At 33.7% G+C, this 70,612-nt stretch overlaps 7 protein-coding genes and 1 non-coding gene across 15 annotated transcripts; 7 read left to right on the forward strand and 1 right to left on the reverse strand.

Annotated features, from left to right (window-relative positions):
- Positions 1–3,214: 3,214 nt before the first annotated feature.
- Positions 3,215–5,783, forward strand: LOC112282663 (uncharacterized). Of its 3 annotated transcripts, none has more exons than XM_090250272.1 (4): positions 3,215–3,348; positions 3,691–4,084; positions 4,518–4,633; positions 5,017–5,783. In XM_090250272.1, the coding sequence occupies exons 2-4, from the start codon at positions 3,947–3,949 to the stop codon at positions 5,480–5,482; spliced, it is 720 nt and encodes a 239-aa protein (XP_090106398.1). In that variant the 5' UTR covers positions 3,215–3,348; positions 3,691–3,946; the 3' UTR covers positions 5,483–5,783. The 3 variants fall into 3 exon arrangements, with proteins under 3 accessions (XP_090106398.1, XP_024376351.1, XP_090106399.1); XM_024520583.3 differs by having other exon boundaries at positions 3,273–3,421; XM_090250273.1 differs by lacking the exon at positions 3,215–3,348 and adding an exon at positions 3,448–3,587.
- An 831-nt stretch (positions 5,784–6,614) lies between these two features.
- LOC112282662 (tRNA-specific adenosine deaminase TAD3) lies at positions 6,615–10,970 on the forward strand. Of its 3 annotated transcripts, none has more exons than XM_024520578.3 (10): positions 6,615–7,142; positions 7,279–7,378; positions 8,596–8,647; positions 8,775–8,845; positions 8,966–9,090; positions 9,375–9,457; positions 9,670–9,775; positions 9,862–10,158; positions 10,343–10,434; positions 10,696–10,970. In XM_024520578.3, the coding sequence occupies exons 2-10, from the start codon at positions 7,288–7,290 to the stop codon at positions 10,868–10,870; spliced, it is 1,092 nt and encodes a 363-aa protein (XP_024376346.1). In that variant the 5' UTR covers positions 6,615–7,142; positions 7,279–7,287; the 3' UTR covers positions 10,871–10,970. The 3 variants fall into 3 exon arrangements, with proteins under 3 accessions (XP_024376346.1, XP_024376348.1, XP_024376347.1); XM_024520580.3 differs by having other exon boundaries at positions 6,927–7,142; positions 8,541–8,647; XM_024520579.3 differs by lacking the exon at positions 6,615–7,142 and having other exon boundaries at positions 8,531–8,647.
- Positions 10,971–12,123: 1,153 nt separating this feature from the next.
- LOC112282785 (uncharacterized) lies at positions 12,124–18,114 on the forward strand. Of its 3 annotated transcripts, XM_024520857.3 has the most exons (13): positions 12,124–12,324; positions 12,805–12,942; positions 13,644–13,950; positions 14,179–14,729; positions 14,959–15,120; positions 15,234–15,314; positions 15,438–15,740; positions 15,957–16,133; positions 16,331–16,372; positions 16,534–16,614; positions 16,948–17,067; positions 17,354–17,449; positions 17,624–18,114. In XM_024520857.3, the coding sequence occupies exons 2-13, from the start codon at positions 12,913–12,915 to the stop codon at positions 17,714–17,716; spliced, it is 2,043 nt and encodes a 680-aa protein (XP_024376625.1). In that variant the 5' UTR covers positions 12,124–12,324; positions 12,805–12,912; the 3' UTR covers positions 17,717–18,114. The 3 variants fall into 3 exon arrangements, with proteins under 3 accessions (XP_024376625.1, XP_024376627.1, XP_024376628.1); XM_024520859.3 differs by lacking the exon at positions 17,354–17,449 and having other exon boundaries at positions 12,149–12,324; XM_024520860.3 differs by lacking the exon at positions 12,124–12,324 and having other exon boundaries at positions 12,811–12,942; positions 13,846–13,950.
- Positions 18,115–18,849: 735 nt separating this feature from the next.
- LOC112282771 (coatomer subunit gamma-2) lies at positions 18,850–26,428 on the forward strand. The gene is made up of 18 exons (XM_024520840.3): positions 18,850–19,008; positions 19,175–19,272; positions 19,477–19,527; positions 19,793–19,906; positions 20,474–20,674; positions 20,913–21,014; positions 21,245–21,352; positions 21,547–21,780; positions 22,037–22,287; positions 22,461–22,632; positions 22,834–23,040; positions 23,496–23,630; positions 23,865–24,074; positions 24,328–24,459; positions 24,636–24,809; positions 24,945–25,013; positions 25,249–25,419; positions 25,539–26,428. The coding sequence occupies exons 1-18, from the start codon at positions 18,957–18,959 to the stop codon at positions 25,728–25,730; spliced, it is 2,673 nt and encodes an 890-aa protein (XP_024376608.1). The 5' UTR covers positions 18,850–18,956; the 3' UTR covers positions 25,731–26,428.
- A 5,670-nt stretch (positions 26,429–32,098) lies between these two features.
- Positions 32,099–34,739, forward strand: LOC112282207 (uncharacterized). Its single transcript, XM_024519571.3, has 3 exons — positions 32,099–32,672; positions 33,341–34,032; positions 34,151–34,739. The coding sequence occupies exons 1-3, from the start codon at positions 32,349–32,351 to the stop codon at positions 34,344–34,346; spliced, it is 1,212 nt and encodes a 403-aa protein (XP_024375339.1). The 5' UTR covers positions 32,099–32,348; the 3' UTR covers positions 34,347–34,739.
- Positions 34,740–37,587: 2,848 nt separating this feature from the next.
- On the reverse strand, positions 37,588–37,659 carry TRNAT-UGU (transfer RNA threonine (anticodon UGU)). Its single transcript has one exon. It is a non-coding gene; the product is annotated as a tRNA-Thr (tRNA).
- Positions 37,660–37,750: 91 nt separating this feature from the next.
- LOC149989232 (uncharacterized) lies at positions 37,751–40,832 on the forward strand. The gene is made up of 2 exons (XM_090250275.1): positions 37,751–40,033; positions 40,320–40,832. Exon 1 carries the CDS (start codon positions 39,128–39,130, stop codon positions 39,557–39,559), a length of 432 nt encoding a protein of 143 aa, XP_090106401.1. The 5' UTR covers positions 37,751–39,127; the 3' UTR covers positions 39,560–40,033; positions 40,320–40,832.
- Positions 40,072–45,208, forward strand: LOC112282906 (uncharacterized). 2 transcript variants are annotated; one of them, XM_090250274.1, is made up of 11 exons: positions 40,072–40,381; positions 40,715–40,980; positions 41,382–41,456; positions 41,858–41,916; positions 42,142–42,277; positions 42,937–43,033; positions 43,372–43,438; positions 43,575–43,673; positions 43,968–44,212; positions 44,381–44,482; positions 44,639–45,208. In XM_090250274.1, the coding sequence occupies exons 2-11, from the start codon at positions 40,719–40,721 to the stop codon at positions 44,880–44,882; spliced, it is 1,386 nt and encodes a 461-aa protein (XP_090106400.1). In that variant the 5' UTR covers positions 40,072–40,381; positions 40,715–40,718; the 3' UTR covers positions 44,883–45,208. The 2 variants fall into 2 exon arrangements, with proteins under 2 accessions (XP_090106400.1, XP_024376838.2); XM_024521070.3 differs by having other exon boundaries at positions 40,072–40,980.
- The last annotated feature ends 25,404 nt before the right edge of the window (positions 45,209–70,612 follow it).

Here is a 70,612-nt window from a genome sequence, read left to right on the forward strand (position 1 = left end):
CATATCTTTTAAGTTTTACTTCACAATTATAACTATATACAATATTCAGCTTAGAATCTAATTGCCTCTATTTTGATTCATATTCTTGAGCTCTACATCACTTGAAAAAATATTAATTGAAGAAGTTGGAAATAAATGTTATAATGAACTCTTTCTTTTAAGGAATATTGTGATGCCATTGGTTGTGATAAGTTGCTTTATAAAGTATTTAAAAAGAAAAATCTTTTTTAATGTTGAAGGTACTCTTTATGAAGTATTCAACCACTATATTGCGAAGATTATTTTATCTTATAATATTCAAGAGTTCAATCATACGCATCAATATTCAAATATTTCTATTAGTTTTGTCTTTCTTGCCTTATCTTGTAATAGTACAATACATATATAGTATTGTAGCTATCAATAATTAAAAAATAAAGATTTTTTTTTAAACTAATTTTTTCCAACATTAACAAATGTCTTATTTAATTACACATTACAAGACTAGGAAGGAAGTACATGACTTGTTATTTTCAAAGACATAAAGTTTGAAAAAACAAATCATCAATATATTCTTATATCACTAAAAAGAATTAGAAAGTCACTGAAAGATGATATAGAATTAAATTAAAATGGCCATTGCTAAAGATAAAAGCATTCATTGGAAGTAAAAAGTTGAAAATATACTTGAATAATCTTGTCCAAGATATAATTATGAATACATAACACATATATAATTATAAAAATAGATTTTAATTAGAACTAAGTGGAGTTAAAAGTTGATAGAAATATAAATTATAATATTTTATAGTAGTCTTATAAGAAATTTTTAATTTAAATTCTCACTTTATTCCATTAATAACATATTAATTCAATATACTATTTTAATAATATATTTTATACAATATTTTACTAAACTAATTATATTATTATAAATTCAAATTTATAATTAAAATAATTTTATAATAAGTACTAATATAATAATAAGTATTTTTTTTAAAAATAATAATCATAATAATCGTAATAATAAACAAAATTTATATTCAACTTAATAGATACTAGACTAATTGGACCATGTTGAGTCCAAATCTATAAAAATATCTCCAATCAAAGTTGTAATTTGGACTTCTAATATTTCAATTAGTTTAAATAACATATATCTACAAAAAAAATTAGGCAAAAAAAAAAAAAAAAAAAAAAAAAAAAAAAAAAAAACTAAACCATATAGATGGAGATGAATAATTATCAAAAACATGAATTACAAGGAATCAAAAAGTCAATACTTTCTTGTGTTATTTAAAAGGAATAGATAATCACTTGAAGATAGTATAATATTAAAACTAAAATGGACAAGAAGACAAGAAGACTAAAGACTCTTAAAATAAGACTTAGAACAAAAAAGATGTTGATAGGAGTGAAGAAGATTTTATTCTTACTTCCATATATACTATCTAACTAGAAGCTATTTGGCAATATTCTATAAGATCTCTATTTAACTTGCAAGACAAGTTTCCTATATGTATTCCACATGGCCAACTTATACCACAAGCCACCAATATGTGTAACATATGGCTAACTTATTATCCAAGTTTTCATTCTATCAATCAACTACAAACATATTTAAAGTCAAATTTGTATCTATGAAGCTTTTAAGAACCTGCACTATAAGATAATATCAAATCTACTTATATTTATCTTCTACTTAAAACTTCTTATTTAAGTTGATAAATATGTTCATGATAGTAACTTATAATATTGATTTACTAAATATAGAAGTAATGTATTTTTTCAAGTAATCCTTGTATATAATTAATTAAATGTTAGGATCTCCATTGTATTGAATCCATTAAATCATAGTGTGGAGACTTCAAGCCTTATATTCAATTTATACATCTATTTCTATTATGCTTTTTGGATGTAGGTTTCTGACTATATACAAAAGTGTATTATAAGTCCACTTATAATAATTAGAAAATAAACTTATATTATTTGTTCATTTTAATAAAATTAAATATATTTGACTAATAAAATATGGAATCTAACTATTATCAAGTTACACTTAACACTAAAGGGAGTATAAAAAGCTAACTATTAACAACTTATCTATTAGTCTTATAATTGTTTAGAGATTTCAAAAATATTAACGTATAGAATGAATAACTTATATGAAGATAATATTTATTAAAGTTTGATTACATACAAATTTTTTGTCTATAAAAAATAAAAATAAAAAACTTAACAATACATATTATACATCCATTAATTTAGAAAAAAATTTATAATTATACTAGATTTTTTATTTACAAAAAAATATCTTTCAAAATACAAGAAGCTTCAATATTTTAAATAAAATTCAATTCACCAAATAGTTAAAAATAAAAAAAATAAAAAAATATACTTTACTTTGATAAATAGAATTTTATATATTATTTTAATAAAAATACCAAAATATTTTTCAAATGCATAAAAATTAAATTATTATATTCAATTTCACTTAGATATTTTTTTAAGCTAAAGACATGGGCCCAAAACATCTTCATACTCTCTTTATATATATATATATATATATAGAATTGACTTCATGTACATCTTATCATTCATTCATATATATATATATATATATATATATTTATATATATGAGAGTTTCTTTTAGTAAAAAATTTATTTGAGAAAAAATTAAACATATTAAAATTAGATACATATTTCATAAAAATATGTCATTAACTTTTATAGATAGATTTTTATCATTTAACATGCATAATTTTCACCTCTAAAATATATTTATATATAAATAAAAGAGAAATGTTAAATATATCCAAGTTTTTACTAAATGAACCTACCCATGATGAAGAATATGGTAATTATAATGAATGATTTGGTTTTCACTGGTTTTGGATCTAGTAGTGGAGAAATGAATCCAAACATCATTTTGTTTTTTCGCAATGGTTTGGATGGGTGGGTCAATTTAGTAAAAGGCTGGGTCTATTTAAAATTCCATGATATAAGTAATAAATATATATATATATATATATATATATATATATTGAATTTTCAACATCAAGAAATGATGTTAATTACTTCTCGGTTACCAACACTAAGGAGGGACTGTTGGACGTTTCCAGCGAGGGATGACATGAAACCGTTCATCCTCCTTCCATTCATCTAAGCGAATTAAAAACTATCCAACACATAACCATTCGCAACGTCTGGAGTGATACCCGGAATCACGCCTTCCGGTTCTCATCACCTGCGTTCATGCAGTTGCTGGTAGAGCGGAACTTACCATATAGGTTTTTGCTTTTTCCAGCGTCGTTGAACGATTGCAATTTATGCTGCAGCGAGCGCTAGTTTTCATGGATGGGGTTGCTGTAAGGAATCCTCATCCCGTAGTCGTGAATCTGTTGTCTTCTACATTGGCTTATTTATCGAAGATTACGTGAGGTGGTGCCGCTTTCTGCTCATTTTTCTGGGACTTCGTTATGTTTTTTGAAGTTATGCTTTCTATTCACGTCTTATGGCTCACGCTTTAGAGTTTCGGTGGTGTTTTGCTTTTCTTCCCAACGATATCGTCAATCATTGCTTTGCCGCGATGTCGCTGTTGCGCAAGGTTTTATTTTGCTTTATTTACTTATTTATTTTAGTTCAGCACTAATTCGCGCGATTCAAGTGTAGTTTCGTTTAATTCCGAAGTCTTGTTTTTGGTTGTGCAGGTTCTGGAGGTTTAAAGGGTTTGGTTGAATCATGGGTGGTTTTAGTTTCGGATGCTCAGTTTCATGGAGTTGTGATTTTGTCGAAGACGGCGGTTGGCTAAGCAATGTGGGAATGTAGATGAAATTTAGGGCTTGTGTGACTTGTTGGAGCAGAATCTTGTAGTAACTCTTGGAATAGTGTATCGCAATGAAGATGGGGGTTGCATTATGAAAGTAGCGGTTCGGAGAGTGGGTGGGGAGACTGGGAGAGGGGAAGATGCTGCAGGAGACAGGGGACGCGGGGTCAGCGGCGATGGGATCACCTGTATCACCAGAGCAAGTTCTCAAGACTCTGATGAATGATGGCCACTTCGACAGTTTGCGAATCAAGATTCTCAATCAGCTGAAGCAAAGTGTAAGCTCGAATTGTTTCTGCTTTCACTCTTCACATCTTAATTTCAGAACTTATTGGATGCTGAGTAATAAGTGATTAGCATATGGCATTGTTAAGAAGTGAAGTTATTGTTCAGTAATCGGAGATTGAACCTGATATTCAGGGAAGCAGGGGTACAGCTTCTTTCTCTGTGAATCTTCCTGACAATTCTTTATTGCCGTCCAGGTGCTACATAAAATTTAGTTATCAAATTTCCCTTATTTCTCTTTAGGGTTACGATACAAATCCGTCGAACTATAAGCTGCTTGGAATTGCAAATTGAGTTTGGAAGTAATTCCTGGCACTCTAATTCGACAAACAGATTGGAAGGACATATTCGATGTGTTGTATTCTTTTTATCGGACGGTGGCATCTATTGAGGCTTAGTGCTAATTTGATTCTGTGGTTACGGCAGGAAGAGATAAAGAATTACACGTCAACTCTTGTGGCGAGCAGTAAGGTACTAAATACCCCAGGAGCAGAGAATAAGAGCCGGAAGGAGCTGTTTGAAGCCTTGCGGAAAGAGCTCGAGTAAGTTATTTTTGTTTCTCGAGCTTCTTTCATTTGTATTTCGAGGATTAATCGAAACTCTGTTTGTGATTACTTAAATATTACATGATTTCATATCAGCTAATTCAAAGGTTTACAAACTGAAGCATTCATGATAGAGATAAATGAAGAATTCGATTGCTTGAGTGTTGTGTTGGTCGCTTACTATCTTACGAAATGACGCCCTCATCCTCTCCCTTGTATATCACACTTCTCATGGAGAAAAACACAGTGAGGTCTTTCTGTTACATAACTTACGTTAGCATATAGATGGCACGTGTATGGATTCATCAAAAGTACTCTCAATCTCGACTGTGCAGTGTGCTAAGTTAACTTAACTTGTTCTTCTTAACCCTTTGTTTCAGAGAACCCGTTCTTGAGAAAGCATCTGTAGCTGCATGGGGGATTATCCTCGACAAAGAGGGCGTCGGGAAAGAAATAGTGGAAAAAGTGGATGCTGTCTATGCTCGGCTCAGCGAGCATGATTCATCAGATTCAAGTCCTCAATACAATGCCATAGCCACGCAAGGAGGTCAAGAGCGTCCAGGAGTGGATGGACGCTCATTGCCGGATCTTTCGATTCCATCAACAAGTGCTAATGGCGCTCTGAATCGGATGCCTCAAAACCAAGTCTACCCCAATCAGGCATATGTGAACCAAAGGACTCCTACGGATCATAGGAGCAACACTCCGTGGAATGATGTGTCAGTAACTCCTGGACATAGGTTTGGGGTCGATAGGGGAAGTACGCCTCGTACAGACAATTCTGGACCTCCTCCTAGTGTAAGAAGACTACCTCAGCCGGAGTATTATCACGCTCCAGACCCTTAATGGTAAATGCTTTGAAATATGTTGATTGTAAGAGTAGGTTTCGTGAAATGGGAAACATAACTTCAGACTGCTTCGAGTGATCAGGTGTGAACTGTGGAACCTGAAGTGAGAAATATCGTGAATAGATCCTGGCCACCTAGTGGCGCCATATGAACCATAGGTAATAGCTGCAGGCAATTACAATTCAAGGTTAGAGCCAGGATTCTTGTACAAGTTGGAATGTTGTAATGGTGATGAAAGTTGGATTTGTACATCAATCTGAAGCCTACAAGAGTTCTTACCAAGGCATACTTCCACCTTACACTTGCTCTATTAGCCACAATACTAAAGATGTTCTTGGGGTCCAGGATTTCCTGTAATAGTGAGTGAAAAGATAAATGTGGGCTTAAACCTCATCTTATCGAACAGATCATGTGGGTAAATTTTGTCCAATTGTGACGCTAATAGACCTCTGAGCGAAATTCATCAACCTACTGGAAAGCCCAGCTCACGACCTATGCATTTGGGATGAATCTGACATCAGCTAGGGTTAATTTGAACATCAATTCGGCTTATCAATGGAGATCTGAAGTCCTCTTTATTGACATAAAACTCAGTAAAAATTGTGGTTGTTCACTCCAATTAGTCTGAGTAAAACAAGTGATGAATAGCTTGGTGAGCTGGTTTCTTCTGCTGCGGCTGCTGCTTCTTCCTCTTCTCTGCTCCACAGCAACGACCATGACATACTTTGTTGCTTCAGCACGATCATGGAATTCTCGAGGAACATGTCATTTGAGATCATTTGGACAAAAGGCATCTTACACAGCTTGGTGGCCATTGAATCTGTGCTGAATTGTGGTGGCATGAATAATTTGATCAAAATGGTTTAATTCTACGCAAATCATTTGATTTCTAGAACCGAATATTGATTCCCCTAGGCTGTGTTCATGTTTCACGAATACAACAGTATTGATGAATCATCAGTTCGACGCCACACGCTTTTAATTGATTCTACATGAGCTTCCGTTTCAAGATGCCTGATCATGTAAAATAGAAAGGAAAACCTGTGTCCTAGCGAAACATCAGCAGGTGCTCCAGACGGAGTTGAACCCTTCTAATTTGAATGAGGCTATGGTTTCTGAAGTTATAATCAACAACCAATACTCACACAAACTTTTTTTTCTCGTCAATGCAACGATCAGAATGTGGAGTTGAATCGGCTACACTTGAATGTGATACAATGCACAATGACCAGCTTCAAAACTTGCTCCGAGTACAACTGAAGGCCGCCGGAGCAACAAGCCTCAGGTGTGGATTGCTGAATCCGTCCGACTACGACTCAGTGCGGAGTTACGCCAATGCACACGATGCATACATCTCATTCATTCGCTCCACATCCATCGTCGCAACCTTCAAGTGATTCAGAGTTCGAACTGTAGGAGACCCGATGCTCCAGACGATGGTTGCGGGCTAAACCCATGCCTTGGGTTGTCTCGCTCCAGCCACATTGCTCTGTGGAGGATTCTGTCGACTTGGCCGGCGATTTTGAATTCTTGCTGCCGTCATCGTCTGCGCATGTTACGATTATTACTGTTGGAGGCTCGCGGGTGCTGAATCATGTAGTAGGAGGTATTTGCAGTTCTGAAAACGGGGCTGTGGCGTGGAAATTGACGCAAGAAAGGTGCGTTTTTAAAGTACATGCGTGGAGGGGAAGATGGCGAGTGTTTGTAGGTTATGGTTATGGGCTTATAGTATTTTCGGGACTCTGTAATTGATACTATTGTGCGTGATGGCAATGTTTTACGTTTCTTTTTCAGAGAAAATCTATGGCGCAGGATGTCAAGGCGGAAGAATGCCCTGATAGGAAGTGGGATGTCATTCACATCCCTGATGAACTTCAGAAGGCGTCAACAACTGGTATGACAGTGCATTCGCTCCGTCTTCTTGTAGGTTTTTATGGTGCTGGTGGGTTAATCCTTGTCCACAGGGAGATTGCCCTCTAGTTTTTGTTTTTGGTGTGCATGGTTAGCTTATGAAGATTTTCCGAAACTATTGCTATTGAAAGAGTAGTGAGTAACTCGATGAAATGGGTTTTTCTCCAGCGGCGTTGTTGTAGCTATTTTGATGAAGTGATCGCCCTCTTTGCCCCAGTACGTGGGTACAGTTCTAATGTGTTCGTGGCAGAACCTGTGCTAGGGTAGCTTTTCGACCCAGTCTCTATCTAGTCGTGGCTTTCGGAATTTCGTGAGTCTTGAAATTCGTTGGTTTAGAAGTTCGTTCGTTTCATCATTTACTACGTGGGACGCAAAATCTGAAAAATTGACTCGTGGGATGAGCTTCTGTAGATATTAACCTGGAGTATTGATTTAGCGAATCCTTCCGAAAGTTTCAGGGTCCTAGCTTTCTATTCTACTTATCGAGGTTTCCATCCTGAGGTTGTGTAAGCTGCCTTCATTGTGAAGTACATCGTGCCCTGCTTTGGAATGAAGTCTTGTTGCACTATAACACGAATTAACAGTAGAGAAGTCTAGGGTGAAACCACAAAGTACATCGCTAGGACCGACGACTCACCTTGTGAATTGAAAGCTTTCGTTTTCGATTGCAGCATGGAGGTCACGAATTTGGATTACAGTGTTTTGAGGGGGAATTGTGATTCGTCAACGGCTCTCTTGATGAGTTTGGTTGTGTCATGATAAGTGTACAGGGTTTCGAGAATTCCCCTTGTACATGAGCTTGTTATTCCTTTCATTTGGAACACTCTGTAGATTATGGTTTAAGTAGGCAAAGTGCAGATTCGAACCAAGCTTTCCTCCTTGGTTGCGGTGCAAAAACATGGTGCTAGGATGATTGAGAGGTGATCTCCCAAAATCTTAAATGTACAAAAGTAGAGTCATCTACCCTGCTAGGCTTTACAGGGAGGCATTTTATTTCGATCCTACATTAAGCGGAAGAATAATGCTTGGAATTTATTGACGCTTCCGTTGAGCTATTTTTGTACTCTTGCTAAGGATCGTTGGGGAAGAATGATAGACTATGGGATCTTGTTTGAGGGTGATGATGTCTTGTTAGGTGCTGACAGAATGCGTGATGAATGGTGGCATCACCATCATGTCGTTGCATTCTCTGTGTTACAGTACATGTTCTAGCAGCTTCCATCGACCCCAAGCTAGCCAGCGTCCTCATCAGGTAAGAGCTTTACATTGTATACCGTATAGCTTGGTTTGGTTTTTCTTGGTTTGGGATGCAATTTCCTCAGCTTGTTATCATTTAGCAGGAATAACACCTTCATCGATTGTGCGATCATGAAATACAGGGATCTTGGCACCAAAGCACCGTTGACGTCGTTGGCTCACGTCAAGAGAATTCGCAGATCAGTTACTGAGGGTATAAGACTGATTGTATGTAGTTATCTTTGATTGTCTGTAATTATCTTTGATTGCATTCAATACCTTATTTTCAACTACATAATGATCTTATACGTCGGTTCTTCCTGGTTTTGGGCAGGCAAGGTAGAGTTAAGCATCATTCTTTGCCCTGCCGACGGAGACGTGAGCAGTGACACTCTCAAAATCCCAAACGACGTGGCAGCCATTGTGGAGAAGCATTCACTCGTACCTTTTGTTGCCGAGGTACGAGGGGTTTCTTGTGCGTTTTTACTGATGTTTGCGAAGTGAGTAGTGCAACACACATGCTCCAAGTGCCGCATTTCTGCCACCTATTCATTGTGTTTGGTTATGTATTTTAGGAGATGAGGTGTTTTATGTTGGGTGACATGTGCAAAAGTTGAATTTGACTTTATCGTGGTTTGAAGACCTAATTGGACTGAATCCAGTTTGGAAATGTATGACATGATCTTTGACGCCAATCGAAAATAAGTGCTTTGAATTCATCCATCTTGCCAATGTAATTTCAGATACCAGCATACCAAGCTACTTCTCGGGCGGAGTGGGAAGCGCAATGTGTTTTCTGGCCGACATCTTTTCATCCCAATGCGTGGTGAGTTATATATGCTCTGCATATATAGCCTGTTTAGCCTGGAAGTATTGTAGATACAGGTTTCCTGGTTGAGAGACAACAAATTCTATCATATTGATCTCTTTGTCGGTCCTGGCTGAGCTGGATCATTGAAGGTGGTAACTCATTAGGTTCAAACGTTATATCTGCATTAATCTAGGTCGTTCGATCTGCTAACTTGGGCGTTGTGGCAGTATACGAGGGAGCAAGCTGGAATTGGATGAGTGTGAGGCAGAAACTGCACGGAAGTTTATGAAGGAAGCAGTTTCTCAAGCTCGCCTTGCTCACAGCTCTGGACAGGTAATCATTATCAGCAATGGCTTGCATCGACTTGGTTTGAAGCTATCTCTACTTTTTTCTGACGTGGCTCGCTGTGTGTGTTGCAGCTTGCAAATGGGGCAGTGATTGTGGATCCATTCTTGAGATCTGTTATTGCTTGGGGGCATGATCAATGCACTAGTACAACGAACTACTGTCTTGAGCCCGGTGAAGACAAGGAAAAGCGCTTACGACATCCTTTGAGACACGCTGTGATGGAAGCAATAAGTATGGCAGCAGACAGAGACCATCTTCTCTTCCCCTCCAATTGCACTAATTCCTTCATTCAACGTCCAGCAGATAGTAGCGACTGTGATGCTGTAGCAGATTCTGGTAATGCTGCAAAGAAGCCTCGCGTGGATCTGGTGAGTATTGTTTGCACCTTCAGAAGATGACACCCATTCTCTTCGATTATCAGGACAGTTGTATATGCCTGAAATGAAGATAGTGGACAGTCCACTATCTTCATGTTGTGAGCTTAAGAGAATTCGATGATGGACATTCATGAAGGTGGATTTTAAATGATCGATCACTGTTGGGGTTTCTCAGGATGGCGGAGTTGGATTTAATTCCCAGGACATTCCTCGTCCGTATCTATGCACAGGATTTGATGCTTACGTTACTCGGGAGCCATGTGCGATGTACGTGATACTCAAGCTCATTCTTTCAGCTAATTTAGATGTTATAGCTCCGAGATGTGCTGGTTTTACTGCTGAGATACCATGTTGGTTGGAGGTTCTTGTTTTCCTTGTCTGCTTTGCTCCATTGTACTGTTAGGATTGGACATAATTGGTTAGTCAAGAAGATCTTTCCTCTGAACTTGTGTTAATCAATTTACTCCATGAAATGCTTTTATTGAAACATTTATGACTGTCCTGATAGGAGCAACATTTGTATTGCAGGTGTGCAATGGCATTGGTGCATCAGAGAGTGAGAAGAGTTTTCTTCGGAGTCCCGAACACTTTCCGAGGGGCTCTGGGGAGTAAGTATAGGCTACAAGGAATTCGGAGCCTGAATCACCATTATACTGTATTTCAAGTTACAATATCTGAAAGTGAACTCGAGGAGCCCCTGTAGTCATTTCACAATAACAGTGCAGTTTACATTAATGTTCTAAATCCCTGAAGATTTATTAATTGACGTCATTCAATCAAAGCTCGGATGTGATCTTTGTTCAGCATTCTTGTTCAGCGCTTATTGTGTTCATGGTTACATAATGTCCAAATCTTTCTTTTTTATTGAGAGTGGTATACTTTCAGAACCATGACGAAAAACTGAACGTTAATTCAATATGAAATACTTGTTTGGGTGGGTTAAAATGTAAAATGTAAAATTAGCATTTTTGGTTGAGTCAATGTTGTCAATTTTTGATATATTTTATAAGATGCAGTGCACATAGAATTAAATGTAAAGTGTTTTTAAGTGGCTTCTATTTTCCAGAGTAAAACCAATTGATAGTTGTAAAAAGCAAAAAATACACAATATTAAATTTAGTTTAAATGTGATTACTGCTCTTAAAACATTCTAAAATGATCTCCAGTATATGTTTAATGATGTATTTCTTAAAAAAATTGAGAATTGTGGGGTCTAAGAAACTACCAAAGTTGACAAAAATGTAAGACAAAAAAATATTGCTGTTGTTTTGTTGTTGTTGTTGTTGTTGTTTTATTTATATTATTTTTGGTTTTTTGTTTTCTCGACTAGTACTCTTATAAGATCTATACAAGTTCAGGAAGCCCCACAATACTACATTGGAATGCAGGTGTAAAAACTAAAAACTCCCAAACATACGACAAAATTACACAACAATCATATCTTACCATAATTATCAATCTTTTATATATTTTAACCATGCAACTTCAACTCAAATTGCTTCAACAATTTCACCTTGTAACTTTCACCTACTAATAATAATAACAGCGACAACAACACATGTGTTTTTCTAAAATGACATATATTATTATTATTATTATTATGTTGTTGTTGTTGTTGTTGTTGTTATAATATTTTTCTCATGACGTTCCTAACCACAGTCATCCACATGTCAAGCAAAACCTAATACCGTAAAATTCACCTGGTAATAATAAGAACCATAAATGAAGGAATCTAGAGTGGGCTGAACAACAAAGATATTTTTGTCAATCATGCATAAGAATCACGCCCAACAAACCCGTATTGGCTAACTCGACCCTGTTTCGTTACCAGTGTGAACGCAGCCCAGACGAATCCCTCGTAAATCGGCGGTGTGAATATAGCAATAAAGTATCCAGATTCTGTGTGGTGGTGTGAACGGAAGTATTGCGTGCCGTGAGCGAAGCACAAGCACGAGGCACTGGGTGGCACAAGCCACGCTGCCCCCTCTCGCTCTTCCCTTCCTTCCAATCCGAGGGAGAGAGCTCCACTCCCAGATTGCAGTTGTATTATTCCCCTTCTAATTAGGCTTGCGTGCCGATCGCTTGATTTTGATACCCATTTTCCTTCTCGCCATTGCGCCAACTGGAGATTTTGGTGCAGTTTCAGGGCAGTTGTGGGTGAGAATGAGCTCTTCCTCCTCTTTTCTGTCCCGCTCTAAAGAAAGAATTCGTCCGATGGTGCAAGAGCTGGTGCCGAATGATGCCATTTTTCTGAGTTTCTGAAAGCTTGTTCACACGCTGGATTCATATTCTGAATTTGACGCGAGTGGTTGTCAAAAAGAGGTTTAGAGAAGGTTTCTTTTGTTGATAGTTTGTTTTGTTTTTTGTTTTGTTTTGTTTTTTGAATCTTCGGGATTTGTGTTTAGTGGACAAGGATCTCATTTAACGATTTGTGTCAAAAATTTTCTTTTCTCGGTTTGAGTTATGTTGGAGGAGTTTGATTGCGTTGTTCCTTGTGTTTGATAATGGTCGCACGATTCCGTGGTTTGAAGTTTCAGATTTGTTAGTTTGAAAACTGTTGATTCGAGTTCATGGGTTGGTGGTGCCACCCACCGATTGTTGGGTTTTGTTTCTCACTCGTTGCAGTTTCCGTCTCAGCTGGATGGGAGGGATTGAGGCCCTGCCAGTGGTCAGCTGCTTTCGCTGCTAGCGGGTGATTGTTTATCAAACCTGCCTCATCTCTGAGGGGATTTTTCAAGGATCACCATGATCTGCGCGGGGAGCTTCGTGCGTGCTGTAAGCAGCTCATCTCCTGTCTTTCAAAAACTTTGTATACTTGCTTGTTACATTGGGAGTGCACAAGACTTTAACTGAATGGTGTTGCAGTAAAGTCACTTACATCCATATATAATTTACGTTCGAGGGTTAGTTTGAAAAGTCCAGCATTCACGGTTTCCGTGAAGAGCTGTGTTACCGGAATCAAACGTTTAAATGTGGATTTGAAAGGTTTTTCTGTGTCGAATTGACCAAGTTTATGTTGAAGTGTGTGTTTTATTCTCAATGTCATTGACTCGGATCGAACTGTACAATGTTGGGATGAATTTTGGAATCTAGCGCAGAAATGCATGCGAGAAGCAATGTTACTTGATCATGGGTTATGTTCATTCTGAAATTTAATCATGGAATTTTCTGCAAATTAGTTCGTTTGCAATTTTCAACCATTGAGGGAATTCTCGGATGCTCTGGTATTAGAGCCGTATCAAGATTATTGAAGCGTAGCATGAATTTTTACTCTAAGAGAGTCATAAATTCAATTTGTGAACTTGAGAGTAGACAGTCATTATATAACTTGCAGGGTATCAGAGTGGTCATTGTGTTTATTAGGACCCTATACTGATAACTTGACTCTTACGCACATGTATATGATCAAGCGTAGGGACTCTGATATACCATGGGAAGAACAACTGACCTATTCCTTTTGTGGGGTGGTTCTGTAGCGCGACATTCTTGGTTCCACTAGAGGAGAATTTTTTTGCTATACTGCTTTCACCTCTTTAAGATCTGCTCATGGGTCATCTACATATGGATATGCTCGGTTAATGAAAACTGGAAACTTTTCCAGCTCGATATCGTTAAAGCGCACAGCTCGCAATAATCAAGCACCTCTATTTGCTAAAATTGTGGGTTCTGCCGAGGCAGACAGATTGACTGAAAATGGGATTGGTGTGGAGGACTTAGACGCTGACCCTTTGTCCCTTAACCAAGTATCCAGCCGAAAGAATGGGTCTAAATCAGCCCAAAAGGGTATGTCAGCTAACCTCATAAGAATTTTTAGTTTACTGTTTTACTGATTGGAGTGTTGTATGTTGTTTACTGGGGTGTTGAAGCTTGCGCCATGGTTGTCACTCATATGGAGTCACTGTTCACATGGCAATGCACAAATCTATCATTTATCAATGACTGCTGTGGTTTATGCCTCACATGCAATGCCTTTATGATTCCGAGGAATTTATCTTGAAATACATTTCGCAGGAGATATGATACTGGCAGCCGTGGACATGGGAACCAATTCTTTTCACATGGTGGTTGTGCGAGCCGACAGTCAAGGTCGGTTCCAGTTGATGGACACAGAGAAAGAAGACGTCCGTCTTGGTAGTGGCAGTCCTGATTTAAGTGTTATCACTCCAGATGCCGAGAGCCGTGCCTTAGCTGCATTAAAGCGCTTCAAAATCCTCGCCGAAACTCGGAAGGCCGAAATGCGACTTGTGGCTACTTCTGCGGTTCGAGAAGCCAGGAACCGGCGCACATTTGTGCGGAGGGTTCGTGATACAGTAGGGCTGGAGGTTGAGGTTCTTGCAGGGACGGAGGAGGCTTGCCTGATTTACCAAGGAGTATTGCAGGCTCTTCCTGTCTACGACAAGACAATATTGGTCGTTGACATTGGGGGCGGCTCAACCGAATTTGTTTTGGGACATGAAGGGAAGCCTATCTACGCAACCTCGCTCAAGCTCGGTCATATTCGGCTCTCACAGCAATTCCTCTCGCTAGGTTCGAGTAAAAAGGACGAGTTGAAGAAAGAGCAGGTTCCTACTGATTGTCCCTGATGAATTGCAGCCATTGTCAAAATGTTAGCTCTATTGTTCACACTACGTCAATGGGCATTTCTGGAGGCATAAGCTGACTTTGTCTTGCACTGTCATTTCTTCGGTTTGCATTCTAAAGGTGATGACAGTAATTTATTTGTTACTCTAATGTAATCGAGGCAACAATTACACTCCTGGGCATCTCGTGTTGGTGTTCGTTGCATTTTAGATCGATGAGCTCAGACGGCACATTCGAGTAATACTAGCCGATTCTGGTGTGATCGACAAAGTGCAAGCTACCGATTTTGAAGTGGCCGTTGGGAGCTCGGGCACCATCGAAAGTATTGAACAGATGATTCACCACACTGTCACAACGTCGAGTGATTCACAAGTACGTGTTGGATAGTCGATGAGGGCAAATCCTTGTGGGAGTTTTCGCTGCTCTTTTTATCTGAAATCTCGGGTTGCTGTCTCATTATCAGTTTGACACGTATGTATCATCAGGATGTGGATGGACAGCCAAACGCGAATTTACTACGTGATCGAGAGTTCACGGCGGATGAACTCAACCAGGTGGTTAAGAAGGTATCAATTCTCTTATCATACTTTACTTTTGGTACACAAAGGTTCAGAAAGTATATTTCTATGCGTAGATTGATAACCTAACAGTACTTCACAGATCCATTAACATTCCGGCTTTGTGATCAGATTTGTAAAGCGAAGAACTTAGAGCAGCGGATGAAGATACCTGGACTACCTGAGAAACGGGCTGATGTCATTGTTGCGGGTGCTGTGCTCTTGGAAGAAATTTTTCTAGCTATGGGAATAAAGAAGATCATGGTTTCACCATATGCTCTTCGAGAGGGAGTTATTGTTGACACTTTAGCTGAAATCTTCGAGAACTATAAGCCTGGTTTTAATATCCGAAAAACCTCCATTCTTAATCTCGCATTGAAGTTCAATACAGATCGACGAATGGAGTCTGCGCAGCACTCCGCTAGTCTTGCGAAGGTTAGTCGCTTTTTTGTGATTCTAGCTGGATTGTGTTTGCTCTGCCATTGTAATATTTCTATTCTTACCTGCAATTCCACAGCCTGAAAATCCTGCTGTTTACAAAAATACTTCACTTCATGTATTCCCTCACAAATTTATCTTTTTCGTAGATGTATCAGAGGGTGTCCGTTGATGACGTAAAAAATATTTATGCAAATATTTGTCTCGCTGCAGGATATTCTTGCTGGACTGCAAATGTGTAGCACTGGTACTAAAGAATGTGTTTCAGACGTAGCTCTGTTCTTGAATAAAGGTGACGCTGACCTATTGGAAGCTGCTACTATTTTGCACTACGTGGGGATGTTTATCAACCACAAGTCATATCACAAACATTCTTATTACCTAATAAAGGTAGAGCCGAAAGCCATTATTTCATTTATTCGGTAATTTCACGTGTATGTTTTAATTATGCCTATATATATGTAAATTTTAGGTGAATGTTTTGATGATGGTAATTCTCGTGCGAATTTGTTGCTCTTGTATTGTCTTATATCCGTAAAAATGGGAAAGGAATATCGGACTCTAATAGGGAGTGGTGTTGAATACAGAATAATGAACATCTGCTCGGTTACAGTCCAATGGAGATTGAGGTATATCTATTCTATCTGTTTTTTTCTTTTTTCATTAGTTCACCTAATGTAGCTTGTTGCCTTGCAGATTTGAGTTTGCACCTAATGCCTTATAGCCAATTACCCTTTTTTGAAGGAGATCTGAGTTCAAAGTTATGTTGGATCACCATTTGGTGCTGCAGATACTTGCACTTCTAGTACGATATCATCGAAAGAAGGTTCCCAGTTCAAAAGATGAAGACTTTGCTAAACTGCCCGAAGAGGTGCGTCCCTCTTTCTTTTGAGCTTACCTTCTTGGGCTCTCTTATCAACGTTGTTTCGTGTCGAGGTATCGAATTTTAGAACCGTAAGAAAAATAAATTTAAAAACTTCTAGAACTGTGTCTACACATTACTCCAGTATTCTTGAAGGAAATAATGATATTTGTGGATAGCATGGTTTAATGTCAGAAAGTCTTTGGCCTTGGGTATCCATGCACTTACGATAGAGTTGGACTACAACAATAATAAATCTTGGGATTAGATGCCGTTATCACATGTAATTCGACAGGTTCTTCATCAGTGACTCTAAACAATGTCAATATAATCTTCGTCCAGGTACAAAAGAAAGTTCGGGCAATGTGTGCAGTGATGCGTGTAGCAGTTGCTCTAGACCGTTGTGACTCAAGCGCCATCCGCCATGCTCATATCTTCCAGCAATCGGGAAGCATCCTTCTTGTAAGTTCCAATGTGGCAATATAACTTGGAAAAGCCTGGTGTGTTGCTTAATTTTTTTAATTCAGAAGATAACATCATATCAATCAAAGAGGACAAGCACAAGTACAGTAGAATTCGTCCTATGACTAGATGGAAGCACACGTAATGCCCAGAAGAGGTTAGGTACCTGTTGCTGTCATGATTTATATGCGATTTTAGATATGCTAATGGAGGAAAAGGACCAATTTTTATACACGTTCTTGAGAGATCTACTCATGTTGTTTTGCACCCTCTTCATACAATCAAGGCCGTAGTACCAGCTACCGATCCGGCGACAGGTAAAGCTCGTGATGTTTCTCTCGAGGTCTGGGCGGCTCAACAAGAGCTTCCTTATTTTGAGAAAGTAAGCGCTTAGAATCAAATCCATCTTCATTTCTACTTTCAAAATTCATGAACCGTGAACATGAACATTCTACACTTTTATGGTGGTGTATGTAAGTGTTACCTTGTTGAGATAAGTCAAAGTGCTTTTGGTCGTCCCTGAGCTTACTTTAACATTCTTTGATGTTTAATGCAGATATTCAAGAGACAAGCATCCATCATAGTCGCTGATGAGCATGACTTGGAGGCATTGAGCGTGGAAGCCAAGTCTGCAAGCCTCAGTTCGTAGAGGTATCATCACCAGATTTCTTCGCCAAGTACGCTCATTTGGCAGAGGGTGTTAGATATAAACACGTCATAAGGGGTGCATCACAATTAGTGTTAACTAAGAGAATATCAACTCGAACATGATTGCGATCGCGTACCCATCACCACGAGGCCTATTTTCTTACCACCTTAACTTATATGCACGTCATGACCTGAGCTACTCTCTTCCTTGATAGCTACGAAGGAAGCTGGTATCCTCCAGAACATGTAATTGCAATCGACAAACATCTCTATTGTTCAATCAACCTCTTGAAGTCCGCCACTGCGATGTGTCTTTGGATTACTTCAGGGTGAGTTAATTCCTTTCTGTAAACAAAATGTTCTTCACTCGCGAATTGTAATAAAAACCAACTTCCATGATCTGATCTGATCTGGTCTGTCGTCTTACGGAAAGGAGTCACTCTTTGAAGTGCAAATGGGTTATACTTTCAAGGCTGAGCATACATCGATGTCGTGATAATTCTGATTCTGTCTGCTTTTCTTTCCACCTACACCTGGAAGAATATGTGTAACTATATCCTACATACTCTCTAAACTACCCACAAAACTATTCGCGTGTGCCTCCGAGAATGTTCCCAAAAATAGTAATTCACACGGAGTGCTACTATAGTGGAAAATACACAACCGAAACACCAATTTCAATTACTCACAATGACTATTATTATTATTATTATTGCAAAATAACAAACACAATATAGCATTCATTATTCAAAAGAGATGATACAAATGATTCTATATTAAATAGCTCATTTTGTTGCAAAAATAAACATGTATTTGAAACTACATATTTGTAAAATAATCATTCCTGAATTACATTGTTAGCTCACATATGGAGAAGTATTCAATAACAAAGCAACCCAGAAGTTCTAAGTTAAGATATAAGCAGTGAAACCAAAAGGAATATTTTATGAGAATCGAATATTCGACAACTCATAAACACACTTTGTAACAGAATGCGAAATGAGTCTGAGCTGGCGCTCGGACATGATTGCCAGAAATGAATGAATATATTCATCCAACAGGGCTTACAGGTGTGAAAGAGGATGATATTCGTTCATTAACGGATATCGTCCTTGAAGAGGGTCAGAATTGGTCACTCCCTTCTTCTTCGTGCTGTTGCTGCTGCACTGTCTTCTTTTGTTTTGGCCTCGCGTCGTAGTTGTCGCACGCTTCCGATCTCTCGCACGCTTCTGTTTATCGCCATGGCGCTCGTCCAGTCCGTTCTCAAGAAAGACGACGACATTGAAGACGAATGTGAGTTTCAATTGCTTCTAAAATGAGATAGATCTGTCCAGAAGTGATTAAGATCTGGCGGGGGCAGAGTGGAGGGGAATTATTTTGGTGAGGCGAATTGTGTGTTTCGGAGGGTGTCTTACTGACATTTTAATTTTATTTCTGTTTCTCCGTGCTGATTTTACAGCTGAATTCTCGCCGTTCTATGGCATTGAGAAGAGCGCCGTGCTGCAGGAAGCGCGCGTGTTCAATGACCGAGAGCTCGATGCTCGTCGGTGTGCACAGGTACGAATTGAATAGTGATGGCCAATGATCGCGTTGTCACGTCTTGGCCGCGTGTAGTTTGGTGACTTGGAATGCAATGCCCGATTTCTAGTTGTGTAGTTGTCGAAAGAGTTTGTCGAATCGGGTCTTTGCGTTGCGATGTGCTGTTGTGTGCTTACGGACTTGTGTGTTTGTGCGTGGCGTTCGCATTGGGATTCTGATCAGGTTATTACGAAGTTGCTATACCTTATCAATCAGGGCGAAACTTTTACAAAGGTGCGAACAATTAGATACTACCAATTTTAGGTTATTTACCTTGTAGTGGTTGCACCTCGATCAGTCATTGCAACGTGGTGAACACTTCTAGTTGAAATGTGGATCAATGTCACTCGTTTAGGGTTATGTGTTGCTAATGTCTGATGTGTTGTAATGCTGTAATTCTTGTTAAAGCACAATGCTAGAATATTGCAGGGTGAAAGTTTCTTTCGAATGAATATTTCTCTAGTACAGTTCTGTTAACGTGAGCTTTGTTCGTAACCAGAATGAAGCAACGGATGTTTTTTTCGCGACTACTAAACTGTTCCAGTCAAAAGACATCGGTTTACGACGTATGGTCTATCTCATGATCAAAGAGATTTCCCCGTCAAATGATGAGGTAGAGTAATTCCCTAGTTCAACAGAATGGGTTTAAAAGCGGTCAGTCTTCTTTATTAGTTGGTGCCTTACGCGTGGGTTTAGGTAATATGTTGTCCACTTGTGTAGCAACCATTTTCAGTGGTTCTTTGAATCTGATGTTAGCAATTAAACCTTGCACGATGCAGTCAAGTGGAGGTGCTTTTCGCATCATTCTGAAGTTATAGAATTTTTGCATGAGTTGAGTGAAGTAGAGATGGCACGGCTGGCGTCACTGCCGTCTCTTTGAACACATAATGACCACAGAAAACTAGTATTTCTCTGCAGATCCTATCTCAAATCTCCATAATATCACAGGTCGAGCTGAAAGAAATGTATCTCATGCTTATTAAGTAACATTCGATGAAAGTTTTCATCGATGAAGGTCGACAATTGTCATCTTTCACCAATGCTTCTTGTGTCAACAATCTTAATAAATCAGTGTGATAGTGCATTGTGCCAAGATCTTATCAACATTTTGCATGCACTGTATTTTCTATACTTTCAGTTACAGTCACGTATTATATTGACGAGTGCATCTCTGATGCAGGTTATTATTGTAACAAGCTCATTAATGAAGGATATGAACAGCAAGACAGATCTTTATCGCGCGAACGCTATACGGGTCCTCTGCAGAATCACAGATGGTGGTTTATTAGGCCAGATTGAACGGTATCTCAAGCAGGCTGTTGTGGACAAGAATCCTGTTGTTTCGAGCGCTGCACTAGTCAGCGGTATCCATCTACTTCAGGTAGTATGTTTAAGAGATACCGAGTTTCGAGAACTTAACAACGGATTTGGCTTGTAGTCAGCATCAAGTGACAGTTAGTGAGTTTGAACTTCAATTGTCCTTAGCAGGATTATATTTGTGCTCCTCAAAAGTACTTAACATTCGGTCACTCCTTTTTGCTTTGCACAATTTAAGTAGAAACAATCCAACAATCTGGCCATGTCCTTTCACTTTCTCGTTATGAAATGTTTTTCTATAGAGCAATCCCGAAATTGTGAAGCGATGGAGTAATGAAGTTCAAGAGGCTGTTCAGTCCAAGGCACCACTTGTTCAGTTCCATGGTTTGGCATTGCTTCATCAGGTCAGTTTTCTTTCATACACTGTTTTTTCCCCTCTTGATTTACCATTTTTACGAATTGTCGTTGTGTAGGACACCTGTTCACTCAGGATTGTCCACGGTGGGGCTCTATATGTGAAGTTAGGTCTACCTTGAATGCGCATATTCGCAGGATAAGATCAATTGTTGCAGTTGTGTAAAAGTCATTCTCATGACAGTACATTCATGAAGTTGTTGTCTTTTTTTGTTGGTAGATTCGTCAAAATGATCGATTGGCTCTGAACAAGTTGGTGAGTGGCTTCACCAGGGGAAGTGTACGGTTTCCCTTAGCTCAATGCTTGCTCATCCGCTACACGAGCCAGGTACAGTAGTACTACCTACATAAGTTGCTCTGAGAGAATGCTTGTTGGTGTTGACCGAGTTGGGTGAAGTTGTCAGTTTCTACCGGTTCTTTGATCCAGCCTTCATTTGAAGACTCTTTGTATAAACGTCATCCCAAGTAAGAAGCAGAAAATTGTGGTTCAAATGATGATAATCTAGTTGTACACAATGCCAGGTAATTTCGGAATCAGGTCCGAACAATATGAGTGGGAACAGGCCATTCTATGATTTTCTAGAGAGCTGTCTACGGCACAAGACAGATATGGTCATTTTTGAGGCTGCTCGTGCAATAACCGAACTCAGCGGGGTTACCAGTCAAGAGCTCGCGCCAGCTATCACTGTATTGCAATTGTTTTTGAGTTCATCTAAGCCCGTTCTGCGCTTTGCAGCTGTTCGAACTCTCAACAAGGTAATTACGACTCTTAACAATTTCAGATCCTTAATCTTATTAGAAGACCTTGGATGCATTTTTATTGCATGTTGCTTTATTGTGTATCATAACCGATCTACTGATCTATCAGTCGTGGGATTCCCTTAGGTTTCATACTTCCAATAATGCAGTGAAGTATTGTTGCGGATGAAGACTAGTAAAGGCATTATTTTACTTATATTATACCTGTCAATCGCTTGCACTAAGCATTTTGTTTCCTCGGGTTGTTATGCAGGTTGCACAGACCCATCCATTAGCAGTCACCAGCTGCAACATCGACATGGAAAGTCTCATTTCTGACCAAAACCGCAGCATTGCTACTCTTGCAATCACTACTTTACTGAAGACTGGCAATGAATCAAGTGTTGATCGGCTTATGAAACAGATCACGAATTTCATGTCAGACATAGCTGATGAGTTCAAGATTGTGGTTGTGGAGGCCATCCGCTCTTTGTGTCTCAAGTTCCCTCAAAAATATCGCTCATTGTGAGCTCCATGTTGATACACCTTTATTTCTTTACAATATCTTCTGCATGGACTACATGTTATATGTCACGGCTCTTAAAATGCTAGTTGCTTAAGTCAGAATAATACTTGCTTGATTGATGATACTGGTACTTACGTTCTGGCATGACGAGCGTCCTGCTCCTTTTTTTCAGGATGAATTTTCTGAGCAACATATTAAGAGAGGAAGGAGGGTTTGATTACAAAAAAGCGATTGTTGACTCCATACTTATCCTCATTCGTGAGATTCCTGACGCTAAGGAAAGTGGACTCTCTCATCTCTGCGAATTCATAGAAGACTGCGAATTCACCTACCTGTCTACTCAGGTTAGCAATCACTGATTGCTGTGAAATCCCTCCCATCCGAAGGAGATTGTCTCAATTGATTTCTTGAGTTAGAGACAGTTTATTATAATAATAACACTTTTTTTTAAAAAATCATTTAAAATCACCAACGGGGACCTTGTTTCATTTCCTGATTTGTTCACTGTTAAAAATTGACTTGACTGTCCTAATTAAACTGTGCAGATTCTGCACCTCCTTGGAAACGAGGGGCCCAAAACTGCAGAACCCAGGAAGTATATTCGCTATGTATATAATCGTGTTATATTGGAGAATGCAACAGTGCGTGCAAGTGCTGTCAGTGTTTTGGCAAAATTCGGAGTATTGATTCAGAGTTTGAAGCCACAAATTCTCGTACTGTTGCGGAGATGTTTGTACGACCACGATGATGAGGTATCTACATTGCCTTGTGTTTAGACATGGTCCATAAATGGAACGTCGTTTTTGAATCTCATCTGATCAAGTTAGAGGTGGTGGCCATATCAGTACGCAGTAGTACATTTGTGGATGCAGTTTCATCTGGAAAACTTTTGTAGTTGGATGTTAGATTATCACTTGTGTTTATTGGGGAAATGAGAAACGAGAAGTTGAAGACTATAGATTGTGAAATTATTGCGGGTACGTGGGTGTGTAGAAGTTTCATTGATTCTATAATTCTAGGTGTAAAATTCTATGTTAAGTTTTTTCAAGACTTTGGGCGCATTTATATCACGTCTAAATTCCTTGTTTGTATAACCTTTTAATCCTGCAGTGACTTTTAGTTGATCTAGTTCTACAACCATTCCTTGTTAGTATAGATTCGGGTAAAGATTATTATTCTCAGAAATGTGATGAAATTTGGATGACAGGTGCGTGACAGAGCAACTCTATATCTATCCCTTCTCACAGATGAACCAGAAACAGTTCAAGAGGATGCTCAAGCATTCTTGTTTCAGAGTTTGGACGTGCCTTTGGAAAACTTAGAAACAAGTTTACAATCCTTTGTAAGTATTTCTATCATTTATTGTCATCAGATTTTATCATCAATCTTGTTACGCTGTTCAGTCCAGCTTACACACATGAAATTAGCTGTAGTTTTTCGTGCAGAACCTCGAATTTTGAATTTTGCTGTACAGCAGCGGTAATTATAATTAGAAGTATATTTGTCCAGCTACCCATAGCATCATCGATACGTTCTTTGTTTACCTTTTCTGCTGACTTTGCAAGTGGTTTTATAGGAGCCAAGTGAGAGGCCATTTGACTTGTCAGCAGTTCCCAAGGATGTGAAACCACAGCACCAAGTGGAGAAGAAGGCCCCTACAAGGAGTGAGAAGAAGGCTGCAAATCTAAAAGCAGCAGCCGACGACGGAGCTTCAAAATTGTTTGAGGATTACGAGAAACTACTGAACTCGATCCCCCAGTTTGCTGGATTTGGAAAACTCTTCAAGGTTTTGAACCTGTCCGTCTTGTGGTTTTACTGTTTTTAGTGCTATCAAATACGACAAAGCTTGATATTCATATTTTCATTTGTATCTTCGGGATACAATTGGTTATCATTGTGGTTGGATCTCTAGCCTCTAATCTATCTTTCTACAAGGCTTTGTACATTGTGTGTAAGGATATTGGGAAGTCATACTTAGTTGCAGGAAATGGATTCCTTATGTCTGCCGAAACTGACTCTGACTTTTGCACTTTTGACAGTCGTCTGCTCCTGTGGAGTTAACAGAAGCAGAAACAGAATATGCTGTGAACGTGATTAAGCATGTTTACTCTGGACACATCGTCTTCCAGTTCAATTGTACGAACACCATCTCAGAGCAGCTTCTTGAAAATGTAAGCCATGGGAAATGTGGAAAAGTTCAAGAAGAATGTTCCGATTGTTATATACAGTGTTTGTGCGTTTACCAGATTTGGAAAGTGAACTTGGTTTTAAAATTGACATCAATGCATTCCGCTGAATTACGTATTCGAGAGTGTTTGTTAAGAACCAACTCGACTATTTCATGCAGGTCACAGTGGTCTCGGAATGCATAGAGGGGGAGGACTTTACTCATGTGGCTACAAAGCCTTTAGCATCTATGCCATGCGGGGTACCTGGTCAGGCTTTTGTCGCTTTTGAGAAACCAGAGGGATCTTGTTCCCTCGGAAAATTTTCCAATACGTTGCGTTTCCTTGTTAAGGAGGTATTAAGTTTTTTTGCTTGGAAATTACTTGATGTGATACTATTCAACTTTTCGTTATCATGCATCAGAATTGAATGTACAGGTTTCATACACAAATACGTCGCCTGATGCAAGGAGTTCTTGTGTTAATCTCAGGTGGATCCCAGCACAGGTGATGCAGATGAAGACGGGTATGAGGATGAATATCAACTTGAAGACTTAGAGGTGGGCTTCTCGTAGATTTCATTAACTTCTTTTTGACTCCTACGTTGTTTGGCTTGTTACAGGCGTTAACTTGAGTTGACCATAGGATTCTCATGTCAGATTTGGTCGTCTATTCAAGTGCTTCCAACAATTATAATCTGACTTTATATAGTTTATACTACAAAAAAGCAGTGGTATATTGTCCAGGTGGAAGTACATTGATTAACCATCATCAGTTTTTCTTGTTTGTGCCCAGGTTGCATCAGCGGATTATATCCTGAAGACACGAATTTCAAACTTCAAAAACGCTTGGGAATCTTTGGACTCGGATTTGGAGCGTGTCGATGAGTACAGTCTTGGCGTGAGGGAGGATCTGGCAGATGCTGTGCAAGCAGTTACCACAATTCTTGGGATGCAAACTTGTGAGGTAAATGTGCTGAATCGAACCAAGAACCGCCACTATGGTTTTGAAGCCAAAGTCGCGCAACTCTCATGTATGAACTACATGTACATGGCATCTAAAGGCGGAATCTTTTTGACTTGCAGGGAACAGATATTGTACCAAGTAACGCGAGGTCCCACATTTGGTTGTTGGCTGGTAAATTTATCGGTGATATTCTTGTGTTGGTTCGCCTATCAGTTGGCATAGACTCTCAAAAGCAGGTTGCAATGAAACTTGCAGTTCGCTCTGAGGATCCAGCTGTAAGCGACATCATTCATGAGATTATCAATTCTTAGGAAAGAGTGGGATTCTTTCATTCATTTCTGCTTCCTTCCTGGTGTCAAACTAAGCGGGTCAGTATTCACCAGCGTACAGCCGGTGAAGCGAGTAGGGTTACTTCGTCCTTACGTACCGCCCTGAGCACAACCTCACCAAATGGGCCATTACTCAATATCGTACAGCGAATCAGTAGACTCGAGCTTCTTCCTTTTTCTTGTACCCCCTGTGCTCAATCATAGCAGGCTTAGTATAATCAACAGCTCACCATGAATTGAGAGTGATTAGATAAATATCTGCATATATATATGTAAGTATATGTATAAATGGATGATCAAGTCTTCTAGTCTTTATGATCATGTTGAAGAGCTAGTTGGAGGATGAGAAACGTTTTATTAGCACAGAACCCTTGCTTAACTCTGTTAAGAAGTCCCATTAATCTTAACTCCCCGCAGCTTTGCTATATAGTTTCGTACCGGAAGTTAATGTAGTCATCATTGTTCCCAAGTCAGCTTCAATTTTAGCATTGTTAGGGCGCGGAAATATATGACAGTGAAAACAATGAGATGCTGCCCTCCTCACTTCGGGAAGCGACCATACGACTGCTACCCCCCGAATAAGAGGTACTGTAGATTTTACCTATATCTTACTAGTTATAAAATATTGCATGCCCCAGCTACGAAAACCTAAATTCGAGCTACTTGGAGCTTTATATTAAGCGCAGATCTATCGTCTAAATGCTTTAAAATCGTGCAGCACATTTTCTCCCCTCTCACAAGCTGCATTAACTTTCTCAGCAGCCTTAGCAATTTGGGCTTATAATAGAGCTCCTCATGAAGCTGGGAAGCCACATTTGACCTTTTCTGTTATTATTGCAACGCCATTTGGTGTGCACGTCGACCCTACAATTTTGTTATGTCTGGAATGGCGGCCTCGTCTTGTTAGAAGGTCTTAATTGCAAGAATACCCATTAATTTTTGTAATTATTATTTAAATGGAAATTCATGTTTCTTTGAAGGAGAAGTCTTTTTTTATTATTATTATTTGTTTGTTTGATTTTTTTTTTTTTTTCATGCTTTACAGATCTAGTTTTTGAGTGATGAATGATGAATGATCTTCACTTTGAAATTTCATAATAATACATATAGCTCAACAGAATTTAAGAGGTTTGGGCATGTACTTGAGTGAGGGAGAATTTGATGTCTTCAATCCTGTAAGTGTGATATGCATGTGTCTTTGTATGTGTGTGTGCACATCCAGCTCACCTCCTGCTTATATTTCTGTCTGAATTTTTGCTAACTTTAACCACTCCTAACTAAAGAAGTATTAATCATTTAAATTGATTATAGACATAAATTACAATAACAATATTAACTAACCAAAAAGTACAACCATCTCTATGAATCAAAATGAAAATAAATAAGGTATAGACACAAGCTTTAAAGCTCCAATTTTAATCATGTGGTTCTCAAAATGTATGTATCTATACAAATGCACATCATAGGCATATTTTGCTTCTTGTATAATTTAATTATGCGTCAAGAAATCATTATATTAAGAAGATTACAAGGAGCCTAGGACATTTAAGTTTTGATGATAGTTGCATAATTTGGAGTTTTAATTATTATTGTATTTATTGTGTAACATCATTATTATGAGCAACACTTTATAGAAGATGTCCATAAAAAGTCTTATGTAAATCTTGCATGTTTATGAATCATACAACACAAATAGTAAACTATAATTTACTTAATAAAATAAACAATTACAAATTTATTTTTTATGTATTTTATAAATATATTTGTCAAGTATATTCAACACAAGAGAAGTGTACTAAATGTCAATGTTGATGATTATATATGATAACACATATTAAAAATCATAACATACATTAGGGTAGTCTGAGTTGTAATTTTGTTACATATGTTCAATATTTAAATGAAAGCAATTCTTTGTCCTCTCTCTCTCTCTCTATATATATATATATATTTACATATTTATTTCTTTGATTATGTGTGATACACTCCATAGTGGTTGTAATGAAAATGGAGTGCATTAAATGTGTGCATTATAATATAAACTTTGTAAATACGGTCATGGCTATGATGGAGACAATGGTTTGATATATATATATATATATATATACACACACACATATATAGTGTTCGATGGAGAATGAGAGGGCAAGCACATGAAATTGGATAGCAACTTGCTTGATGGACATTAAAACTATGAGAATGAATGGTCAACTTGGAATAAATTCTTTAAGACCCCACATGCCTCTCTCATCAATGGAGCCAATTGATGACCCATATAAATACAACCATCTTGTTAGGTTCGTCTATCACATCTCTTATCTACCCCCACCAAGAGCCCCTATTTTGAGGCCAATTGGGGCTGAAAAGCAAATTTAACATTTGAAATGAAAGTGCAACTTGCAGGACATTCATTTGTCAAGACATGTTGGACGAGTGATGTGGCACAGAATAGTTTGATTTTGGATCTGGCAAACAAAGCGTTAGAACAGTTCTTTGGCAACATTGAAAGTTTGCTGTGCATTTATTGTGATTTTTCTAATGATATTATTTATTTGGGTGATATATATATATATATATATATATATATATAGTGAAATTATTCCCACATTGTATTCTACCTTTTCACTTAAATCTCGTCTGTAATTTTTTCATATATATATACAAGTATTTTTAGTTACTATTCTTTGTAGGCTTACAAATTCATATTTGAAAGGCTTTGTATTTTTTAAACATGTATATTAACATAAATTTTATTATTATCACAAGAGTTGTGAACCATGTTTGAATATGTAAACATGTATTAAGTAACCACTTCTAAACAGAAAATAATAAATATTTTTTTAGTTTTTGTTGCAACACTATTTATAGTTTGTAATCATTATATGGTTTTTTTAGTGAATATTTTTTTACTATTTAAAATTTGTATTTACAATAATCTTAAATGCATGAACCCAATGTTTCATAAATCAAATTTTTGTCAAAGAACCATGATTGTACAATAATGTACCAAAAGTCGAGTTTGATACTCAAATTTATTGCAGTGGTTGTAGTGGATACTTAAATAAGTTCAACATTAAAGTGATGTATTTGAAAAACACATACACATATAACATTAAAAAAAAGTATTTATGCATTTACTGAGGATATTTTTATATCTTAAACCCTACTTTAAAAGTAATTGTGTAAAAGAAAAAAGAAAAAAGAAAAAAAAAGGGAAAAAAAAACTTTCTATTAGAAGTTTTGCATTTGTACATAGAATAAAGAGAGAAGAGTTTTTAAATTATATATATATATATATATATATATACATTCATGTAGAAATGTGACCTCTTATCTTCTCCCCTAAATATAAAGACCCCTAACAATTTCCACTAATCAAACAACATTCAATTCAGTACGCTAAAAAAATTCAATAAATTTATTCCTACATTGGAAATATTGAAGTACAGTAGAAGCAGTTCTATCATTAATGAAGAAAAGACTTTTCTTCTATTGAATGTGAGGTTGAAAACTTTGCTGGTCAAGGGAACAAAACAAAAGGTCACTACCAACCAGAGTCCCATACGTGGAAGATATCTTACAAAACAATTTCTCATGAAAATTTAATCAAAATTTAATTGAATTAAGTCAGACATACAATATGGTGGGTGTGGAAACTTGTTCTAATGAGGTGAACGAATCATGGGAACGTGTTCCCCATTGGGAGCATTTGTCACTTAGGAATCCAAAGGACTTTGTTCAGGTGACTTCTACCATCCAACTACTTTGTGCAGATATAAAAAAAAAATCCAACTTTGGTAAATAATATTATATATATATATATATATATATATATATATTTTGATAAGAATTCATTTTAACACCTTAGATTATTTTTTTTCTATACAATAGTGCATGGGCATGTATTTTGAGAATATAGACAACCCAAGCTAGTGACAACAATTATGAGTAAATAAATGGTTGAATCAAATTCCATAAAATTTTATAAATATAACACTCAAAAATTAAATACGTATAAGTATAAATATGAATATTTATTCTTTTTATTTATTGATTTGGAAAGAAGTTTATTCAAAGAATCAATTTCAAATCCACATGGGTATCATAATATGAATCCTTATTCTTTTTTAGAGACAATTATTGTTTAGATATTGTGGAAATTAATTCTATTAGTATTTTGTAATTCTAACCAAAATATATGATGCTTTTGAAGAATGTATTGTTATTTGACTAGTTTTTAAACTTATACAAATCAAAAATATATATACTAAATGATTGAATAAATGTTTATTTTTATTTTTTAGTATTCTAAAGACATAATTTATTTTAATTTTTAATCTTAAATCTAAACCTTAAAGAAATAGGAAGTATAGCTTAATATTATACAATAAGCTTAATATAAAAATAAATATAAAAAATCAAATTTAATTTTCCTCTCTATGACTTTACAAGTAAAATTCATTAAGATTAGAACATTGAAAGACACAAAACAACACATCTTTGTGTCATAAATTCTGCCAAACTAACCATAAAGTTAGCTATGAAATATTAAAAAAAAAAGAGAAAAAAAAGAAAAAAAAAATAAAAGACAAGATTTTGTATACTATCATTCATAAAATGATAGTATATAAAATTGTGCCTCTCATGATAATAGTCAAGCACCAATTAGGAGGCAAACAAAACTCTTCTTCTTTGAGTAAGTGTTACAAGAATAATCTACGTACATAACATGTGCCAATAAAGGCTCATACTCTTTGTAAGAAAGAATGAATCTTATTACTCATGAGGCACTAAAGATCAACACAAATAATGTTGAAATGACACAATTAGTTTTCTTCCACAAATAACATAGTATCTCAAATAACACACTACATTTTCAACAACAACAAAAAAAAAAAAAAGAAAAAAAAAAAAAAAGAAAAAAAAAAGAAAAAAAAAAACCCTTTTGTCACTCTTGGGCTACCAAAAGAATCAAACACACCCAATATTCTTTTTGTACATGTCCAAATTTTTGAACTAAGTAAACAAATCGACACAAACACTCAGCTCGCTGTTTCGGAGGGTAGTTTGTTCTTCGTGTCCCTTGCACGATGGACTCGCCCAGAATGAGCATGAAATTCTCAGGTGGGGTCCTCTTGCTTCCACAGCAGCCAACTACTCTGTACAGAACTGAGTTTTCTAGAAGAAAACTAGCTCACCACAATGGCAGTGTTTTTGTTGTTGTGTTTTTGGGGTGAAGCAGCAGCAGCAGCAACAGGGGTGAGAAGATGATCAAAATCAGCCGCATCGATTTGCAGTGCAAGCTCGGATGGGATGTTTTGATGATGCATGGACACGGAGCGAGGGCTGATGTGTGTGTGTGTGTGTGGGATTTCGCAAGTACTTGGCTGCCGCAAGTTCTTCGACACTGTCAGTTTCTTGTCGAACCGTCCTTTTCTGCATCACTTGTGTGTGTGGGAGGTTGAGGGATTTCAAGTGTCAACAACCCCCCCCCCCAAGCTCTTTCCGTCTTCATTTTATTTATTTGTATATTTATTTCTATTTTGATTTTGATTTTTCCTTTTTTTCCCTCCTTTTTTTATTATTATTATTTTATTGTCTTGTCTTGGAAGGGGGTGTGGCTTGTAATGGGTTTGCAAGGATCCAGCTTCGGGGAGATTTTTCAATAAGCACGGTTGCAGTTCACGGAGCTGGAATTAAATGCACACACTCCGCCTTGTTTTATATACAATAATCTCGCTGGGACTGCAGTGGAAGGCGAGATTGAGCCGACCACTGGCAGGTGTAGTCCATTCACAACGTTTGTAAGTTCATTTTCGCTTTGCTCCGTTAACAATGAGAAGCCGCAAGGTGGTGGTGGTGTTGGTGATGGTGATTACTACTTTCACCGCGGTTTTCGACGTCGAGATTTACGTTGACGCCGTATCGGTCTCGGTTGAAGTAACAACAACTTCACCGGTTTAGACATCGTGCACAGACTTAAGCGAAACCATGGAAGGAGTACAAGAGCAGGATTCGGGACAATATCTTTTTTTTTTCACTTCCCACCAGCATTTGAGCTTCCTCTCTATCCTCATTTATGATGGCCACAGATATTCAGCCCCGAGTTGATCGGCGACCCCGCCCCACTGCATCTAAGACAACACCAATCCTGTTTTTTTATTTATTTCTATCTTCAAGGGGCGGGGAAGACTGCTGCCCGGCGAGTCCCCCCAGATAGTCAAACTAGCATCCCATGTCACACCTCGCCGTCATCTGGCTCTACCCACTTTCCTCTACAGTTTCTGGCTGCTCATGACTGCCATTGTTTCCATGAAGGATTTTCAACCAATTCTAGCTTAGTTAGTTTGTTTGTTTCTCAAGTCTCGTCGGAGAGTTTCTTCTCCGCTGTCGGGGATATGAAGAGTTGGTGAGAAGTTGGTGTTCATTAGAGGTTGTTGTCTTGCAGATTTCTGTCTAGGTGGCTCACAGGTTTCAGCTAGACGTTGTTGTAGTAGAGGGGAGGGATTTTCTCGTAGTTAGTCGGACCGAAATTGCAGTTGGCAGGATTGGGATCGGCACAGTGGGGGAGTTTGTCACACTGTTTTGAGAGGACAGCGGATGGCTGTAGCAATGGAGATGGCATGGAGAGGTGCAGAGTTGGGCAGTAGCCCGGTGTTGTTGAGCAAGAAGCACGCGTGGGGCGCGGATACAGAGAGATTGATGCAACTGATGATGGGCCAGTCTGGTTGTGCCTCGGCCACGACGTCTGAATCGAAGCGGTCGGAAGTGACGCTGGACTTGCTCGTCACTGACGCCGCGTTTCCATCTTCGCCTTCATCTCTTGGGGCGGGATCGAAGTGCAACTTCTTCTCGCCTGAGTTTCTGGAACTCGACCCCGATCACCCTCTCCCCTCTGGCTGGGAGAAGTGCCTCGACCTGAAGGTACACTTCGCCAGCACCCAACAATAGCCTCAAACCTCTGTAACTTTTTGTTAGCATGCTTGCTCGGTGTTCATCTCGCATTTTCCGACGGTCTTGTGGAGCGAATTAACGAGAATTTTCGCTGGAATTCAGATGGTTGTATTGCCATAACCTTATCTGCGGAGTTTCGATTTCTGGTGTGTCTGGGATCTTTTGTGATCTTGCAGCTGTTCAATTTCAAATCATGGAAAGAAAGAGGTGACAAAACAGTCGATGGTGTTCTAGTTATGCCTTGACAGATTCATTGGGGTTGAGATTAAGACCACGTTCTTCCTTAGGTCTTAAGAGGAATAAAGTTGCACAGGGCACCCCTTAAAGCTTTACTCATTTGGGTCTTGGAAAAGGGTCATTGATTGTAGGATCTTGGGCTTATCTTGGGAAAAATTAAATCACGAATTTGTGTGGAGTTTTGTTTTCGTGAGCATTAGTGGTCCTCGTGAAGGGGGCTACATCTTTTATTCACGGAAAAACTTCCTTCCTCGGATAGTTATATTTGATTGCTGTCTCCGAACACCTAAGAATGTTGGTGCATGAGCTATTGCGAAAACAGTCGATGGTTTGTAGTTCCATAGTCATGGTGCTTTGATTGAGTGAGCCCGCTTTTTCATTGAACAGCATCTTATGTGCAGACAGGAGAGCTTTACCTTGTGAACAAGAGCACGGGCACGAGAACAAACGAGGATCCACGAAAGCACCAACAGCAAGCGGCCTTGGCTGTCGATACATCTGTACCATCACCTCTGGCGCACGAGTTTCTCAGCAGCAAGAAATCGGAAATTCTCCGAGAAGAGCGTATGAGAGCTTCTACATCACCGGAGTCCTCGGGAGATGCTCGTAACAGACAACCCTCGCAATTGCTCGCATTCTCCGCTGGTAAGCAGCGGTGGAACATGCAGCCCGACTGCTATAGCACAGTCAGTCTCAACAAGATGGGCGGCAGTCCCAGAGCGGTACCTTTCCCTGATTCTTCCGACGAGGAGGAATCCAAGCTGGAGCTGAACTTGAACCTCTCTGCTGTCTGCAACTCTCCCTCACGTCCGCACGACCTGAAATTTAGCGTTTGTACCGTGGAAATGGTGGAGAGGGCTCTGAAGAGGACAGAGAAGGCCCTGGGGAAACGAGAGATGACGACGGTTGTCTTCGATCCAAAGCACATGGGATCCTCCTCCTCCACCTCCTCTCTTACCTCGGTTCGCTCGGATCCTTCCTGGTCTTACTCCCCTTCCACCAGCAGCGCAAGCTCAACATACTCTAGATCTCTCGGCACTCGCGCCACGTCAACTCAAATGGAGACATCTCACGCCTTTGTGTCAGATCTAGAGTAAACTCGCTTTCCCTCTGATCACTTGACTCCGCATGCCTCTGATCGATGTAAAGGTTTTAAGGGTAAAGTGGGAGCATGACATGGGAACTGAACGTGTGATTCTTTGACTCGACAGGGCTTGTGAAGCGGAGAGTAGCAAAGATGCGACGTTTGGGACTGGCTCTCTTGTAATGGGTGCATGTACGCGGTGCATCATGTACGTGATGCTGAACAAGAGCGACCCCAAGTGTCCGCGGTGCGAGAGCAAGGTGCCGCTGGATTTCAGCTCTCCGTCACCGAAAAGACAACGACTAGACACGATGCAAATATGAAGCAGTTGAACCAAAGCAGGACTATCATCGACGACGTACACCAAGGGGAAACACGCTTCAGTCCTTATGAGAAGCGATCGATAGCACCTATAATGACATGAGCATGCGATACCTCATCGCTGCGCGAGGAAGTTCGAAGTGGGAAATCGATCCGTTTCCTTTTGTACATTGTAAATTTGTAGCTAGTAAGGTAGACGGATTTCTGGCGCTGCCACTCCCATGGCAGCGACAGGAACTTGTACCATTGCACCACGGATGAAACAACAACGTCCAGCCAAAATCTTCACACAGAATCACGTAGTGGCAGAGAGGAGAGTGTACTGTTTTCAAAGACGAGTTTTGTGGGTCCCTTCACTTCGAATCGATGCATGAATTAGCTTCTCTTTTTCACCATGCAACAACCGATCGTGATTTCCTTCAAACGGACTGTCTTCATTTCTGAATGGATCTAGCAGCTGGAAACCTCATTTCTTTTCACAACAACCGCAACAAGTCCTGATCCAAAACACACCGAACCATGACAAGGTGTGCACACTCCTCTAGATCTCAGTAATAACTTTAATCATTCGTTCCAGTTACAGTTTTCGAGTTTCTAAATCAGCATATTTGGTGCAACCCCTGCAATTTAGATATGGCTCTGCAAAGAAATTTCATAACAATTTTAACTTGGTCGAATGGACTTGACTAGTGCAAGATAATTCTTGATAAATGATGTTATGAAAAAATATAAGTAAAATTACTTTTTTATTATGTTTTTTTGGGTTTTGTGAAGGAATTGTTTGTGTAAACTTGTCTTTTCTTCCAAACTATAATAAAACTAGCCTATCTAGAATCCATCAACTCATCAAAAAAATAATAATCTGAAACGATATGTTACAAACTTCTTAAACATTGGCAATATGGGAGAAAAATAATGTCATTGTTTTTGCACATATTGCAAATATTGTTTGAATTCTCAATTGACAAACTTAAATCTTGTGTTGAACCTTGAAAAGATTCAAAGCATTTGCATCTTTGTAGAAAGATTCTTCTGTATAGTATATGTCAAAATTTTATCTTCAATAAGAATTATAAAACTTCTTCATGTATTAGAAAATATGAGTAAATTATTATAATTTTGTATAAGAAACTACATCATATATATATATATATATATATATATTTTATTACTAATATCAAGTATAAAAATATTAGATAATTATACTTGACATTAGTATCTAATATATATATCATATTAGTAATAGATATATTAGATATTTGATAGTATAATATATTTACTAAAATTTTAAAATTTTAAAATTTATTTATGTATTTTTATATTTAATTATATTTATTAGAGCCTTCAAATTTTATTGAAATAAATAATTAAAAAATTCATCAATTATAAAACCAATCTTTCATTAAATCACTAAATAATAATAATTTCAACCAATCTTTCATTAAATCACTAAATAATAATAATTTCAACCAATCTTTCATTAAATCACTAAATAATAATAATTTCAACCAATCTTTCATTAAATCACTAAATAATAATAATTTCAACCAATCTTTCATTAAATCACTAAATAATAATAATTTCAACCAATCTTTCATTAAATCACTAAATAATAATAATTTCAACCAATCTTTCATTAAATCACTAAATAATAATAATTTCAACCAATCTTTCATTAAATCACTAAATAATAATAATTTCAACCAATCTTTCATTAAATCACTAAATAATAATAATTTCAACCAATCTTTCATTAAATCACTAAATAATAATAATTTCAACCAATCTTTCATTAAATCACTAAATAATAATAATTTCAACCAATCTTTCATTAAATCACTAAATAATAATAATTTCAACCAATCTTCTAATGTTCAATATAATGCATTTTATGATATATATAACTTTGAAGAAATTTATAAAGTTATTAATGCAAATGTTGTAATTTAAAAAATACCATCAACAAAATCAACAAATATTAATTCTTTGAATAGATCTAAAAATAACATGTTCTTCAAACCACTAGATTTTACCTTAAAAATTTGATTTGATAATATTTTAGCCAAATATTTTAAGACAAATATTTTAAGACAAATATTTTTGGAGCAATTAGAGAAGAAAACGCCTTATACATAACAATCTTTGCATACTACAAAATATAGAATTACAATTATTTAACCCAACTTGAGTACATCATGTCTTGTTACAAAGATCAACGTCAGTAAACTTGTTCTAATAAAATTTGCTCGGGAAAACATCAAATAACAACACTTTATTTTAGCTCCCTCTCCAAATTCCACAATCCAATGCCTTTCAAAAATTTGAATTTCTCATGTTAATAGTCTTTTCACATGCAGATGTCAAATTTTAAAATTTTAAACAGAAGAATGAAAAAGAAAAGAAAACTAAAATACCCAGTGACACCTTTCCTACCACAGAACACAAACAACGATAGTAACAACTCTTATACACACCCCTTAATCCATTAGCAGATCCTAATAACTGAGCACAACAACAACAATTGTAACAAAGAAGAAGAAGAACAACACAGCACCTGCGTAGAAACATTTCAGAGCCATGGCGGCTTTTGTGGCACCGTTAAAAACCCCGTTTCGCCATGGAAGAAATTATCAATATAACCTTCCATCAGAAATACGATGTTCTGTAAGTGCAATGGGAGGGGCCATTCATTCATGGAAGTTGTACGGGATGTGCAGTTGTCTGTATCTTCATACCATGTGTACGTACCAGGAGATAAAATATTGTTGACAAAAAACAACACACACACACACAATGGGAAGAGCTGAGTCCTGGCACTAATGAGTGGTATGCAAAGTATCTCATTTTGGTTGCGAAGGATGCCCACATGTGCATTTTTATATATATATATATATATAGATATAAATTGGAGCAATGATGGTTGCAGTTGCAGGGGTAAGTAAGTAAGCACATGGCCAGATCGAGAGCACGAAAGGAGTGTGAACTGCACCTGCAAAGTAGTTTAGGGGATTGAACGTGTCCCTGGTACATAAAAATCCCTCTGAACTCCAGGAACATGGGTAGTTGAGAATTGGCAACTGGAGTGGGTGTATTGCTTTGGCATGTTTGATTGTTTGCAAGATAGATTGATTGATTGATTGCAGATTACGAGATTATTGAGATGCAGTGCCCAGAGTCGCAAAATAGAGAATATTTTGTTACAATTCTATTCGGTGAAACTACGATTATGACCTGGTGAGAGACTGCCTCCACGGTGGATCGAACACCGGACCTTCAGTTTACAAGACTGACGCTCTACCACTGAGCTACGAAGGCGTCTCGGCCCGCCAGCCAGGATCGTTGCGCGACGCTTCGGAATGGTCTAAAACAATTATATCTTAAACCATCCTTCCGCTCCCCATTGCATTCTTTTTCAAAGAAAACGTAACAAGGGTGTATAAGACCCCAAGTCATCCATCACACCCATGGAATTGTGCCCTTGTCACATGATTCTTAACATTAGATTATCTACTTTGGATTTGTTTTCTCTAGTGATGTGCCTCAATCCTTCAAGTGCATTATTTTGCAAGCCTATGTTGTGCAAAGAATTATTTTGTTGTACAAGTTCAAATTCAATGTCCACTTAGTTTCTATCAAACCTGCAATTCTACCTTTTTCTTAGTTGGAGCATTAGGTGGAGTCCACAAGTCACACTCTCTATCATAAATTTATGTAAGTATGCACAACAAAATAAAGCTAAAGTTTATACATATATATATATATATATATATATATATAAATTTCAATAATTCTATCTTTGTGTAATTAGATTGAAGCATATGCAACCTTGGTTATCATTATTTATGTACTTTATAAAACCACCAAATACTTGAAGGTGGTCAAAAAAAAATCTTACTTGTAATTACAATATTAAGTATACAATCTCAAAATATATATTATTTGTATGTACATGTGATGTGATGCTTGCATTCACATGTTTGCATTTTCAAACAAACCTAAGCATATCTTTTGATAGTTTGACCACATGACAACACTCAATGCTAATATGCAAAAAATAAGAGATGTAGATAGAACATATCTAAAGAATAAAGGCATCAATACTTTTTATGGTTATAACAATTACAAGACTATAAAATGATTTATAAATTTGTACTATTGGTAACAAATAGTAATTTTTTTAAAGTCATCAATTTTTATTGTATGGTATAAGTAAGTATACATCTGTGTAAAGACAATTTTGTTGTTCAAGTTAGAATTTTGTTATATCATACATTACTTGTTTTTGTTGGCTAAGATGTCGACTTTTATAAAATTAATCAGTTTCTTTTATCCTAATGATACATGGGTAATTTACATTAAATGGGTTTTTGACATGTAGTAAATATGTGTGAAAAATACATCTGTTGTGAGAAAAATAGAAAAACAGAAAAATAAACATTTATTCAATCATTTATTATTTTAGATAAGAAGCAGTTGTGAAAAAAGTAAAAAATAAAAAACTACATAGACGTTTATAGATAGAAATTACCATTGGAATTGAGAAGGTCACCAATACGTATGTCTTAATTTTATTATTATAACATTCCAACTACAAATACATTTTTTTTTAAAAATAAGAAAAATAAGAAAAATATAGGAAATACAAACGCATTACTCAACTCAGCAGTGCCGTGTCGGAGAAAGTTGATCCCAGAAAGGGACGCCCATTAGGGCAACGCAGAGTCCTAATTACCCCATTTCCCCACAAGATTAGAATTTTCAAGAACACCAGGCCCCCTTGGAAATGGCGAGGAGGCCTCGGGTGTTGCGAAGCGTCGCAGCGAGGTCAGCTGAACAAGCACGCACACACTCACGCGATGCGATGCGATGCGATGCGAGGAGGGAGGGAGGGAGGGAGGGAGAGGGCAAATTTGGAGTCCCTTCCCACACGCAATGCGATGCGATGCGAGGCGAGGCGCAGAGGAGGAGGAAGAGGAGGAGGAGGAGGCAGAGCTCGCTCGATCGCTCGCTCGCTAACATAATAAACTCAATCAATCAATCAGAAGAGCAATTTGGGTTGATAATTGTCTCCCCTTCCCTGGTGGGGGAGCTTAAGCTGCAGGGCGGGCAGGCAGGCAGGCAGGCGACCAAAGAAGAGAAAGAAGAAGGAGAAGAAGAAGCAGGGTGCCTTGCAGCAGGGATCCATCCCCTTTTTCTTTCTCTTCCTCCTTTGTAGTAGTTGTTGTTGTTGCAACAGCAGGCTACCCCTCCTTCCTTATTTGCTTGCTTGCTTGCACTCCTTGCCCTCTACCAGCTTCGTGTTACTCTCGATCGCCGCATCTCGCTCTCTCGCTTTTGAGGTGCCACAATCTTAGCCCGTGTGTTGCGTCGGGTACGTGAGAGAGAGGTTGTCGTGTTCGTGAGAAGTAATGTGGATTGGTTTGTTTGCTGCCTTCTTAGCTTGATGAGATCTGGTTCTGCCCGATCGATCGTTCTCCTTGGCTGGCCTTCTTGACCCCAGCGAGTGTCAGGGTAGAGTTGTGGTGGGTCGTGACTGCAGTGGACATTCGCTGAATCGTGTGTTGTGTTGCTTTTCTGTCGTGTGGTGGTTCACGGTGTGTGTGTGTGTGTGTGTGTGTGTGTGTGTGTGTAAGGTTGGGATCTGTGGAACGAATCTTGGCGTCTATGGGAGGTAGCGTATTTTTTTTATGTAAAAAATTTATCCTTCTTTCGATTTTTTTTGGATTACTCATGGGGGGGGGGGGGTGTTTCAGATCTGATGATTAAGTAGATTATGTGAATTTCTTGCCCCTTATCCTTTGACTGGTAGATAAGAAAGAATTGTTCTTTGCGCAAGCAGGCGCTCTGCGTGTGGAGCAAAGCCACTGAAATGTCTTAGAGGGCTCCCTCTGAGAGCACCTCTGAGAGATAGTGTTTCTTGTTCTGCGTAACAGGAAGCTCAGACGTTTGTCTTTCTTGCTGTCTTTCTTTTGTAGGTTTTGATTATGTTTTCGAATTTATATTCGGAAGAAACTCGAAGTTGATTGGGCGAGCTAAAGTAAGCAAGCGTGTTAAATTCACGAATGGGTTGAGAAGTGTATGTATAGAATTTTAGGTTTACTTCGTTATTGTAGCAATCCTACGCTGGAACACTGCTAATCCTGCAAAGCATATGTGAATATGTTTTCAGGATTAGTTACAAGCGAACTGGTAATTTGAAAGAAGCTCAATCTCGCGTTTTCTCAACATTTTAGGGCGAAAGGATTTGATTCAATTTGATCAGTATGAAAGCCTTGTGATTTGATTCTTCATGATGAGTAACAATTACAATTGTACTTTTGTGGTTGATGTATACCATGCTAACGATTAGTTAAAAAATGTGGTTCTGCAGCACCATGGGATGCATCCTGTCTTCAGAAGCTTTATATGATACAGGTCCAACGCCATCTGTTAGTGTCAGTGTGGGCGGTGAGGTTTATATCTATGTCCCGGGCTTCCGAGCACCCAAATACGTAGATCTGAAAGGGACCTTGCATGGATCTATATCAGCGGACTTGCTATCGCGGTTACAGCAGCTGCGATCTCAGGTTCTTATTGCTTTGGGGAAGTACACGCCAGCCTCTAAATCAAGAAGGTTTCGTAGGCCACATCAACAAGGTATTGTATATCTCTAGCTAGAGAATGCTTTACCTTGTGAACACTACAGGCTCTTTCCAACATCGACAAATTGTTAAGATCTGACACCTGTTATACTTTTAAATATATTTTAATTCCTCAAGAAAATGATGTGCTATGCTGTCTTAATTTTCGAATAGGGCCTTTTAGGGGTTATTGTCGAACTGCGTTGACAATTCAACAATAATCAGGCGTGCAATTGAGAACACGAGGGGCTGTTTTCAGCTTTTCCGAATTAGATTCGTAATGAACAGGCTGGGATTAAAGGTGGGTGAAAGATGATTCAGACAGATAACAAGGTCTTGTATGGTGAACTTGAGTCGATGGCTCTTTGACCCTTCCAATTTGGTTTGTAATATCCTTGAATTATGGATCACATGCAGATACTCCTGCCGCCGTCCATTTGGAAAAGGCACTAGTAAACTATCTTCCTGTGCTCTTGGGTTTCATGACTAAAGGTGGGCACTACTCGAGGTCTACAAAAGTCTCCATTTTATTTTTCGGATTTATAATGAGAACTGTGTCTTAAACCCCACCGGTTGTGATTGTGTCATATTTTGTTGTGACCAAGCAACATCAATTTCGTTTGCAAATTTGAAGGCGTCAAAGGTACATTGTATAGGTCCTGGAAGGTAGATTATGGCAATGCAAAACTGTAATGAGCACGGAGAGGCTTTAGCTGCGCTGAAACAACTTACAGTTTTTCCACAGTTGAAGTAGGTTGTAAGAGAGTATTTAGGCAATTTCGTCAGCCATAGCTGTTTTGCTTTTGTTGGCATGTCTGTGAATGATTAGGTTGGAATGTAGAAGTGAGTGAGAGCTTTTTGCACTTACGACTTGATGCGGTTTCTTGTCACAGGAGAGAAGTTGACTTCAGGATTGTTTTTTGAATGGACCAACGTGGAAGATGAGAACAAGGTTGGTAATCATCATCTTGTCCAGTTACAGGCTTTCTTAGATAATAATACCATCACCTGATTCAGTCTCATGTACTGGTCAACCTTGTAAATCTGCTAGAGTAAAATGTGCATGCGTCTTTGGTTGTCACGATGTGCAATTCACTTGTCATGCTTCCAACTTTCAATTAGTAACGGCTACTAATGATTGTAGTAAAGGCTGACAACTGAAGATCTTTATTGACAGGAAACTTCTATGGGAAGTGTTTATTATGAGTTGCTATCGGTACTTCATCTGCTGGGGGTTCTGGCACTGCAAGAAGCTAATACATGCCTTACACCAAGACCACCTGCAGAGGGTTATAGTCCCAAAGTCACTGAAGGTATTTGCTCTGCTGTGCACTAAATCTTTTATGTTTCGAGCGACACTTGTCTACTAGCTTTTCTTGGTGCAGTGTATTTCATTGAAACTCCTATTAGCTTTACCATCTCTTTCATGGTAACGGCTCTATTGCCTAATTCACTGGCATCTTTTGTTAGGATTGGGAAGATGTTACGTATCTTGGCAGTGTATGCAACAGATTAAATGTTGGCTATTCCATTTGGTCTAATGGAGTAGGTCCATAATCTTAGACAATGCTAATTATTTTTATTTTCTATTGGATAACAATGTTTTTAGCCTAAATAAACAACAAACAAATTAGTTCTTGACTTTGCTACTTATCTTTCCTTTGAATTCAACAACAGTCTGCTCGGAGGTGCAACAATTAAAGATAATGAGTTTGTCTATAGCATTATGAGTTTGTAGAACATTTTTTAAAAAAAAACATGAAAATAGGCCATCTTGCAATCTTAGGAAGACAATGTACAACAAATCACTACATATCTTTACAAATATACAAATTCACAAGATTTCAAGTTTTAAACAAGGTTATATTTTGCACAGGCACTAGTATCGAGTTATACACATCCTGCAGCTTGCTTCTGAAAATCGACTATGTGCTTTAGTTTAATATCTAACATGAAAAGTTGGATATATCAGACAGCAAGAGAAATGCTATTGAGTTATTACTGAAAGCTGCGTCATATCTTGAGTGTGCCTTGCGTGCTGTGCTACCCAATACCCCTGAAGATGTCAAGTAAGACTTGGTTACCTTGGATACTGAACTGCACAAATTTTCCTGCTTTTATTTTTCTTTCAGATTTTATTTTTCTTTTTCTTTTTCTTTCTTTTCACATGGGTCAAATTAAATACAAATAAGTATACTGTGACTGACTAATTTGGGCATAAGGACGATATACAAGTGTTTTGGAGTGGGAGTTTGCATATCCAGATGCTTCTTTCAGATGGATTTTCAGCGTTTGCTGACCCTCGCTCCATTGCTTGTTACGAATTTTGACCTTGTTCGCCAATTCTTTATTAAACGGTTAGTTGGGGATTGTAATTTAAATGTTGGTTGCATGTTTCCTCGTGCAGAGAAAAATTACCTGCTGCTCTGACAGAGTCAATGCTTAGAGCTATAGAAAATCAAGCTTTGGGCCACGTAAGCTGTTTTCAACTGATTTACTCCAGAGAGTTCTTGTTTAAGTGGAAAATTGCTAATCTTGCTTCAATATGAGCTGTACATTATTTACTAGTTCTCGAACTCAGATGTATTAGATATGTTATTCATTGTGCAGGGTATAGAGTTGCAGCTGGGATTTGCAGTGGACAATGTAAAAGCATCTCTGGCTGTGAAGCGAAGAATAGCATGTGAGCATGTGAAAGTCTGGGAAGAGGTTTGTATTCTATCATTAATCTTTGAATAGGTAGGCAGAAGTTCATTATTATTCAATACATGAAAACCGCTCTTGGTTTTTTTCTACAATCTCTTTTTATATTAGTTCCAACAGGATTGAAGCCTCTCAAGAGTATACATTAGATTTGTTCGATTAAGTGTGGTTTTAGCGTATAGAATATACATTCTTTTTTTCATCTTTTTTCGGTGCTTTATTTGATTTATGTACACTGCAATACCAACGGATCGCACTTTGCATGGATAAATAATATTTCTCTATATTACGTCGTTACAGGTCAGTGAGAAGCTTGTATGCGCACCACTGGCAGATGGGCGGAGAGAAAAATATCTATTATTCGTCAACTGGAAGCTTTCTGAAGCCAAGGTTGGGGCGTATTACTTCCATGGACTTATTCTGGATGAGGGTTATGAAGACAATATGCATGCCCAAGCCATTACCTGCCTAAGAGCTGCGGAAACCTTCTTGAAAGAGAGTCAGAGAATTAAAGTTGAATTTGGCAATGCAGAGCCCATGACCAAGTATGTATAACTCCGCTTCTGCTTTGATCATTCGTGCAGTCCTTGATGTTACATGTTTTCATCAACCCTTCCTAGTTGAAGCTTATCTGCACGTACTTTGAACATGAGGAATCACTCAGATATTGGGTTTGATATTTGGGACATAATATTTTCTCTTGTGCAATGTAGAGTGCCTCCATCTTGGGGTGCCATTAAGTATCTATCGGAGAAGATTCCCAGGGACGTGTTGGTTAGAGCTCGGCTTTTTAAAGAAAAGTACCACAAAGAAATGTAAGCAATAACTCCACTCTTTTGTTTCTTTCTTGTTGCTATGAATCGTAGCTCTTTCGGAAGTGCTCGGTTCTATTTTCTTCTAGTCTTGTATGATTGCCATGATTGCGAGTTACCGCTGGCTTTCACTTAATGAATGAGAATGATTTGCTGCAGATTACCTGTTGCCACACCTCAGTTGCCAGTCTTTCAGCTAGCATTAAAAGCTGATCAGTATAATTTACCTCCCATCGACCCAGCTTGGGAAAAAGAAACTGGATATGAAGGTAGATATAATCTTGATTCAGATCTACCAGCTTTTCTTGTCAAGAGAGATCTAAGCCGCAAAGAAAATGGACCGTCGGAACTGAGAAGAGCACAACCCATACTAGCTACGCCAGCGATGGTCCAAGCCAGATAAATTTACTGTACACTAAGATGAATCTTTTGTAAACAATTCAAATTTATCCTTGAGGGTGCAGATTGCTTCTTTTGTTTGACAATTTTCTGATTGCTATATGCCTTCCTCCTGTAAACTAAATAGTTCAGAACTTAGAAACATAGATGATGGTCAGTGAAAAGGGTAAACCAAGTAGCTAAAATTAGAACATTTGTGGGAATTGTAATTCCTTGATATGGTAGGTACTGCACAGTTGTGAGAGGCGGATTCTTAGTATCATTTAACATGTACAATATTGTCAGTATTCTCAATAGTTATATATGGATGACATTTCATGAGCCCAAAAATTGTTGCGTTACATGCTCTTCAAGACTTTATTCATTCAAAAGCTTGCTCGATCTGATACGATTTGCATTGTCTTCAATAATATGCAGAATATTAATTGGTTCTTAATCAATTTGTCAAAAATAGCTTATTTTTTTAGGTATTTGGATGGTAGTTTGTTTACATGAGGAGAATTAAATTTAGTTTTTATAGTCTAATTTTTGATATTTAGGTTGATTCTTAAGTGCACCTAGTTAATAGTACAATGTTTTATGCAAGATTATTTTTAAATTATTAAACAGAATTGCGTATACAATCATGATTGATAAATGGTAATTTTTTACAGGTCATTGAGGTTGATTTTTAAAAATCTCTAATATAAACTGTATTTATTTTTAATTTTATTTTTGATAATTTTATGCTCCTTTCAACTAACATTTAACTTCTAACAATTAGGTTAAATTGTATTTGTTGTGCATATTATTATACTTCTTTCAAAAAGATTAGGACTTGTCATCAATAACTTGTGAAAAACTCCAAGCTATGCTAACTTTGCTATCACTATTTAAAAATTATTGGTATATATATATATATATATATATATATCTATCTTTATATTTTTTTTGTATTAAAACCTTAAGTCTTGTTAATTGTTATGTACACCATTAATTCTTTTACCTATCATTGTTAACTTTGACAATCCAATAATTCTTTATCTAATCTAAAAAAACAAAATTAATATAATTATGATTATTTTTTTAAAAAAAATTGAAAACAACCAACACATGCATTGTTTTTTAATGAAAAACTAAAATTTAAGTGTGATGAATTTCCAAAACATTTACACTATAAAAATAATATAAAATCTAAAACATTAAAAATTATAAGTTTTGGACATAGACTTAATTGTATAGGGAGTAAATGCAATATTTTGTATCTTTACTCAATTACAACATTGTTTTGCTTGTCATGCTTATACTTCCTACAAAACTAAGAAGATGTTAAAAGCAATGCGTGCACTATTGTACTTGCCATGCACATACTTTTAGAAAAACTAAAAAGACTTAAAAAGGAATCATTACAAAAAAAAATATCAATTACAATCTAATTTCTTCCAATTTGGAAGTAACTTATTATCTCACAATCTATACATATAAATAGTCTTTCTTTGGAAGCATTGGCCATAATTTATTTTAATTCCATCTATGCATTGTCGTATTACATGTGTTCTTGCTTAAAAATGCACTGGATGCCTAATTGTGGAAGGTAAGTAGAAATGCAAGAACAATCCTACCAAGTCTAATAGAATCTTAAATAACAAATAGACTTTAATAATCCTCATTAAACTTTGACCAATCCAAAATAAATTTAAAAGAAGTTAGACAAGAAACACAAAGAAATTCCAAACTAATCTTAAAGAAATATAAAAATAAACCTTTAAAGAAATAATGATAATTTTAAAGAAATATTAGAAATAAAAACTATTAAAAAAATAATAAAGAATCATAAATAAATACTAAAAATAAAATCTTAATGTAATCCTAATTAAAACTCTAATGTAATCCAAATTAAAACCCTGATTGAATTGTAATCAAATCCTAAGTAAAATCCTAATTAAAATCCTAATTGAACCTTAATCCAATCTTATATCAAATCCTAATGAAATCCTAATAAAATCCTAAACAAATATTAATCAACTTCTAGTTAAGTTCTAAACCAAATTACAAGAAAATCCTAATCCTAACCAAATCCAAGACCAAAACTTAAGCCCTAACCAAACCATAGACAAACTCTAAACCAAACCCTATAACAAATTGGAACCTCAACAATTAATGATCGAATTGTTGATATCAATTCAAAATTTGTATACTTCTTAATAGTTTAGTTAGGAACAAGCACAAGAAAGATGAAATTTTTTGCACTTACTAATTGAGAGAAATACAAGATAATCAAATTGGATACTTGATGGCCTCCTACTTCAACCTGAATACTAAACTTCTAGTATTAATATCTCGTTTTTGAATTGTTGAATTGCTCTCAAATTTTACCTAAACATTGAAAATTTAGTCTAGTATTCATATAAATTATTTTTACTTTAATCCAATTGATAAATTGCTAAAGATCTTAGAAACACTCATTGACCTTCAAGCTCCAATTTTTGAGACCTCAACCCACAAAAACCTTCACACATTTTGATCTAATTTAATGATTGATCTCAAAATTTGAAAACACATTTATAACTAGTACACCAACATATTTCCCAAAATTCACATGTACACACACCACAAAATTCAAGAAATCCTCAAATTTGTAAACATATTTTTATTTCTTAAAGTCTAAACCAATTGAGAATATTATTGACTTTGAAAAATATCTTGCTGTTTTTAGACTATTTTTTTATTAAAATTTCAGAAATATTATTATTATTATTATTATTATAAATCTTCATATTCTTTTTGATATTTTATAAAAATATTTATAGATTAATAGAACATTTAAAATATATATAAATTTAAAAATTCATAAATACTATCATTTTTGAATATTTTTTAAAATATTTTAATATCAATTTAATTTAAGATTATCATTTTAATTTTAAAACTTTGATTTTTTAAATCTGTTAATTTCTCTAATATTAGCATCATATTTTATTGATAACTATTTTGCATGCTCATCTATCAAATATTCAAATTCAAAGTAATTCTAGCAAAGAAACATATAAATATACTATATATACTATGCACATTATTTTTTATTATGCTTGTAGAGTGTATATTGAATTATTATCAAGGATATGAGTGACAAAAAAATAAAAATCTTAAAAATATTCTTTTTTCACTCAAAAAGAGTAGATATTTACTCAAAAATATTATAAAATTAATCAAATTGGCTATTGTTGAGAGTCCCACTAATTAGTGGATTGGTCAAAAATATAGTTTTAAGTCATTTTATTATAAAAATATTAAGGTTAGAGAGTCTTTTTGATTATTTAATTATTTATTAAAATTTAGAAGTATTTCTAAATACAAAGGTCTTATTGGAAGAAAAGTCATAAAAATGAAGTTTTAATAAATCTTGGAGGTAATTATTTCAGTTATTTTTTTATTTTTATTTATTTTTAAGTATTAAAGATTAGTTCTTGAGATCAATATTTTCATTGTCCTCCTATCTATAATTATTACTTATAAAAATCCTATCAATGATTAGTTAGTAATTACAAGAAGCATGAAGAGAATTTCATATATTTTTAGTTAATTATATGAAATTCAATTATACAAGGTTCTAAGGCTAATTGGATGTTTTTATACACCATAGTGAAGTCAAAAATGCAAAAAAATAATTTTACCAATAGAAAATAGGAGGACTAATAGTTAGTCTAGTCCTTGTAGAAAAGGAAGTCCATAAGTTGCACATGGGTTGTAGCATCTTGGATTTAGGTAGGAAGATAAGACTAAGGCCTTGTAGCTTGTCTAAAAATCCATATACACTACTTGTGAGCCTTAGTGAGATTCGAAGTCTTGATCTCTTACAGCAAATTATCTTTGAAGTAAAAGTTATTTACTTAAATTTTTTATTATTTACTTTTTATCTTTAATCTATCATAACTTACTCATAGTAACTTTGATTTATATTTTTTTATGTTATTATAAAGATAAAAGAATTATCTATCTAAAAATTTATTTTTTATTTTTTATTTTTATTTTTTACAAGGTAAAAATTTAGTAAATAAACTATGACTAATTTTGTAATGTACAATTGCTTGATTATATTTGTTCACTTATTTTGTATTATTCTTCTTTTTTTCTTGTTCTTGTTACTTCTACTTTATACGACCAATTACAAACAACTCTTAATTGAGGCCATCTTGTAATTTGGATGGAGGGAGAAATTTACCCTTATAATTGCCAAAGACTAAAAAAATATTAATAAGAGTAAATGAGACCTCACTCTTGCTTCCATACATACTATCTAACTAAGAATTATATAGGAACATTCTCTATGACCTCTAACATGCATCTTATTTGTAAGACAAGCTTCCTACATATGTATCATATGGCATGTCACAAACATGTGTAACATATGCTCCATTTATTAGCCAAGTTTTTAATCTATCAATTACTTACAAATTCGTAAAAAGTCAAATTTGTATCTATAAAGCTTTTAGGACACTTTTCTATAAGATATTATTATATTTATTTATTTCTATTTATTTCTATTTAATTCCTTAAATTTAGATAAATATATACATATTTATGTTATAGACATATATATTTATTTTAATAGTTAATTAAATATTATGACTAAATAAAGTTAATTTAATTTGATAATAGCTTAAAATTAAGCTTTTTAGAAGCTTTATAGATGCAATTTCACTTTTATACATATCTATTGATGATTAGTAGGTTAAAAACTTGGCCAAAAAATTAGCCACATGTTGTATGTATTGATAGCTTATAGTACAAGCTAATGATGTGGCACACATATAAGAAACTTGCCTTATAAGTTAAAACATGTATCTTATAAATTAGACACATGTTAGAGATACTATAAAACATTGTTATATAGCTTCTAGTTAGAAAGTATATATAGAAACAAGAATAAAACCTTCTTCACTCTTATCAGTGATAATTAAAGCCTTTATAGTCTTCAATCTTGTTTTAAAATTCTTTAGTCTTCTTATTCTTAGCAATAGCCATTCTAGTTTAATATCATACCATCTTTGAGTGATTTTTTAGTCTTTTTGAATGACATAAGAATATATTAATCATTTAGTTCTTTGAGATTCATTTCCTTAATAGATTGACAAGAATACTAACTCATTGTTCTTGTCTTATTTTTAGAAGTGAGTGCACTACTTTACTTTTATTACTATATTTTGAAGGTTGTGAACTACTTACCTTCAATCTAATATTTTAGTTCCCTAAAAGTGATATTTTTCTTGAATAGAATAGACTATCTCTCTTTAAAAAAATATTTATTTGATATTAGAGGTTGTAGATTATCTTCTTTTAATTTAACTTATAAATTTATTTTGAGTTCTCTATAGAAGAAAAAATTATGGATGTTATTCTCAATGAATGTGTAAATAGATTTACAACCATTATAGATCTTCACGAGCTTGTCAATACCTTTAAAGTAAAAAAATTTTATATTTCTAATATCAAGTATAGAAGTAATATTTCAATACCTATGAAAGATATCAATAATAAAGTTCAAAGTCTATCTCTAAAAATTATACAATTGAGAGAAGCGAATAATTCAAGTTCATAATTGTGGATGTAAATTTTATCCTTTAATCCAAATTATAAGATGGCCTCAATTAAAAATTACTTATAATTAGTAGTATGAAGTAGAAGTAGCAAGAAAAAAAAAAGATACAACATAAAACAAGTGAAATAAGTGCAATCAAATAATTGTATACTATAAAACTAGTCATATTTTGTCTATTAGATTTTCACTTAATAAAAAATAAAATTAAAAATTTTAAAAAATACTTTTAGATAAATAATCTTTTTTTATCTTTTTAGTAATTTAAAAAAAATATAAATTTGAATTACTATGAATGAGTTATGATAGATTAAAGATAGAAGATAAATACTAAAATAGTCAAGTGAATAATTTTTATCTCAAGGATAATTTATTTAATAGATTAAGAATTTGAATCTCACCAAGATTCATAAGTAGTGTATATTATGCTTTAAGCAAGGCAACAAGGTCTTAGTCTTATCCTCTTAACTACCTTCAAGGTTCTACAATATATTGGACTTGTGTAGCTCCCTTTTTACAAGGACTACATTAGCTGTTGGTCCTTCTATTTTCTAGTAGTAAAACCAATATTTTTATATTTTTAACTTCACCATAATTTTTAAAAATATCTAATTAGCCTAAAAACCTCATGTGGCCTTCAAATCTTACTCCATTTTTTCATAATGGCTGCCAAAGTGGTAAAACTCATTCTTATCAAAGTCTTGAAAATTATTCTAATATTTCTAAATAAATTCTAAATAAATGATAAAATTTATTAATTTTTTTTATAATATTAATATCAATTTAAAATTATAATTTTTTATTTTCATAATTTTTTTATAAAAACAAAATTAATTTAAGTCCACAATAACTCTTACTTTTTTTTATTAATAATTAAAATAAAATGAGGTTCTTTTTTATGCTTCTTTCAACTACTAACTAATATTTATAGTTTTTTTTCATAAGTAATATATATTGATAGAAAGCCAAAATATATATTAATCTTAATAAATAATATTTAATATTCAAAAATAAATAAAAATAATAAATCAACTAAGATAATTATCTCTTTAATTTACTTAGATTCTATTTCTACAACTAAAATTCTAATTTTTTCTTTGTCTAAGGATTTCTACACTACTCACTATATATTGTGATTTTAAATACTCTTAATGCATCTTTTTTTCTAAAATAATTAGTGAATTGATTTGATGACTCACAATAATTAAATCCAAAAAATCTTGCTATTACAAGTATGAGAGGAGTAAGAATAAATATGCTAGAGAAGTTTGATGAAATTTGATAAAATTTTGATAAAATTATATTCAACCACCATATATGTTGCTGAATTTCAAAACCTTGCTTATGATGTCGATTGGAATAATAAGTCCCTTATCAATCAATTTTGATACGGATTAAAAGAGAATGTTGTCATACTGTAAAATCTTATAATATGTAAAAATTAATTAAAATATATTATATATTAATAAATCTAGATGTATGTTAAAATAGTTAATAGATTAATTTAAAGAGAGTGGATTTAAGAAACTTTATTTTGAATTTTATCTTTTTTGATTATAGCATTTAAAAAAATTATAGGACCTAAATGTTTAGTATGAAGCCTTGAGAGGAGATTAGTGCCTAAAGAAAAAAATCTTAACAAGTAGAAGGCTTATTGGGAGGGATGAAAGCAAGGCATGGTTGGATGAAGGCAAGGAATGGAGATTTTCATTCCTATTGGTCGAAGGCCATACCCAATGGGCTTCAAGGAGGCTGCCCGAGGCCTTATTAGGGATTAGGGTTTTTTTTTCGAAGTCATTCGAGCTTTGGAGGCTAGGATTAGCAAATTTAAGATTTTGGGTATGGATTAGGTACAAATTTTGTATTATTTGGAGTTTGAATGAAGGAGTTATTGGTGCTCAAAGTTAAGGTGTTAATTTCATACCTATTGTCACTTTTTGGGGCATAACATATGTTTACAGAAAGCAACAAAAGATCGGAGATTGAGATTGGAGAGAGCACTTTTTCAACTATACTTTTCATATATTGTATGATGAATTTTGAGTTTGGATGAAGAAGTTATAGAGGGTTGAAGTGAGCACATCCAAATCAAAGGCAGTAAGTAAGTGATTTTGTTCATAGTAATGGTTGGAGCCATATCTTGAGTTTCTAGATGAATTTTGGGCTCAAACCTTTTAAAAAAGATAGATTGTTATATGAAAAAGATATATATAAAAATTTTGTGGCATTTGAGTGCTCAATTTGTGAGATATGAAGAAAATTGCATGCAAGTATATAAAAACTAGGGTTTGAAGCTACTGTTAGGGTCTTGGTGATATATTAAGATCTGCGACGAATTTTTGGTTGAAATTTTTTGTGGTAGTTTTTAGAAGTACATCAGTATTTCATATAAAATTTGAGTATGTTTGAATATTCCGATAGAAAGTTATGAATTTTTGAAGTTTGGAAATAATACCCCATAAGGATAAACAAGGATTTAGAATTTTTTTAATCATATTTTGGATGTTTTGGGAAATTAAGACTTATATATTTGGTATAATTGCTCCTAAAAGTGTTATATATATATATATATATATATATATAAATTTGATCTTTCTTATCTCAAGTCTTGATGAGTAATTAGTAGCAGCTAGGAGCCTAGTCCTTTGTTGAGGAAAATTCTCTCTACCTTGATAACGGCAAAGATTTATTATTGATAATGCCAAGGATAGACTCATTAGGGAAATTTATTCTCCAAACCGTTGTACATAATAATTGACTCTTACAAAGAGGCTAAGAACAAAGATTTGGTTGAAGATGTACAAATTAGGTCATGGTAATAACTTCTAAGTTCGTAGAAGTTTATTCATTAAGACCAAAATCTATGTAAATTAACATCGTATGTTTCAAATTTCTTATTAAAGAAAAAAAGACTTGATGTTGTTAAAAAGGATAGTACTTAAATTATAGAGATTTTCAACATACTGCTTAACATTGTCCGAAGAAGCTATGCAATTACAAAATGGAGAGCATTGTTACCAAAGAAGATAATGTGTTGAAAAATAAATTATTCTAACTTTTATGGAGACTATGCAGCTCGAATTTTATACAATATCTACTAAAGATCCTATTTTCTCTTCATATCCATCACTTTGTTTTATAATAGAAATATTTTTAGGACAAAAAAATTATAAAGTCTTATCCTTATTAGATTCAAGAATCTCAACTTGTTTTATAAACGAAGACTTTATCAAAAAATAAAAATATCTTTAATTAAAAAAACCAAAGCTATGCACGTAGAAATAATAGATGGTCATTTTTTATCTTTCAAAGATGTCATTCATGAAATTATTTTTTTAGATATAGCAATTAGTTGTTATAATAATTTAATAATATTTAATATAATTAAATCATCTTTTAATTCAATTATTTTAAGATTATTGTGGCTAAAAAATATAATATCTAAATAGATTGAATTTTTTGTAACCTTTATTTTTCTTATAATTTAATTTAAGATTTTACTATTCAAGTAATAATCTATAAGTCCAATACATTTAAATCATTATTGGTAGGTATAAAAAATTTTATGAATACTACAAAAGAAAAGTAAATTCTTGATATATATGATGTATCTATTTTTCATAGAGAAAAGATTTCAAGTAGCATTCTAAGCCAATATCAAGATTATTAAGATTTTTTTGAGAAAAAAATACATATATTTTTTTAAAACATCATCCTTATAATTTTTCCATCTATCTTCAAGAAGGAGCTCAACTACTATTTGGACTAATTTATAGCCTATCACAAAATGAGTTGGCTCCACTCAGAATACATTGACAAGAACTTGGCTAAAAACTTCATTTATTATTATAAATCTCTAGCAAAGGTTCCTATCTTAATTTTGAAGAAAACATAAGCATCTTTGCAAATGTGTGTTGATTATCAAAGATTCAACAAGATCACTATAAAAAATATGTATCCTCTATCTTTGATTTTGAAGCTTTTTAATCAACTCAATTAAAAAAAGATCTATATTAAAATAGATTTATGAAGAACATATAATTTGGTATAGATTAAAGAAAGAGATGAATAGAATTTTTTTTTAAAAAGAAGATATGGATATTTTGAATGTAATATTTAAACTCACAAATGTACCAACTATTTTTTAAAATCTAATGAATAATATCTTTTTTGAATTTCTTGATGGCTTTGTTGTTTGTTATCTAGACAAAATTTCAATCTATTCTAAGAATACAAAAGAAGATGCACTTTATGTTAGTTGTGTATTACAAGAATTAAATGATATAAGATCATATGAGAAGATGAAAAAGTGTATGTTTTATACTATTCAAGTTGACTTCTTAAGATACAACATTTCAAATAATAATATTATGATGGATCATAAGAAGGTCTATACTATTATAGATTAGAAGATTCCAAAAACAATCAAAGATGTGTTATATTTTTTAGATTTTGTCAACTATTACTGAATTATCATCAAAAATATTTTTGAAGTTGTAGCTTCTCTCACACATCTTATATAAAAAGACAAACTTGAGTGGAAGAAAGAACCTGAAATATCTTTTGAAGCCTTAAAGACAACATTTATTTCTACAATATTCTTGTATTGTATTATTTTTTTTAAAGTATTTTTTATGAAAATAGATACATTAAACTTTGCTATAGGTATAGTTTTGTTATAAATGGAAGTATATAACAAAATCTATTTGATATCTTTTTATTCCAAAAAAATTTTAATAGCAAAGATTAATTATAAAATTGAAAAAAAAAAACTTCTTGCAATAATGGATTTATTTTAGAAATAGCATTATTATCTAGAAGGTACTTTTAGTCTAATCACTATATATATATATGGATTACAAGAATCTTAAGTATTTCATGTCAATATGTATTTTGAATTATTGCCAAGTCCGTTGGAATATGTCTATATCAAGTTTTGATTTCAAAATCACTTATCTACCTAAAAATAAGAAGGTTTATTAAACATCTTTTTTGGATATTCTTATCTAATATATAAAAATAATAATTATATTTTGATCAATAATAAATAACTTTCTTGAAGCCAAAGCATTTTTATCTTTGAATGATGAAATCAAAATTAATTATTGATATAACCTTTCTCAAGTAAGTTCAATTGAATATGTCTTGTGATTGTCTTCTTTATGATACCAAAAATAATTCTTTTAAGTCTCAAAATATTTTTATATTTAAATTCAAGAAAAATCTATTCTATTTTGAGAGACAATTATACATTCTAAAAGAAAAAGCACCATTATAAGTTCTTCAAGCTTGTTACAACTTTTCAATAATTAAAAATTTTAGATACAACAAAAAATTGGAGCTAATATTTAAAGATTTTAGGTGATATCAAATATAAAAGCTAGTTAAAGACTTTGTACAATCATGAGATATTTTTTCAAGTTCAAAAATTCTTCATCATTGGCTTTAAGGACTTTTTCAGCCATTACCTATTCTAGAACAACTTTGGTCTTTTGTTTCTATAGATTTTATCATGGATCTTCAAATTTCAAGTTTTTTTGACTCTATATTTGTGATAATAGATCAATTCATCAATATATCATATTTTTTACGATGTATAAAATTTATTTAAAATAAATAAATAACTAAACTTTTCTTTGATAACATCTATCATTATTATAGATTGTCAAAAGATATAATATTAAATAAGGAGATACAATTTATGTCAAGATTTTGAAAAATTCTTTTTAAGATTCTAAAAGTAAATATGAAATTAGTTTTGTCTTTTCATTCTTAAATTGATGGCTAAATGGAAAAAGTGAATCAAGTTTTGAAATAATATTAGAGGTATATCATCAACTATCAACAAGATGATTAAAAAATTCTTTTTTTATTAATAAAATTTACTTATAATAATATAGTATATTTTTCTATTCAATAAAAAATTTATTTTTTATCAATTATGGTTATTATCCTCGACTTGATATTTTTAACTTTTCAAAAGTTGATAATCCTACAGTAGAAGATTTGACAAATTATTTGTTAAAGCTATATGCAACAATAAAGGTACAATTAAATGACACTCAAGAATGTCAAAAGACCAATGCAAATACTTATTGTAAGGAACAACCTCAATTCTATGTTGGTAATAAAATATGATTATTTTGTCATAATATTAAGAGTATTTTCTCTTGTGACAAGTTGGATTACCATAAAATTAGACTATTTTTTATATATGAATAGATTAATCCAGTTGCTTATCAATTATATTTATTAGAATCTATAAAGATCCATCATATATTCTATGTGCCTGTCATGGACATATATATTTACCTCAATAGTTACTTATATGATTAAGTAGAAGTATGTAAAATAGAATAATTTCATAAAGTCTTCTAGAGAAGCTTCCTAGAGGCTTTATAGATACGGTTTTGACTTTAGATGTGTTTGTAGGTTAGAAACTTGGCCAAAAAGCTAACCATATATTGGTAGCTTGTAGAACAAGTTACCTCCGTGTAATAGATTATGGAATAAGCCAACTACGTGGTGCATACATAGATAACTTGCCTTGCAAGATAAGACATGTGGCTAGCAAAGTCAATACATGTTGGAGGTCCTATAGGACATCGCCACATGGCTTTTAGTTAGATAGTATATATGGAGGCAAGAGTGAAGCCTTCTTCACTCTTATCAACGCCTCTCTAGTCTTGGTATTGTTTCAAGACTTTCTAGTCTTCTTGTTTTTGGCAATAGCCATTCTAGTTAATATTACATCACCTTTTGAGTGACTTTCTAGTTCTCTTTAGTGATAGAAGAGTGTATTGAGGATTCCCTTTCTTCAAGATTCAAGTCCTTGACAGTTTGATAAGAGCGCTAATATATTTTTCATGTCTAATTCTAGAAGTGAATGGATTACTACACTTCTATTATTGTGTTTTGAAGGTTACGGACTACCCACCTTTAAACAAAAAATCTTATTTTCTAACACTGATCTTTTTCTTAAAGAGAGTGGATTATTGTTGTTCTCGTTGTATTCAAGCTTCAATATACCAAAGCAATTGAGTTAATGGAGGTGGTTTAGAATATGGGAAAAGATTGGTTATATGAATTGGATCTATTAGTATTACAATTGACTGTATTCTAGCTATCTGAAACCAATTATCAAACTACAAAATACCAAGGCTTACTACTTCTATCTTAATTCAAGACATAATCCATTCTACGAATATCAATTTAACAATACTTCCATATTCTTATCAGTTCATCTCTTACTTACTCTCTTTGTGATTTATATATATTTAATTACTGATCTTCAAGGTACTTATTATATTCAATTTATCAATTCATCTTACAGAATTCAATATCTTTACTTAAGACAACACAATTCAATAATATCAATTCTCAAGGTCACAAATTTTCTCCAAAACGGTCAGTCCAAAGTCATATTCCATAATATTCTAATCATAGTTTCAACAATACTTCTCTCAATCTTAATTCTTCATAAGAAAATAATATAAGCAAAGAAAACAAAGAGGTAGCACCAAGCTTATCCCAACTTACGACTATCACAGTCTGGCCCCGATCTCCCTATCTCAACCTCTTATCCTACCAAAAGATGGACTATCAGCCAGCAGATTCCAAAGGTTATGAATCTTTGAATTCTTAATCATTTTTTCATTTAATAATCTATTGTTACCAACTAAACTGCCTAACCATAAGTCTAATTCTCAAGGTTATCAATAATCAATCAGTAACTTACTACAAAATTTATTTACATATTATACAATTACCCCTCTTTGTGGGATTTGTTTTTAGAGGTTACAGATTATCCTCCTCTAATTTAACTTTTGAATTCGTTTGAATTGTCTATGAAAGGAAAGATTATGGATGCTACTCTCAATGGAAGTGAGAATAGATTTGCATCTATAGTAGATCTTCATGAGCTTGTCAACACTCTAAGAGTGAAAATCTCACGTATTTTCAACGTGAATCATGGAAGTACTATGTCTACGCCTATGGAAGAAGTTCAGAGTGTACAACAAGAAGTTGTGCAGTTGAAAGAAGTAAGTAGATCAACATCACAACCAAATCTAAGGAGTTTTGCTTCTACTAGTATGATAGGGACAAGGATTAGTATGCGTGAGAAGTTTGATGGAATAAGATCAAAATTTTGAGGATTTTTGTAATAAGTCAAGTTCTATCTAAGGTTGCACCCTTTCCAATATCCTGATGGATTTACCCAAGTCAGATATATAGGCGCACTACTATCAAGAAGTACTCTCTCTTAGTTTACACCTTTAATGAAAAAAGTTTCATGACTCCTTTACGATTTGAATTCATTTCTAAAAGTGTTTATGCCTACATTCGGAGAAAGTGATAAAAAAAGAGTAGCAGAGACCAAGCTTCTATCTTTACAGTAAGGATCACGATCAGCTACTACATATACTGCTAAATTCCAAAATCTTACTTGCGACGTGGACTGGGACAACAAAGCACTTATCAACCAATTTCGATATGGATTGAAGGATAGCGTCAAAGATTTTTTATTAACAATAGCAAAAATAGAATCTTTGGAACAATTTATTACTCAAGCCATTATATGTGATAATTGTTTATTTGAAAGGCATCAAGAACAAAGATTTAGGTTGAGAGGAATAAGTGAAGTAATTGTGGCAGCTCCCAAGTTTTTTGAAACATATTTGTCAAAGCTGGAACCAATACAAATTGATATGATACGTTTTAAACCTCTCATGAAGCAAGAAAAGACTCGACGTCACCAAGAGAGATTGTGTTTATATTGTAGAGAAGCTAAGCACACTACTCAATATTATCCAAAGAAGCAACAAAATTATAAAATGAGGAATAAAATTACCAAAGAAGATAATGTGTCGAAAAATAAGTTTCTCCAGCTATAATAGGGACCGTGCAGTTGGAATCATGTGCAACACCTTGTAAAGGTCCTATCCTCTCCTCAGACCCCACTCCTTGTTTTATAATAGAAGTATATTTAGGACCTAATAATCACAAAGTCTTTGCCTTGTTAGATTCAGGAGCTTGAGCATGTTTTATAGATGAAGATTTTGCCAAAAAATCAAAAAATATCTTTAGTGAAGGAAGTTAAATCCGTACATGTAGAAGTCATAGATGGTCGTTCATTGCCTTTTGAAAATGTTACTTAAGAAACTATTCCTTTAGATATAGCAATTAAAGTTCATAACAGTGTAGTAGTATTTAATGTAATAAAATCTCCTTCTAATCCAATTATTTTAGGATTATCATGGCTAGAAAAATATAACCCTTAAATAGATTGGATTTTTCATAATCTTAACTTTTTTAATAGTATAATCTAAGATCGCATTAGCAAAGTAGAAGTATGTAAGTCCAGTATGTCTAAACTTTTACTAATAGGTGCAAAAGCTTTCATGCATGCTATAAAAGAAAGATCATCTTTTGTTATATATGCTACACTCATTTCTTATGGTGAAACAATGTCAAGTGGTATTCTTAAGCAATATCAAGAATTCCAAGACGTTTTTGAAAAGAAGAATGTAAATATTCTTCCTGAGCATTGACCTTATGATTGTTCAATTAATCTGCAAGAAGGAGCTCAACCACCATTTAGACCAATCTATAGCTTATCGCAGAATGAGTTGGCTCCATTAAAGGAATACATTGATGAAAATTTGGCAAAAAACTTCATATGCCATTCTAAATCTCTAGCCGGGGCTCCTATCTTATTTGTGAAGAAGAAAGATGGATCTCTATGAATGTGTGGATTATCAAGGACTCAACAAGTTCACCATCAAAAATAGCTATCCTTTGTCTTTGATTTTAAGACTTCTTGACCAACTCAATCAAACAAGGATCTATACCAAAATAGATCTACGAAGAGCATACAACTTAGTTTGTATTGAAGAAGGAGATGAATGGAAGACTGCTTTTCAAACTAGGTATGGACATTTTGAATATAATGTCATGCTTTTTGGACTCACGAATGCACCGATCGCTTTTCAACATCTTATAAATGATGTTTTTTGCTAGTTTTTAGATGATTTCGTTATTTACTATTTAGACGACATTCTAATCTACTCTAAGAATACAGAAGAACATGAGCTTCATATTCGTCGCGTGCTACAGAAACTTAGAGATGTAGGATTATATGCCAAATTAAAAAAGTGTGTATTCCACACTACTCAAGTTGACTTCTTAGGATACATCATTTCCAACAAAGGCCTTATAATGGATCCCAAGAAGGTTCAAAATATCATAGATTGGAAGATTTCAAGAATAGTATAAGATGTGCAATACTTTTTAGGCTTTGCTAATTATTATCAAATCTTCATCAAGAATTTTTCTCAAGTTGCAGCTCCACTTACACATTTGACTTCTAAAGACAAACTTGAGTGGAATAAAGAAGCAGAAGCATCATTTAATACTTTAAAGAAGGAATTTATTTTTGTAAAAATCTTATATTCCATTGACTTTTTCAAGGCATTTTTTATAGAAATAGATGCGTTATATTTTGCTATAGGTGCCGTGTTGTCACAAATGGGAACGGATGATAAATTCCATCCAATAGCTTTTCATTTGAAGAAATTTTTAATAGCTAAGATTAATTATGAGATCCATGACAAAGAGCTCTTTGCAATCATGGATTCATTTGAAGAATGGCATCATTATCTAGAAGGCAGCTCAAGTCCAGTTACAATATATATAGACCATAAGAACCTCGAGTACTTTATGTCAATACGTGTCTTGAATCATCGTCAAGCCCGTTGGAGCATGTCTTTATCTAGATTCAATTTCAAGATCACTTATCTGCCCAAAAAATAATAAGATCTATCGAATGCTCTTTCTAGAAGTTCTTATGTTGCACCAAAAGAAGGAGATGCATCTTTTGATAAAAAAAGATCAATTCTCTTGAAGCTTGACCATTTTCATCTTCGAGCTATAAAATCAACATTGACTATTGATTTAATATTTATGAAACAAATTCAATCAAGCATGTCCTCTGATCTTCTTGTTTGGGATATCAAGGATACTTCCTCTAAATCCCATGATACTTTCAAGTTTGAATTCAAGAATAAACTATTATATTTTGAAGGACACCTATATGTTCCACAAGATGAAGCCTGATTACGTGTTCTTCAAGCTTGTCATGACTTTCCAGCAGCAGGACACTTTGGGTACAATAAAACTAATATCCAAGGATTTTTGGTGGCCGCAAATGTGGAAGGTAGTCAAAGATTTTATACAATCTTGTGATGTTTGCTTAAGATCAAAAACTCCTCGTCATTGCCCTTACAGACTTTTTCAGCCGTTATCTATTCCAGAACAACCATGGTCTTTTATTTCTATGGATTTCATCATGGATCTTTCAATCTCAAGTTCTTATGACTCTATATTTATGATAGTAGATCGTTTTATCAAGATGGCTTATTTTTTATTATATACACAATCTATCACAAGTGAAGAAACAACTAAGCTTTTTATTAACAATATCTATCACTATCATAGATTATCCAAAGATATTATATCAGATAAGGAGACTCAATTTGTATCAAGATTTTGGAAAATCCTATTTAAGATTCTAAAGGTGGATATAAAGCTTTCTTAAGCTTTTCATCTTCAAACTGATGGACAAATAGAATGGGTAAATCAAGTTTTAGAGTAGTATTTGAGATGTACCATCAACTATCATGAAGATGATTAGACTCAACAAACACCTTTCTTTGCCAATTATGGTTATCATCTACATCTTGATACTTTTGACTTTTCAAAAGTTGATAATCTTGTGGCAAAAGATTTAGCAAATCGCTCATCAGAGCTACATACAACAATAAAGATATAATTAAAAGAAGCTAAAGAACAACAAAAGATCAATGCAGATGCCTATTGCAAGGAGCAACTACAATATAATATAGGCAACAAGGTATGGTTACTTCATTGTAATATCAAGACTACTCGTCTTTGTAATAAATTAGATTATTATAGGCTCGGACCTTTTCCTATTTGTGAACAAATCAATTCTGTTGCTAATTGATTACATCTATCGAAGTCTATGAAGATCCACCCTGTATTTCACGTACCTCTTCTAGAGCCGTATAAGACAATAAATATCTTGGGAAGAAGACATATGCCACCTCCTTCTATAGAAGTGGATAATAACCAAGAGTTTGAGGTGGAAGAAGTCTTAGACTCAAGGTGGTGTCAAAATAGGTTGGAATATCTTGTTCATTGGTGCCGATATGATATTAGTGAATGCTCATGGAAGCCATCAAAGAATCTTGCAAATGCAGCAAAGAAAGTTGAAGTCTTTCATCAACGACATCCATCAAAACCAAGATGAAGAATAGCAAACCTTTGTTATAAAAGAAACAAAATCATAGAAAAATAACATTCTACCTTCTATCTTTCATTATAGCTTTTGTGTATTTGTGATGAGATAGAACACCAACAACCAACAGATTCAACACAAGAGCTTTCATTTGCAAATTTATCATACGAGATATTACGATTGTTACAACCTTTAAGATGACAGAATCGAGATAAAGATCCTCAAGAATGCCATGTCTTTCCTTGAATAGATGGCGAGATACAACGTGTTTGGTATCACAACCTTGGAAGAGAATTCCGATGTTTAGTGATTTTATTAGAGGTAGGAACTACTCCTGAAGGTATTCCAAATGTTTTATTTGAAGGAAGTTATGAAGGCCTTAACAATGACCAATTAACAAGGTGGTTTTTTTGCCTTGATATGGGACACTATAGATGGTTGAGAGGACCTATCAACCATCTTCGAAGAGAACAAAGATCGGAGTATGTAACAAATATAATTTGCCACCTCTTGGACTTTGTCAACATATGAAGACCGCTTTTTGTGGAACTCATCCCTAGAAGGGAGGGTAATGTCACGGATATATATATTTACCTCAATAGTTACTTATATAATTAAGTAGAAGTATGTAAAATAGAATAATTTCATAAAGTCTTCTAGAGAAGCTTCCTAGAAGCTTTATAGACATGGTTTTGACTTTAGATGTGTTTGTAGGTTAGAAACTTTGCCAAAAAGCTAACCATGTATTGGTAGCTTATGGAACAAGTTACCTCCGTGTAGTAGCTTGTGAAATAAGTCAATTGTGTGGTACATACATAAATAACTTGCCTTGCAAGATAAGACACGTGGCTAGCAAAGTCAACACATGTTGGAGGTCCTATAGGACATCGTCACATAGCTCTTAGTTAAATAGTATATGTGGAGGCAAGAGTGAAGCCTTCTTCACTCTTATCAACGCCTTTCTAGTCTTGGTCTTGTTTCAAGACTTTCTAGTTTTCTTATTTTTGGCAATAGCCATTCTAGTTAATATTACATCACCTTTTGAGTAACTTTCTAGTTCTCTTCAGTGATAGAAGAGTGTATTGAGGATTCCCTTTCTTCGAGATTCATGTCCTTATCAGTGCCTCTTCTCAAATCATATAAGACAATAAATATACTAAGAAGATGACAATACTACCTCTTCTTATAGTAGTAGATAATAAGTAAAAATATGAAGTTGAAGAAGTCTTAGATTCAAGGTAGTGCCAAAATAGGTTAAAATATCTTATTTATTAGCAAAGATGTGATATTAGTGAATGTACTTTGAAGCTAACCAAGAATCTTTTAAATACAACAAAAAATATTGATAATTTTTATCAACTACATCCATCAAAATCAAGATGAAGGATAATAAGTCTTTACTATAAAAAAACAAAAGTTCAAAAAAGATAACATTCAACCTTCCATCATTATTTTTAATTTCTATATATTTGTGGTTCTAAAGAGATGGAGAACTAATAGCTATCAGATCCAAGTTAAGAGTAATTATTTACTAACTAATCAAATAAGATATTACAATTTTTACAACCTTTAAGACAACATAATCAAAGTGAAGATTTTCAAGAACAATATATTCTTTTTTAAATAGATGGCAAGATACAATGCATTTAGTATTACAACCTTAGAAGAGACTTCTAATATTTGGTGATTATATTAGAGGTAGGAAGAACTCTTGATGGTGTTACAAATATTATATTTGAATAAAGTTATAAAGGCCTTAATAATGATCAAATAATAAAGTGGTCTTTTCACCTTAAAATAAAACATTATTGGTGGCTAAGAGAATTTATCAACTATCTTAAAAAAAACAAAGTTCAGAATGTATGACAAATATAATTTTTTGTATCTTGGACTTCTTCAACATATGATTGCTACTCCTTGTTGAATTTTTTTTTAAAAGGGAAGTAATATCATAGACAAATATATTTATTTTAATAATTATTCAAATATTATGAATAAATAAAAATAAATTAATTCAATAATATCTTATAAAAAAGCTTTTTAAAAGCTTCATAGATGTAATTTCACCTTTATACATATCTATAAATGATGGGTAGGTTAAAAACTTGATCAAAAAATTAGCCATGTATTGTACATATTGATAGCTTGTGGTAAAAGTTAACAATATGGTGCATATGTAAAAAACTTACTTTGCAAGTTAAGATATACGTCTTGTAAATTAGATATGTATTAGAGGTCCTATAAAACATTATTATATAGCTTCTAGTTAGATAGTATGTATAAAAGCAAGAATAAAGCCTTCTTTACTCTTATCAATGTTGTCATATTATATATTATTTTGTTTGAAAATATACTAGGTACATGTTTGTAGAAGGTGAAGTTGTATTTTATAAGTATTCAAAAAATCCTAATAAGTTTTATCTATGTAAAAAAAATACAATTTTAATTTTAATTCAAAAGTACTTAAAGCCAATGCAAAGTGCTCAAAAAGACTCTTCTTAGTAACCTCAACTATACACAAATTCCAATTGTCTTATTACTTTCATAATTAGATAATTTTGATTTCTCTTTACAAGTCTTAATCTTACTTACTAAGTTTTAGCAACTTATAAGTCCTAATTTGATTGTCCACTTGATAAAAAATTTTGCTTTCAAATACCACTAGAAGTCTTTTATATGATTAAAAAAGTTTAGACCAATCAAACTCATAAATTGTGAAAAAATGTCCATAAAACTACATTGATGTCACTTGGCTACCAATTTAAAAGTTGTTGTAGATATTTTTGTAGCAATGTTTTTTTTTTAATTATTAATTACAACTCAAAATTAGTATATAGCTTGATTTTTAAGTCTTCTAATACCATACTAAATTTCACGTTGTTTTGATTAAAAGATCTTCAAATATCATAGAAATCCTATTTCACTTCAAACTGCAAACTTTTGATATTGTGTTGTATTAAAAACCAAATATCTTTCAACTGCATTTTTAGATTAATACAAAATTTTATATACACTTAGTACACTCAATCAACTAAGTATTATCAAATTTTAAACTATATATATGATACCAATTGCACAAACTAGCCAAGATTACTAGCCTTAATTGTATTATATAAATCCAAAGTCATCAATATAAATCCTAATTTAAAATAATAATTACAAAGTCATTCCAAAATTTATAAAAAAAAAACCTTATACTTTTCAAATGAACTTAAAACTAACTCTTTAATCTTAGTTGTTAACCTCCAAGTGCCTTCATATTTTGCTCTAGGTAGTACTTTTAATGGCTAAAGATCTGATTTTGATCCTATTCTACAAATGGTCAAACCTCGGATATCAATCCAACCTATCCTAGGATTTTTTTAGCCCAATCCTATCTTTAACTTAATCTTAATGTAAATTATATTAATTATTTACTTTTTCTATTCTATTTTTACTAATTTATGGTCTTTTTAAGGTAATAAAAGAATTTTTACATCTTAAAAGATAAAATTATTAATTAATCTTTAATCTACTTGCTTTAAAGAAAAAATAATAAATTAAGAGGTTTTTATAAAAATATTATTTAAATATGTAGATTTATTATAGAATCAAGATAATAGAGTATAAATCATAATATCATTTTTATTCATATTTTCACCATATAGTCATGTTAGAATATGACAATGCCTTCTAATCTTTAGTCCTATTTCAAGATTTTTTAGTCTTCTTGTCTTTGACTATAACTATTTTAATTTGATATCATATTATTTTTAAATAATATTTTAGCTTTTTTGAGTCACACAAGAGTATATTGATTCTTTATTTTTTTAGATTCATGTCCTTGATAATTTGTGTATTATCTTTAATTTCTAAAGACATATTTTATATAAAATATTCTTGGCTAATTTCTATATATTAATAAAAAAAGGTTGTAAGGCAGCCATGAATCTTACAAGATAGCAAGATTCTTATAATGAATATGTAATTATAAGTAGTTGTTGCAAATATATTTATTTAATCTAATAATTATCTAAATAATATAAATAGATATAAATAAAAATATATAAAATTCATAATATCTTTTAAAAAAACTTCAAGGATGTAGCTTTGCCTTTATACAAGTCTATAGTTAATTGATAGATTGAAATCTTGGCCAACAATTTGGCCATGTATTGCATATATTCATAACTTGTGGTACATATTGACTATATGGTTTACATATAGAAAACTTGTTTTGCAAGTTAAATATGTAACTTGTAAGTTACACACGTGTTAGAGGTCCTATAGAACTTTGCTATATAACTCATAGTTTGATAGTATATATAAAAGTAAGAATAAAGTCTTTTTAATTCTTATCAATTCTTTTCTTGCTTTTAATTTAGTTTCAAGAATTTTTAGTTTTTTAGTCTTTGGAAATAAGCATTCTAATTTTTTAATCTTTAGCAATATTTATTCTTATTTTTTCTTAAATATGCATATTTAATTATTTATTTCTTATCATATTTCTTTCAAAAACATCTCATTTTTTTATTTTGTTTTTTTGTGTTTTATTTTATTTATTGATTTATTTTTTGAATTCTTATTTTTGACAAAAACTATTTTTTTTGTAGATCTTATAATTTATCTCAATTGCTACAAATTTACTTGAATAAAAAACTAATAGGTGAAGATTTTCACTTGCTCTGATTTGTGACAATATTACATCAAAGGTAAAGTCCAATGCATTTGTTTCTATACAAATGCATTTGAAAAGTTGACGTAGTATAAAATTGGTGGAAAAATAAAAATTATCTTTAAAGCTTTAAATGATGTTTTTTAATTTTATTTTTATTTTTTATTTATTTTTATTCCACTTAAGTTTGACTTTACAAGTCAAATATATAAGTAAAGCTATATCTAAAAAAAAATTCATAATAAAGATCTAATAATAATTAGAAAAATTTAGAAAAAATTGGATATCTCTTATAGCTCTTTAAATCTTTGAATCTAAAATAGTTTGAAGTTTCTTAAGATCCATATTAGGGCCACCACTTGAAATCATGTATCATAAGAAAGTCAACTTGAATTGTATGAGATACACAATTTTTAATCTTAGAATATAGTCATGCAACTATAAATTTGTGATATCTAGAAAAACATGAAGTACGGGCTCTTTTGTGTTCTTGATATATATCAAAATATTATTTAAATAAAAAAATAAAATTATCTTAAAATTCTCAAAACACATCATTTATTAGATATTAAAAAGTAATTGGTATATTTGTACAACCAAAAGGCATTACATCATATTTGAAATGTTCATACTTAATTCAAAATGTTCATACATAATTCAAAATTTTCATACTTAATTCAAAATGTAATCTTTTATTCATCTTTTTTTTCAATACATACCAAGTTGTATGCTTTATGTAGATTTATTTTAATACAAATCTTTGTTTGATTTAATTAATCTAGAAGTCTTGATATTAATTATAAAAGATACTTATTCTTCACTATGATCTTATTAAATCCTTAATAATCACAGATCTACATTGATCATTTTTTTTTATAAACAAGATAAGAACATCTATAAATATTTAGATTTTTACATCTTAAGAATCATAGAATATCCTTTTTATGTTTCTACATAGTAACCATCTTTGCACTTATTTTAAGTCTTTTAATTTCTTATTTTTGTTGAATTTGAGGTTAGACAATTCAACTTCAAATCTATCTTCAATGTATTTCTCAATCATCTCTTGTCTTCTTCAACCTAGTCTTCAAAATTCTTACTTTTTTGTGTGAAAAAACATCTATATCTATAAAAACTTTAATGTGTAATTCTTACAATTTAATAATAATAGATTAAAAATATATGATGAAATGATATATAAGTATGTGAAATATAATTTTTTTATTATGATTTTTTTGATAATTATAATATAACTTTAGAGCTATTTCTAGTTTCTTTATAATAAATTTATTTTAATACTATTTAAATATAATAAAGCTAACTTATTTTTAACTATCATAACTATCAAAGGTGGTTTCAACCACCTTGTCTTTCAAACACATAGATGGCTAATTCCTTTGTCTTTTTACACTCTCTTATTTTTTTCTAATATTATTTATACTTCTATAGTTTACTTTTATACCAAAAAATATTTTTATAAGATTTTTTTTTCATTCATTTATCCTAAATTCCTCTAAAATATATCTTTAAAAAAATAGCATTATTATTTTATTAATTTACTAATAATTATAATTTTTTGAGGTTAACATTAATTTTTTTTTATAATTAATATATTCCATCCAAGTAACTATTAAATTCTAATATATATTTTATATATTTTTAATATATTAAAATCTTTTATTTTTTTTACTTTTTTGTAAATAATAAATTTCTTCATCTTTGGTTTTTAAATTTTTATGAAATAAATTTTTTTCATGTTCCAAAAATTATTTTTTCTAAAAACTTATATATCATTAATTTTAATTAAAGCCGAGTCATCTTCATGTATTTGACTTGTATTGAAATTATTGTAATTTTTTTTTGTGATAGCTTAAAATATCTGCTTGAATTTTTCTTGACTTCTTTTGATATATTATTTTATCTTCAAAGTTATTATACAACATATCTTTATAGTTAATATAATATTAGTTGTCATATTCTATTGTAAAGCATTAAATTCATGCATTAAATGAATATTGAAGAGGCTTTTTACTTCAAATTTATTTTTTAAGTTAGAATCGAAAGCTAAGTAGTGATTAGCTTTTAATAAAGAATGGCCATCATTTGGTGGCCATCTTTGTCCATACTTGCTGTCAATAAAAATCTGAAATAATGGTGGATCCTTCTTAGATTCTATTAATAGAGTTGATAGAACTGCAACAGCTGGTCGACAAAATTGTTACTCTTTTTTTGTCTATAAATGGGTAGCTATAACAAATGCTATTTTTTCTTTTATCAATGGATGAATCACCACTATTGAATTGTGATTTGGCTACCATATGAAAATAATGTATATACATATTTAATATATAATTTATTATACAATGTAATAAGAACCATGTTATTAGATTTTAATTAGTTATAAAATGTGATTAGATTACTATTTTGAAGTAGTTAATTAAAAAGGGCTATTATTGAGGTTGATTTTATATTGATAATAGATTTTATATATTTAGAGCCACCTTTATTAGGCATTGGTGACTCTTAAAATCTTATTTTGTTTTTTTTATTTGATGTTTAGGACACATATTATGCAAAACTTATTAGAATAAGGATTAGAGAAAGACTTTTATGTAAAAAAGTGTAGTAAAGCCAATCATATGAATGGAGATGGATGATGAAATTTTCTATTCTTATTTACCAATATTCATGCCCAATAGACATCAAGGAGGCTACTTGAGGCCTTATTAGAGATTAGGATTATTCTTTTGAAGGCATTTGAACTTAAGAGGCTAGAAACAAGAAGTTTAGGTTTTTAATTTTGATTTTGGTTTAAATTTTGATTGATTTGGAGTTTTTATGAAAGATACATAGGTGCTCAAAATTGAGGTGTTGATTTTGTACCTACTATCATTCTATTGGATATAATCTATGCATATTAAAAGCAATGAAGGATCAACAATTAGAATCAAAGAAAACAATTTTTTTTATATATAATTTTTATATGTTGTTAGATGAATTCTAAGTTGGAATAAAGAAGATATAAGAAGTTGAAGTCAGTACTTGCAATCTAAAGAAAGTAAGTGACATGATTTACAAATAATTGTATTTGAGCTATATCTTCAATAATTTGAAAAGATTTTAGCTAAAAATTTCTAAAAATATATGTTATCAAGCTAGTTAATTTTATATATAAATTTTTTTGTATTT

The sequence above is a fragment of the Physcomitrium patens genome, chromosome 5 (assembly GCF_059467195.1).
Source record: "Physcomitrium patens ecotype Gransden chromosome 5, ASM5946719v1, whole genome shotgun sequence".
NCBI lineage: Eukaryota > Viridiplantae > Streptophyta > Bryopsida > Funariales > Funariaceae > Physcomitrium > Physcomitrium patens.

Bases quoted from the DNA above. Each gene is read 5' to 3' on its own strand.
- LOC112282663 (XM_090250272.1), top strand. From the start codon at position 3,947: ATGCTGCAGGAGACAGGGGACGCGGGGTCAGCGGCGATGGGATCACCT. The intron at 4,085-4,517 runs GTAAGCTCGAAT...TGGTTACGGCAG, and splicing joins TCAATCAGCTGAAGCAAAGT to GAAGAGATAAAGAATTACAC. The intron at 4,634-5,016 runs GTAAGTTATTTT...CCTTTGTTTCAG, and splicing joins GCCTTGCGGAAAGAGCTCGA to AGAACCCGTTCTTGAGAAAG.
- LOC112282662 (XM_024520578.3), top strand. From the start codon at position 7,288: ATGGCGCAGGATGTCAAGGCGGAAGAATGCCCTGATAGGAAGTGGGAT. The intron at 10,159-10,342 runs GTGAGTATTGTT...GGGGTTTCTCAG, and splicing joins AGAAGCCTCGCGTGGATCTG to GATGGCGGAGTTGGATTTAA. The intron at 10,435-10,695 runs GTACGTGATACT...TTTGTATTGCAG, and splicing joins ACTCGGGAGCCATGTGCGAT to GTGTGCAATGGCATTGGTGC.
- LOC112282785 (XM_024520857.3), top strand. From the start codon at position 12,913: ATGATCTGCGCGGGGAGCTTCGTGCGTGCT. The intron at 15,121-15,233 runs GTACGTGTTGGA...ATGTATCATCAG, and splicing joins CAACGTCGAGTGATTCACAA to GATGTGGATGGACAGCCAAA. The intron at 16,373-16,533 runs GTATATCTATTC...TTGGTGCTGCAG, and splicing joins ACAGTCCAATGGAGATTGAG to ATACTTGCACTTCTAGTACG.
- LOC112282771 (XM_024520840.3), top strand. From the start codon at position 18,957: ATGGCGCTCGTCCAGTCCGTTCTCAAGAAAGACGACGACATTGAAGAC. The intron at 19,273-19,476 runs GTACGAATTGAA...GATTCTGATCAG, and splicing joins ATGCTCGTCGGTGTGCACAG to GTTATTACGAAGTTGCTATA. The intron at 24,810-24,944 runs GTATTAAGTTTT...TGTTAATCTCAG, and splicing joins TGCGTTTCCTTGTTAAGGAG to GTGGATCCCAGCACAGGTGA.
- LOC112282207 (XM_024519571.3), top strand. From the start codon at position 32,349: ATGGCTGTAGCAATGGAGATGGCATGGAGAGGTGCAGAGTTGGGCAGT. The intron at 32,673-33,340 runs GTACACTTCGCC...TCTTATGTGCAG, and splicing joins AGAAGTGCCTCGACCTGAAG to ACAGGAGAGCTTTACCTTGT. The intron at 34,033-34,150 runs GTAAACTCGCTT...TTGACTCGACAG, and splicing joins GCCTTTGTGTCAGATCTAGA to GGCTTGTGAAGCGGAGAGTA.
- LOC149989232 (XM_090250275.1), top strand. From the start codon at position 39,128: ATGGCGAGGAGGCCTCGGGTGTTGCGAAGCGTCGCAGCGAGGTCAGCT.
- LOC112282906 (XM_024521070.3), top strand. From the start codon at position 40,701: ATGTGGTTCTGCAGCACCATGGGATGCATCCTGTCTTCAGAAGCTTTA. The intron at 40,981-41,381 runs GTATTGTATATC...GATCACATGCAG, and splicing joins TCGTAGGCCACATCAACAAG to ATACTCCTGCCGCCGTCCAT. The intron at 41,457-41,857 runs GTGGGCACTACT...TTCTTGTCACAG, and splicing joins CTTGGGTTTCATGACTAAAG to GAGAGAAGTTGACTTCAGGA.